The following is a 58,964-nucleotide window of genomic DNA, read 5'->3' as shown; positions in this document are numbered from 1 at the left end:
TCCACACACTTGTTCACACACTCCCAGAAGCAACAATTCTCATGGGTCCTAATTCTATGGGCTCACATGCCTACTTGCCACTTTGGCTATCAAATGTAAAAGGCCCAGGCCAATAAACTAGCCTAGCAGCCATGTAACAAGCCTGAAAAATAAGAAATCATTCACACCCCCAGGTATAATTTCATTCCAGCAGGCCTCTTGGGTCCAAGTCTTCTCAGGGATGCATCTTCCGCCGCCCCCCCCCTTTCTTCCAATACACTTGAGGACCGTGTGCGTCTCTAGATGACCGGGTCGTGTGTGTGTGTCTAGATAGCCAATTTGACCTGTGGGGTAAGTTCTGCTCTCACCACCAAAAGGAACGTGACTGGATCCTTCGGGCGCAGCATGCGTTGCATGTCAAAGCCGAGGAAGTCTTTCGTGCCCCTCCAAAACCCAAAACGGAGCCAGGAGCGCTGAGGTGGAGGGAAACCTGAAAGCCTTGCCCACCCCAGGCATGATGGGATACTCTCCCACACTTCAGGGCTGTTGTGAGAGGATGCCTGAGACGTGAAGCCTGTTGACCCCACAACACATTCCAGGGTTCACAAGTTCACACAAAAAAAACCCTTATTCGCAGACAGGAATATTCACAACAGTCCTGTAAGGTAGGGAAGCTTTATTTGCTTCTTGGAAAGATGGAGGGCCTTGGGTCTGACCACAGCAGAGGGTGGGATTTCCTCCATTTGCAGATGAAGATGATGATATTGGATTTATATCCCGCCCTCCACTCCGAAGAGTCTCAGAGTGGCTCACAATCTCCTTTATCTTCCTCCCCCATAACAGACACCGTGTGAGGTGGGTGGGGCTGAGAGAGCTCTGACAGAAGCTGCCCTTTCAAGGACAACCTCTGCCAGGGCTATGGCTGACCCAAGGCCATTCCAGCAGCTGCAAGTGGAGGAGTGGGGAATCCAACCCGGTTCTCCCAGATAAGAGAGCTCTGGCTGACCCAAGGCCATTCCAGCAGCTGCAAGTGGAGGAGTGGGGAATCCAACCCGGTTCTCCCAGATAAGAGATCTCTGGCTGACCCAAGGCCATTCCAGCAGCTGCAAGTGGAGGAGTGGGGAATCAAACCTGGTTCTCCTAGATAAGAGAGTTCTGGCTGACCCAAGGCCATTCCAGCAGCTGCAAGTGGAGGAGTGGGGAATCCAACCCGGTTCTCCCAGATAAGAGAGCTCTGGCTGACCCAAGGCCATTCCAGCAGCTGCAAGTGGAGGAGTGGGGAATCCAACCCGGTTCTCCTAGATAAGAGTGCTCTGGCTGACCCAAGGCCATTCCAGCAGCTGCAAGTGGAGGAGGGGGGAATCCAACCCGATTCTCCCAGATAAGAGAGCTCTGGCTGACTCAAGGCCATTCCAGCAGGTGCAAGTGGAGGAGTGGGGAATTAAACCCGGTTCTCCCAGATAAGAGAGCTATGGCTGACCCAAGGCCATTCCAGCAGCTGCAAGTGGAGGAGTGGGGAATCAAACCCAGTTCTCCCAGATAAGAGAGCTCTGGCTGACCCAAGGCCATTCCAGCAGCTGCAAGTGGAAGAGTGGGGAATCTCCCAGATAAGAGAGCTCTGGCTGACCCAAGGCCATTCCAGCAGCTGCAAGTGGAGGAGTGGGGAATCCAACCCGGTTCTCCCAGATAAGAGTCTGCACACTTCACCATTACACCAAACTGGCTCTCCTCACTGCATTGACTCCTGAGGTCTCGACAGCCAAAGCAACCATGCCAACTGGGATTTCCCAGGTAAGGGAGCGTGGGGGGGGGGAGCAGGCCTCATCCTCTGGTCTCCCCCTGGCCTGTGGGCAGGCTAGAAACAGGATCCCACCTCCAAGCCAAACGAAGAGGGGAGGCCCTTTGGAAATGGCATGCGATGCCCCAATAAACACCAACAGTCATCTGCCTGACCAAAGTCCACGCGTCTGAAGAAGGGGGCAGTGACTCATGAAAGCTCAACCCCTGCCACAAATCTTCTTGGTCCTGAAGGTGTTACTGGACTCTTGCCCTTTTCTACTGTTAGAAGTCCACATAAAGTCAAAAAAGCAAAAGTCCCCTGTGCAAGCAGCAGTCGTTTCCAACTCTGGGGTGACGGCGCCTGTGACGTTTTCACGGCAGACTTTTTTACAGGGTGGTTTGCCATTGCCTTCTCCAATCCTCTGCACTTTCCCCCCAGCAAGCTGTGTACTCATTTGACCGACCTCGGAAGGATGGAAGGCTGAGTCGACCTTGAGCAGGCTACCTGAACCCAGCTTCCGCCGGGATCAAATTCAGGTCGTGAGCAGAGCTTAGGACTGCAGAACTGTAGCTTTACCATTGCGCCACTGGGCTTCCTAAAGTCCACATGGGAAGGGTCAATTTGGAGCTGCCCCACCACCACCCTGGAGAGCCCCCACGCCCTGGAGAAAGCAGATTTCGGAAGGGTGAAGAGCCCCATGAGGAAGAAGAATGCAATGCCAAAGGGATCTTTCCAACCCAGATCCAACGCAATGCAATGCCAAAGGGATCTTTCCAACCCAGATCCAACGCAATGCAATGCCAAAGGGATCTTTCCAACCCAGATCCAACGCAATGCAATGCCAAAGGGATCTTTCCAACACAATGCCAAAGGGATCTTTCCAACACATCTTTCCTGTGCGCCGATGACTGAGGAAGCCCCGTTTAGCATGAAGGAAACAAGCAAGCCAGGCTGATTTTTTTTTTAAATTTTGTGTTTTATTAGGGTTTTAAAAAGGTATCTATTTCTCCAGCAGGTAAGTCACATTTGAGGAATTGCAGGAGTTCAGTTTCAGACAAAGGGAGGGGGGGGGGGGAAGAAAAGTCAGCTTTTGCATTACTTCACTATAGCTCAAGTGTTTTTTTTTTAATATTTAAATTGAATTTTTAATAATATGCAAGCCAAGCTCAGCGTCAATGCAGGATATATTATCTGTAATATCTTCCCCACATTCATGTTAAGTTTGGTTTACACCGGGGGGGGGGGGGAAAGGGGGAGAAGAGGAAGGTCACCAAAGTAGGCATTCACCCAACTCAAAATGAAAACAGAAACAACCCCCCCCCCCCCGCCATTCCAGCCCGACCCCCCAAAGCTCAACGCACATGTCTTAACAGAAGCCTTTCCAAAGTCACAGTTGGAGGGTGACCGACGGAAATCTGCTACCCTGAAAACACGGACGTCACCCACCGCCCACTCAAGGGAGCGGGGGAAACTCCCCCGTAAAGTCAAAGTCAGGGGGGAGGGCTGCACGAGTTGACAAAAAAAAAAAAGCTGTCAGAAAGAAATTTTGCTTATGACGCGCGCGAGCACACACACACACGCACACATCCCATTAGTGCAGCTAGAGTATCAAAAGCTCGCTCTTCTCTTAACCGGAAGAAAAATGGCACCTGGGAGGGTTAAAAAATAAAAAAAAAATAAGCAAACACCGGAGGAACTTTTGTCCAAAGGAGTTAGGCCAAAAGCAAAGCATCAAAGCATTAGTGAAGAACTTTTAGTATTTCCTACGTCGGAAGGGGAAACTCTGCGTCAAGCGCTGGGGTGATCTCTTTCGGGAGTTTTAATTCAGCCACGGACCAAAAAAAACACCCCCAAGTCCTCCCCGTCCAGCATCACAGGCCGGGGCCCGTTCCGTTCACCTTGGAGCAGCGAGTCCAACCCCGCCGAGGATTGATCCTGGCCAGCGCTCAGTGGAGTTGCATAAAGCAAACATACTCCTACTAATTCTGTACAAACATACTCCTACTAATTCGATTCGGGGGGGCGGGGGGGGGAGGGGGCACGGGAGCGGCAAACATTGTCATCACTGCGTGCCCGTCTGTCCATTCCGGGCCAAGTTGGTACCGAGGCACAGCGTCTGGCCTGGCCACGGTTTGCGTTTCTGGGTTTAAGCCCCCTCCTATGCTAGCTACGAAGTTCGACTGGAGAAGATCATGTCTATTTGTTGCTGTGACTTTGAGGCCCTGCCGGGCGTGCCGGCCGTTAAGTGCAAAAATCTCAGAAGGCCGGACAGCAGTTCTAGGCGGCACGCAAAAGGAAACGAAATCTCCCACAGAAGTCGGCCTGGTGGCCCTCGAGGCCACAAACTGTATGCGCGTTGGCAATCCTTGGCGTTCGACTGAGGCTACGCCAGATCAGACTTCTTCAAGACTGGGCTTGGGGGAGGGGGGGGGGAAGCCAACATGGTTTTGTGAACTGTCAACCTGCAGCTACAGCACCACAAACGTGTTTCAGGGACTCCAGAAGCTACTTAAGCAGATGCTTCAAAAGCTCTACCGGGGCGGGGGGGGGAGCAAGACGCCTCTTGAAGGGCACATTCTCAGTTGGCCAAACGGCTGGCCTTGCAACCCAGACGCTTCTGATGGGGGGGGGGCAGGGGAAAGAACCCAAAGCTCTGGGGCATCCCGAGGCTACATGGCCCGGAACCTGAGGGCTTCCTGTTTTGGACTCCCTGCTTCTTCCTCTGCAGATGGTTTGAGGCCGACGGAGAGTTCTTTTTCATCGCAAGAGACCCAGTTCAAATAGAACAGGGAAACCTGCTGCCGACAAGGAAGATCTGCGCCCGCCTGCCCCAAAGGGCAAAAATGGGTTTTCAGCTAGCCCTTCACCACCGCTACCTGCCGTGCTCTAGCCGGCCTGGTCAGCTGACGTTCAAGCCGAGGCCGAAAACCAGCTCAAGCATCTAGAGAGAGGAGGCGGGCCGAGATTCGGCAACGGCAGGGAAAACGGAACCTGGGTCTTGGGTGCAGCCGAGCCGCTCTTCTGCAGCTGGGTTCTTCTTCCGCGGCAGGCGGAGAAACGCGAGCTCTCGCACAGAGCTGGCCTCAACAAACCTCGTCCACCAGAGGATAGCGAGTCAAGGTTTATTTCGCCTACAGGTGCACCAAGTATTTTGACATTAAGAGCGTCTGGTACATTCAGGAATCTTGGTTTTGAGTTCATAGCACGGAGCACCCTTTGCCATCTTTTCAGGCTTCCTCTCCAGGCTACGGTGAACCTGAGATTTCCACAAAGCGGTTTGATCTCTCCGGTACCTGACGAGACCTCTCCAGGGGGCATTTCTCATGTGGCACTTCTGGGGACCCCCCTCCCCCACAGCTAGCTTCAGCCTCGTGGGGAAAGTCTGCACCGGAGGGGTTCGGCGATTCAGGCAAAGTTTCCTCGAGCAGCCCAAAAATCACATCCATCATAGTGGACAAACACATCCAACATCCTTTTCTTTTAAAAAACTAAACAACCTCCTCCCACCCCTCTGATTTTCCTCCACTCTTTCCGCACAGATCATTTCTTCACAGGAAGTGTACAACAAGAAACTCCTTCAAACAATATACATTACCTGCAGGACCAAAAAAGACCACCTGTCCTCTACAGGACACTCCGGGTAGACAGGCAAATTGGTGGGCAAAACCCAATTTAAGGTGGTCTCTGGGGAAGAAGGGATCGGGGCTCTCCCACGGCCCAAACAAACCCAACAAAAGTTCCTTTCCATTTCAGTTTGGGGCAGGGCCCTGGATCGAACCCCCGCCCCGCCTTGTGACTTGACAACACAGCCGCCAGACTGCTTTGGACACTTGAAGAAAAAAAAAAAGTAACAGCACAGGCCAATGCTAATCATAAACTTGCACACTTAATATATAGAATTTCTGTGCCCAGCAGAGCCTTAAAAGGAAAACAAAATGTATATATAATAAAAAAAAAGGAAGCCCGCAGGTCTTAAAACGCCACGTCATGTTATTTCTCGTTTTGACACTGTTGTCAAGATGGCAATACTGTCGAAGCAAATATTTAAACATGGCAAGAAATAAAGGACAAAAAAAAAGCATTTCTATAACCAAATAAAAGTCTGATATTTCCTTTTTTTTTCCCTTTGCAAGTACAAGTAAGGTCACTTTTAGCCTTGGAACGGACGCACGTTCGGCCTGCGATGAGCTTGTGAGCCACTACACGACATCGGAAGTCCTCTGCTACAGAATCTAAATTTGAGAAAAGCTGGGGAGACAACCCCAGGATTGGTGCACCAGCTTTCCTTTTTTTTTTTTTTATGGCAATTATTGAAAAATTTGTGTGGCGCCGCAAGAGGGAGCCAGTATTTCTCTGTCCCAGCGCAACGCTGACAAGGGGGAGTGGCTTTCAAGCAGCACGGCGGGGGCGGGCAGGGGAGGGAGGAGGGGCCGAGGTGGGGGAGGGGAGGGGGGGGCTCTGCCGTTTAGATCATACGATTGCGTTTATGAGTCGGAGAGTCCGTAATGCCGTCTGCACACTGGGCTGAGGTACGCTTCCTAGTGCCGCCATTGTCCAAGTGGAGGGCCATTTCTTCGGATATGAAAGTGTTCAAGTCAACGTCATGGAGTCCGTTTCTCCTCCGGCTACCGTTGGAGCCGCTGCTCACGTGGGTGGGCGAGCCCGGGGTGCTCGAGCGGACGCTGATGCTGGCCATTGCCCCGCTCAGACCTAGGGGGAGGAAGAGAAAAAATTCAGTCAGCAGAAAAACTGGCCTTTGTCGCAAGCCAGGCGCGGGCAGGGAGAAATCGGGCCTGTGCCCGCTGAGGAAACCTCCCCTCCCTCCACCAAGAGATGGAGGCACCTTTGGCCCTGCGGAGGGGGCACCTCAGCATCGTGACACAGGACACGGACCAGTTCTCCGCTCTTGCTGAGGATTGGGGGCGCTTGAGAATTTCCCATCACTCTTGGGGGAGGGGGAACCTGCCGTGCGCTCGTCGGAGAAGAAACAGCACAGGCCGGGATTTCAGGGCAGAGCCAAAGAAGTCTGTGAGGGTTCCGGCACACTGTGGCACACACAGGGTCCCCGGTTTGGTGCAGAGGTTAAGTGCGCAGACTCTTATCTGGGAGAACCAGGTTTGATTCCCTCCCTCCTCCACTTGCCGCTGCTGGAATGGCCTTGAGTTAGCCAGAGCTCTCACAGAGCTGTCCTTGAAAGGACAGCTTCTGGGAGAGCTCTCTCAGCCCCACCCACCGCACGGGGTGTCTGGGGGGGGGGAGGAAGTTAAAGGAGATTGTGAGCCGCTCTGAGACTCTTGAGATTCAGAGTGGAGGGTAGGGTATAAATCAAATATCATCTCCTCCTCCTTCTCTCCACTAGGGCAGGGCCTGCTCACCTGCAGCCTCCTCAGACTAAAGCCCCCCCACTGCCTCGCCTTTGGGTCAACTAGCTTCTGACAGAAGGATTCCTTTCCCGGCCCCTTTCCACTCCCCACCTCCGAAGACTACCATTCAGGCAACCCCTGGGAGAAAAGCCAAGCGCGTTGCTGTGGTGATTCCAGGAGTTCAGGAAGGGACCAAGAATTCGAAGCGTCTGGGCTGGCCCCACCTCCGGCTTTGATGCTTGAACCTCCACGGCTGCAGAAGCCGCTGGCCCAGAGGTGGTCAGACTGTGGTTCTTCCACACATGTTATGTGGCTCTTGAAGCTCCCACTGCCCTATTGGCCAGCTTAGAGAAGGTATTTGCCTCTTTAAATCATTTCTCCAAGCCAAGCTAGCTGGCAACTTGGAGAAGAAGACAACTGCAAATTTATACCCTGCCCTTCTCTCTGAATTAGAGACTCAGAGCGGCTTACAATCTCCTCTATCTTCTCCCCCCACAACAGACACCCTGTGAGGTGGGTGGGGCCGAGAGGGCTCTCCCAGCAGCTGCTCTTTCAAGGACAACTCCTGCGATAGCTATGGCTAACCTAAGGCCATCCCAGCAGCTGCAAGTGGAGGAGTGGGGAATCAAACCCGGTTCTCACAGATAAGAGTCCACACACTTAACCACTACCCCAAACAGAATGCATTTAAAGTTGTTTTCTTTCCACCTCTCCCTCCCTCCTTCCTCTTATTTGCTTTCCTGCCTTATTTGATTTCCTTTCTTGCGGCTCTCAGACATCTGACATTCCTGTCTTGTGGCCCTCAGACATCTCTTCTAGGTGGCTCTTAAGTTAAGCAAGTTTGGTCACCCCTGCACTGGATGCAGACAGCCAGACGCTGCACGGCTGTGGATTGGGAGGGCCAATCTGAGTGCGGGGTAGCGCACCGGGAAGCCAGGCGAGACCCGCACGGGAAGGAGGAACGAGCCCCCAAGCGCCAGCCGTCACAGAACACAGACCAAACCGTTGCAGCGCTCACAGCTGCTGCAAACGCACCCTCAGTGCTGGCAAAGGCAGCCATCTCGAGACAGAAACGCCTGCGGACAGAAGTCTAGCAGAACCTTTTCATTTAGAACTTCCGTCCCCGCCACCAGAATCACAGAGCGCAAAAGCTTGAGAACTCCCTAGAAGCCTTCACTAGGCCTCAAGTCACTGCTCAAAAATAAAACAAAACAGTACTCCTGGTAAAGCCCTGCAATGTTAACATAGCTACAGCACTGGTGTGTGAATGCAGCAAGCACACTTTCAACCAATGTTCCCTCCAAGCTGCAAAGTCTTGTGAGCAGAAATTCTACTTTGTGAGCTACTGACATTAAAGCTGTGAGCTGCTGCAGAAATTATTGTGCTCTGGGGTCATCCTTCCTGAGCTAAGACAAAAATGCGTGAGCTGGAGGCTAAAAATCTGTGAGCTATCTCACGCCGACTCAGCTTAGAGGGAACACTGCTTTCAACATGTTGAAGGACACCTCTTGGGGGAGGTGACACGACCAGTCCCCTACCCAGAACAGTCGCCAGAGATGTGCAAACCAAGCCAGAAATTTTACAGTTGTTCAGACTTTGGAACTCATCTCTGGGGGGAAGGGGGGTTGCCAGATACTTGGGGGGGGGGAGAGAAAAGGGGGCAGGGCTCTGCGTTTCATAGCCTGACAGGCTGGGGTGTGTGTGTGTGCGTGCGTGCGTGCACCCTTCCTTGGAGGTTTTCAAACAGAGGCTAGATGGCCCTCTGACAGCAGTGCTTGATCCTGTGAATTCAGGGGGAGGTATCTGTATATCCTTATATTGTGCAGGGCATTGGACTAGATGACCCTGGAGAGCCCCGTGGGGCAGAGTGGTAAGGCTGCAGTACTGCATTCAAACTCTCTGCTCATGACCTGAGTTCGATCCCCGGCGGAAGCTGGGTTTTCAGGTAGCCGGCTGGAGGCTGACTCAGCCTTCCGAGGTCGGTAAAAGGAGTCCCCAGCTTGCTGGGGGGAAAGTGTAGATGACTGGGGAAGGCAATGGCAAGCCACCCCGTAAAAAGTCTGCTGCGAAAACGTCGTGATGCGACGTCACCCCAGAGTTGGAAACGACTGGTGCTTGCACAGGGAGCTACCTTTTCATTTGTGAATTTCCTACATTGTTCAGGGGGGTGGACTAGATGACCCCGGGGGGTCCCTTCCAACTCTTATGATTCTATGAAAACCCTAAAGAAGAGGGGAAGGGCTGTGGTCAAAGAGGAGACACACCTAAAAAGTCTCAGGGCGTAGGAAAAAGCAGGAATTCTGGGAACACTAAAGCCTCTTGTGAAAGTCTTCTGAAAAGAGCAAAATGCTTTTCATAAAGATGGCTTATTTGTGCAACGTGTTAACAACTGAGCAGTGTGAAGCCTGAGGAAGATTCTACAGCACTGAATAACGACCATTCCTGGGCATTTTGTAGAGCCGTCCTTCAAAATATCCTGCATGTTCAGTAGCGACTAACAGGCCCCTGACTAATAGGACACCATGTATAACGCAACACACCAAAAGAGACTGCTGCAGTTACATTTACGTATCTTCAGCTCAATCGCCATGTGTGGGAACCGCCCTGAATATTCAGACCACAGGGGAAAAGTTCCAAAGCCCACACTGTAAACCTTTTATTTGCTATAAAAAATATTGTTTCCATTTCCAACTTAATTCTCCCCCCCCCCCCTTGCTTCCCAGAGGACAATGAGGTCTGGGAGCTTGGGTGACATATGGTGAGATAGCTGGCAGCTCTCTGTCTCTCATACTGGGCCTCGTTTGCCATCTTAATAGAACAGAACTAAGGTGTTCATCAGATATCCTTCTACAGAACGAGGGAAATCCCTGTACTAAAAAAATATATATTAGGTTTTAAAATAGCATAAACCAGAGAAAGAACTATCTGTGTAAGCACATGCTTTGAGAGCCAGGACTTCCCCCAAGTCACCAGACAAAAGTATGTAGAAAGCACAATGGGCATGAGGTCCAGCCACTCCTCCCAGCTTGGGGTGGGGGGTATTGGAGGGCAGAATGAGGCATTCCCCTCCCCACTGAGTTCTGCAGGCCACTGAGCTTGGACTTTTAAACTCCATCAATGCTATGGCGCTCAAGTTTTTGCAGGCAAAGTTATCAATTATGCTCTTCAAGAATAATTTCACATTTGATAAAGTATTCGTGTTACAGCTCCCACCCACCCACCCCCCGGCCAAATGTCTTTCTTTAAAAAACTTGGGAAATGCCTCGTTTCCCATTTCTAGTCCTACAGCCTTTGCCTTAGAAATCCCTTCCGTCTTTATGAGATGGCAAGAGAACCCGGATCAACCCACATGTCGACTGCGCATGTCGACTGCGGGGTGACATGATAGAGGTTTACAAGATAATGCATGGGATGGAGAAAGTAGAGAAAGAAGTACTTTTCTCCCTTTCTCACAATACAAGAACTCATGGGCATTCGATGAAATTGCTGAGCAGCCAGGTTAAAACATGTAAAAGGAAGTACTTCTACACCCAAAGGGTGATTAACATGTGGAATTCACTGCCACAGGAGGTGGTGGCAGCCACAAGCATAGCCACCTTCAAGAGGGGCTTAGATAAAAATATGGAGCAGAGGTCCATCAGTGGCTATTAGCCACAGTGTGTGTGTATGTATAAAAAATTTTTGCCACTGTGTGACACGGAGTGTTGGACTGGATGGGCCATTGGCCTGATCCAACATGGCTTCTCTTATGTTCTTATGTTCTTAACAGTAAGGGAAAGGTGCCGGCACACTTCCGCTGTGGATAAAACGGCTTGCCACAATCCCACCGCCAGGAGCGATCTGCGCTGGACTTCAGCTGATCCCAGCAGAGCGGGAAGGCGCTTCCAGAGAACAGCGACTAAACTGCTCCAAAAAGGATCCCTCTCCAAACTGCTCAAGTCGGCTCGTTTGGTCTCATTGCAGGACAGAGCTGGGCAGGGACAACAGAGAAGGGAAGCCCTGCCTAGCCCTTTCCACGGCGTTTCCTCTGGCTCTTGGCTCTCTAACCTGCTGGCACAGTGTGGTTCAATGCCACGCAAGGATGAAGCGATTCAACCGGATTCCCACGGGAGGAGGGCGCTGAACGGAGGGCACGCTGTGGGTGCAACGCACCAGTCAAGCATCAAATGACTGTGGGCACAGAGGAGGACGTAAGAACGTAAAAGAAGCCGTGTTGGATCAAGGCCAATGGCCCATCGAGTCTAACTCTGTGTCACAGAGAGGCCAAGACCCAGGGACCATCAGGAGGTCCACCAGCGGGGCCAGAACTCCAGGACCCCTTCCACTGTGGCCCCCCCAAGTGCCAAGAAGACAGAGCATGACTGCCCCAGACAGAAGAACATAAGAGGAGCCAGGTTGGATCAGGCCAGTGGCCCCTCCAGTCCAACACTCTGTGTCACATAAGAACATAACAGGAGCCATGTTGGATCAGGCCAATGGCCCATCCAATCCAACACTCTGTGTCACATAAGAACATAAGAGAAGCCATGTTGGATCAGACCAATGGCCCATCCAGTCCAACATTCTGTGTCACACAGTGGCCAAAACTCAGGGGGCTGAAGTCCAGAAGCCCTCCCCCACTCTTGCCCCCCAAGCACCAGCTCTCTACACACACAAGATGGAGTGGGGCAGGGGCTCACACACACACACACACGGGGTGCCATTTACAAGAAGAAAGTAGTCGTAAAACCTGATCGGGGCTGGAGATGTTGCTTCAGTTTCATGATCAGATACAGGAAACTCTCTCTCTTTGGGCATTCCTGCACATCTTATACTGAAGGCCGTTCCTGGAGAGCCGGGTTCACTGGCACAGACTTGGTCACAGAAGCCAGCAGCAATGACATTATGCAGCTGACAGTAAAGATACTAAAGAAGTCCACCCCCACAACTGCAAGCTGCCACACAGGGCCAGATTCCACCAGCCTACAAAAAATCCATTGGCATCCCCAAGGACCGGGGAACCGCAACGCACACCAAACTCGTTTCGGAGTCTCTCGGAAGGCAGAATTATTCCAGCACGCTTTGGGCTCCTAACACCTCCACTGTGAGGCCCAGCAGGCTTGAGGGAATTGTAATATCTGACAGCATCTGCAAGGTCCCTTTGGTTCTAGACAGGGGTGGAATTCTAGCAAGAGCTCCTTTGCATCGGGCCACGCACCCCTGATGTAGCCAATCCTCCAAGAGCTTACAGTAAGCCTTGTACAAAGAGCCCTGTAAGGCTCTTCGAGGATTGGCTACATCGGGGGGTGTGACCTAATATGCAAAGAAGCTCCTAATAGAATTCCACTCCTGGTTTTAGGATTGGGATTCCACTGGTTTCGTGTCTTTTGCATTGTTTACGTGACTAGACAGGATTTTGCTGGACACTTCCTCATGCTATTTTTGTACCTACTTAACTGATGCAATCATAGTTGCTGCACACCATTTTGAGCCAAAGAGAAGCAGTATAAAAACTGGGAAACAAAAAATAAAGCAAGAAAATTACAGGGGAACTTAAAAAGTCAGTAAGGTTTAGGGCCCCTGGCTTCAGCTGAAGGTGTAAGCAGAAGACTCAGCCCTTGACAACTGTGTGCTCTAATACACAGCGCCCTGCCCTGGAAACCCTCCTATCAGGCCCCCAAGCAACTGGCTATCATTTGCTTCCTTCTCTCTCTCTTGCTTCCTTCTGCATCTCAGCCTGCTTTGCAAGGCTTGCTCAATCGCACAGGAGCTATAGAGCAAAATCTCTATTTTCACCATTGGCTCCTCCCTCCCCCGGTGGCGACGGAAGGAAAGTCCAGTCCCCTGGATCCCCTGGGAGAAATACAAAGAACGCACCTTTCAGACCAACAAGTGCTAATGTTTTAAGTTTTGTTTTTTAAATCTTTAGTTGTGTTTGTGTGTGTCCTTTAAAAAGTTTATATCTCTGCTGCCTAATCTTAAATAGGTACACACCTGGCCCAGCTCGTCCCAACAAGTCTCGTTTATGTCAGATCCAGCCCTCGTAACTAAGGAGTTCGACACCCCTGCCGTACAGGGTTTGCCCTAAGTCGGCTGTGAGGATGCTGCCCCCCACCCACAAGAGCAATCAGTGAAGCTTGCAGGGAATGGGGGCCTTTGCCTGAGGGAGAGCCAGAGGCGACTCGAAGTCTCACGAGTTTACAAAGCAAAAGCTGCAAGGAGTGGGACTGCTTAGCGGAGGCCCAGGCCCTCGTAATGCACTGACAGATGTCTCCGGTAACAGTGTTCTGGCCGGGGAGTGGGCAAGAAGGACAGACGGCATCAGTCGAAGCATTTCTTGCTCTCATTACAGCAGAGGAAACTGACGGCAAGCAGCTTTTGCAAGACAGACGCTGTCACAACCCCAACTCCTGAGTCAGTGCCACAAAACTCACTTTGCTCTTTATCTCCGGCTCAAAATCGACCACTGCCATTGACGGGGGGAAAGTGGCCAATGGAGAGGAGTGCCACCACTGCAGCGGCACACCTGCTGAGCCAGCTCTGCTTTGGGGACAGCAGCAGAAGGTTGGGGAGTTGTCAGAGGACACAAGTTCCCCCCACCACCACCACGTAAAACCAAAGGAGGCTGAGATTGAGAGCCAAATTAATGTAGTGGTTAAGTGTGCAGACTCCTATCTGGGAGAATTGGGTTTGATTCCCCATTCCTCCACTTGCAGCTGCTGGAATAGCCTTGGGTCAGCCAGAGCTCTCTTATCTGGGAGAACCGGGTTTGATTCCCCACTCCTCCACTTGCAGCTGCTGGAATGGCCTTGGGTCAGCCATAGCTCTTGCAGGAGTTGTCCTTGAAAGGGCAGCTGCTGGGAGAGCCCTCTCTGCCTCGCCCACCTCACAAGGTGACTGTTGTGGGGGAAGGAGATATAGGAGATTGTGAATCTCTGATTCAGAGAGAAGGGCAGGGTTTAAATCTGCAGTCTTCTTCTATTTCTTCTTCTTCTTGAAAAGGACATTACATAAAGCTGTACCACTCGGTCCAGATAAGAAGAGGTTGCACACATTCACTTAAAGCAAGGAAAAGAATGGGATTCCAGTAGCTCCTGAAAGACTAACAAAATTTGTACCAGGGTAAGAATTAAGTGAGCAGGGACCCACAAAAGCTCCTCCCCTGAGGCCACAAATTTTGTTAGTCTTGTAGGTACTCCTGGACTTTTGGCTCTTCTCTGCAGCTACAGACGAACTAATACAGCTACCCATCTTGAGCTATTCACTTAAGGATTATACCAGGGTAGCCAAATTGTGGCTCTTTCACACATATTGTGGGGCTCTCAAAGCCCCCATCACTCTTCTGGCCAGAAGGCATCTCTCTCTTTCAATTACTTCTCCAAGCCAATCCAGGCAGTGGCTCGGAGAATGCATTTAAAGTTGCTTTCTTTCCTCCTCTCCCTCCCCCATCTATTTTCCTCCCTCAGCTTCTTGTGGCTCTCAAACATCTGATGTTTATTCTATGTGGCTCTTACATTAAGCGAGTTTGGCCACTCCTGGATTATACCAAAAACCTGGATAAACCTGTCTCCTGTGTGTGCCCCCCCCCCTCCATTTTGCCTGAGCCCAGAAATCTTTCAGAATGGCACTACATGAGAAAGGACAACGCTCGTGATCTTTCAGCGTGGTGAATCAGAAACCGTCGAAGCTTGGACAGCTAAAGCAGAGCCGTTTGCTCCTTGGCTCAGCGAGTGACCCGGCCATTAATCCAACAGCAGCGGTGCAAATAAAGGCTGGATCTGATCGGAGCCGGGACACGGCCCCTCACTTAAGTCATTCTGAGCTTTTTTTAAAAAAGAAAGGCCAGACACAACTTGCTCCAAATACCCTAAAAGATGGCACTGGAAACCAACATTATATATCGCAACAGCTGATTTACAGAAAGGCATTGCAGGAATTCTGCAAACCTTTTCCGCAGACGGTCCTGCAAGACGCCTCCTTACTTAGCTCAATCTGGCCATGCCCACTTCCCTCGGAATCTTTAAACTTGGATTGTTTCATTTGTGCTCTAATCAGTACGGATTGTTCATTACTGCTGCTCACTTGGTTTTTGCTTTACTGTTTTTAGCTGTGAGCCACCCTGAACAGTTCCAGAGAAGCAGTGCCCGTCTCTTCGATAAATAAAATTAATAAAGCATTTTCTCTTGCTTGGGTGCGTCATTGCAAACAGCGTTCTGGAGAGCGTTACAGAATGCAGCGATTTCGGAGGGGGCGGGGGATAAGCTTTGTTTTGTTTCAAGAGTGAAACTTCAGACGCTGGAAGGAAGTTGGCTCGAGGCTTCAATTCTCACCTTCTTTGAGGCCCAAGCCTAGATTCTTTTGACCGCCAGCCAGCTGCAGATTCCAAATTAACGCAACCTTAGCGGAGAAGAATTGGGCATCGCACTGACAAATAGAGCATGCATAAGAGCCTCACCCCACGCTTCAGAGCAAGACGCCAGCTGCTGCGAGCCAACAAGCGGTTCCAGGAAGTCGACGCTCTTCTCCTTACGTCCCTGAAACCACATTCTCCTCGTGACGAGGGTGGCAGAGGGCCGAAACGCCTCCTCGCTCTGAGCAAAGCCGTCCCTCTAACAGCCGGAACTCTCCGTGCTGGAAGAGTTCCCCTTTTACCGCAAGGAGGGGGAATTCTCAGGGCAAACGTCTGTCCTTTCCCCTCAAGCCACATTCATAACAAGCAGGCATTTTCCTAAGTATGCTTTTTAAGTTGCAGTGGAGTGTCTGACCCATAAGAACACCCCCACCTCAATCGCCAGTGCTGAATACAATCATAATTGAAGCCCAGCTGGGTCAGACCAGGGAGGGTCCATCTAGTCCAGCCTCCAGTCTCACACAGTGGCCACCCAGTTCCTCTGGAGGGCCAACAACAGGGCAGAGAGGCCGAGGCCTTCCCCGGAGAAGAACATCAGAAGAGCCCTGCTGGATCAGACCAGGGAGGGTCCATCTAGTCCAGCCTCCAGTCTCATACAGTGGCCAACCAGTTCCTCTGGAGGGCCAACAACAGGGCAGAGAGGCCGAGGCCTTCCCCGGAGAAGAACATCAGAAGAGCCCTGCTGGATCAGACCAGGGAGGGTCCATCTAGTCCAGCCTCCAGTCTCTCACAAGGGCCAACCAGTTCCTCTGGAGGGCCAACAACAGGGCAGAGAGGCCGAGGCCTTCCCCGGAGAAGAACATCAGAAGAGCCCTGCTGGATCAGACCAGGGAGGGTCCATCTAGTCCAGCCTCCAGTCTCTCACAAGGGCCAACCAGTTCCTCTGGAGGGCCAACAACAGGGCAGAGAGGCCGAGGCCTTCCCTTGAGAAGAACATCAGAAGAGCCCTGCTGGATCAGACCAGTGAGGGTCCCTCTAGTCCAGCCTCCTGCGTCACACAGGGGCCAACCAGTTCCTCTGGAGTGCCAACAACAGGGAAGAGAGTCTGATGTCTTCCCTTGGGAAGAACATCAGAAGAGCCCTGCTGGATCAGACCAGGGAGGGTCCATTGAGTCCAGCCTCCTGTCTCACACAGGGGCCAACCAGTTCCTCTGGAGGTCCAACAACATGACACAGAGTGAGGCCTTCCCCAGATGCTGCTTCCTGGCTCTGGGGTTCAGAGACAGATGAAGTACCAGTCCCTACAAAAAACAGTGTACTTCATTCTTGAAGCACAGAAACACACGCAAGGAAGGAATACACCACTGAACACCCAGCAAGTGAGGGATGCGAGCGTCTGGGGCACTGCTCCAAAAGTTAGCAGCAAGGACACTTCAGAGCGGATCGAGGGGCAAGAGAGGCCGCCCAGAGGCACGTGCCAACCCCACCCCCTCCCCAGCCACGCGGGAGCGTTACCATGGAGAGCAATGGCTTCCCGGAAGGGCTGCAAATCCGCCTCGACGGAAGAGCTCGTCTCTGCCGAAGTCGCTCGGTTAGGGGATACTACAGTCAGTCTTGGGGGAGCTCTAGAGTTTCGGGGCGGGGGAGCTTTCCCGCACAGGAAGCTGATTAAGTCTTCTCGGCGAATCGTTCTTCTGCGCTTTTTAACCCAAGCCAACACGTCCTTATTGCGCCGCTGGTAGCCAATGTGGATTCCGACATCAAAGCTCCGCTGATGGGCATCCACACTTTCTGCAAGGAAAGGAGACGGGACAACGTTAGGAGTGAGATGAGGATGCTCCCGGTCCAGTACAACGGGGCAGGGGACAGCCAGCTTCCAAGGGCGCCTGTTGACAGCACTCCAGAAGAAACAGAGATGCACGGCCCCCTTTCCCTTTCTCTCATCTATGTTAAGTAGCTAACTCAACTTTATAATGTTTTACAAGTTTCTTTCCCCTTTTGTCCATTACTATATGTTTACCTCCATATGATCTCTGTAACACTTTTTTGAGAACTTTAATTTTTAAAAAATTTTAAATGAAAAAAGAGAGAGAGAGAGCCACTGACACCCCCAGGAAAGAATAATTTTGATGCATCATCCAAGAACAGAAAAATCTTATTTATTTGGATTTCTATCCCACCCCCTCCCCCAACCCTATTTTTGGCCCCCCCGCTCGGTTGTCCCCTCCCACACACACCTCCATATAAGCAACTGTCTTGGGGACACAGCTGGCTGCCGCTTCAGAAAGTTATGAAGCTATTCACTTATTGAACATATGAAGCTGCCTTAAACTGAATCAGACCCTCTCTGGTCCATCAAAGTCAGTCTAGTCTACTCAGATTGGCAGCAGCTCTCCAGGGTCTCAAGCTGAGGTTTTTCACGCCTGCTTGTCTGGACCCTTTTGAGTTGGAGATGCTGGGGATTGAACCTGGGACCTTCTGCTTACCAAGCAGATGCTCTGCCACTGAGCCACCGTCCCTCCCACATCTTATTACTATTACTACAATAGTATTATTACTACTACTATTATTTATTTGATTTATAACCCGCCCTATCCCATCCATCAAAGTCAGTCTTGTCTACTCAGACTTGTCTACTCAGACCCACCCTATCCCATGAGTAAGCTCAGTGTGGGTAATGGTATATAGGTGGACAACCATAAAAGCATTAAACGTAAAATGAACAGGTAATGGCAGCAATGGCAACAAGCAAAAAATTCAGATGCTTCCTGCAGCTGGCTGTCTTCTAGCAGGGTCAGTGATGATCGGAGAAGCACAGCAAGAAGTTCCCACCACCTCCCATTTTTACCTTCCCGAAGAAATTCTCTCTCCCCTGCCAAGGAAACATGATGAGCTATCTTATTCTCTTCCACCTCACCCCTCAATTTTCATTTACTCCAGATGTGTTTGCTTATAAGGCTGCAAAACTGAAATGCGTGTTTTAGTGTGTGTGTTTTTTTTTTAAAAAAAGCACTGACGCAGCATTACAGAGGAAAAAGCAAGAAGCGCGCTAGCTTGATAAACAAAAGCCGCTGCTTCCCGTCGCTTATGAAAGAGGGGTGGGGTGGGCGGGACGTGCAGAAGAGGGGGAGTGTCGCATTGTGGACAAATGGGGTAGGAGATTTCTGACCGATTTAATCTAGGAAATAAAACACACACAGTCAGGCGATTACAGTGTGTGTGCCGGGGCGGGGGGGCTTCCCGCAAGTGAAACACTTCTTCTGAGGTATGTGTGTGTCTCGCTTTAGAATCCCAGAAGCGGCACCCGCAGGGGCCGAGCTCTTGATAGCAAGGCATCTCAGAGGCAAGGGGAAAACCTTATGCCACACACAGAGATGAAGCATCACAGACACAAAGGCTACTCAAAGGGGAAACCCATTTACACAGGAGAGGACACGGGAACACATAAAACCAACAATTCAAAATCACAATTTAGGACTACTTTAATCAAACGCAGTCCTAAATAAAACTCGCCTCCTGCCTCCTACAGATGAAAAGCAAGGGGACCAGAAATACCTCCATGGAGCGGTTGCTCCATAATTTGGGGGCTGTTGTGGGGGAAGAAGTTAAAGGAGATTGTAAACCGCTCTGAGACTCTGATACAGAGAAAAGGGCGGGGTATAAATCTACGATCGTCTTCTTCAAAAAGGCCCTCCTCTGGAGAGCCAGTTTGGTGTAGTGGTGAAGTGTGCGGACTCTTATCTGGGAGAACCGGGTTTGATTCCCCACTCCTCCACTTGCACCTGCTGGCATGGCCTTGGGTCAGCCAGAGCTCTGGCAGAGGTTGTCCTTGAAAGGGCAGCTGCTGTGAGAGCCCTCTCCAGCCCCACCCACCTCACAGGGTGTCTGTTGTGGGGGAGGAAGGTAAAGGAGATTGTGAGCCGCTCTGAGACTCTTTGGAGTGGAGGGCGGGATATAAATCCAATATCTTCTACCTTCATCTTCTTGTGTGCCCACCAACATGTTATAACACAAGCCCACCAATAAGTTACAACACAGCAACACAGTTCAAGAAAATAAAACCATAAGCTGATTCACAAGATAAAAACGCGCAACGCAGAAAAACAAAAAGCTGAAAATCCAATGCAAGCTTAAAACAAAGACTAAATACGTATAGAGAGAGTGTGGCTGAGAGAAACCAGGAGAACGTGACTTGACCTGCCAACTTTTTCCACCTGGCACTTCCCAGGTAGAGGACCACGGAACAACTGCAGCCCCTACCAACTGAGACAATTGAGCATCCGGATGATCACAAACTTGCCTTCTAGGTAATTCCCCCTCAGCTCCAAAGCAGAAAATATGTTCGGCTGCAAGGCCTTGAAACGACAAATGCGTCAAGGCTTCTGAACCGAAGTCAAAATAAAGCTCTCTGTATCGAGGGGCCCTCTGGCATTTTGCAGTTTAAGTTGCTAAGCATCTGCGGCTATTTTAATTCACCGCAGAAATTCAAAGCACGGTCAAAGTAAGCTGACCACTCGCTTCAACTGAGTCCTCCACACACGCATGTGCCTCTCATGTAATTTTAGCGACTTCTTCCTACCTCCAGTACAAGAGAACAGAGATCACCACCCAAGAAATGCCAGTACTAATATTCTGCAGGAATTTTATTTTGACAAACCCATTAACGTACAAGCTTCTGTGTTCTCCAGAACTCTTTGCCAGGCTAGACGTTAAAACCAAGGCAAGGATGAGGAGAGAAACAAAGCTCTTAGGCCATGACCTTACATCTGGGTAATAAACATGGCAAAACTGGATGGGGGACACGCTTCCGGGCAAGCACTGCGTATGAACAAGATCTTGGGGTTACGGGTGAACTGTAAGCTAAACATGAGCAGTAAGTGTGATGCAGCAGCAAAAAAGGCTAATGTCTTGGGACGTATCACAGGCATAACATCTGAATCACAAGATGTCATAGATCAGCTGTACGCTGCATTGGTCAGGCCGCACCTGGAGTACTGCGCGCAGTTCTGGCGGCCTCACTTCAGAAAGGTTGCAGACTGAATGGAGCAAGTAGAGAGAGAAGAGAGTTGAGGCCAAGAAGCCCTGTGAGGAAAGGCTGATGGACTTGGGGGTGTTCAGTCTAGAGAAGAGGAAGGTGTGCAGGAAACGTGATTGCTCTCTTTAAGTATCTGCAGGCCTGTCACTTAGAGGGCAGGGAGCCGCTCCTGTTGGTAGCAGAAGACAGGACTCGCAATAACAGGTTCAAGTTACAACACAAAGGTACCAGCTGGACACTAAGGAGGAACAAAAATTACAGCAAAAGCAGTCCAGCAGTGGAATCAACTGCCTAGGAAGGTGGAGAGCTCCCCACACTGGAAGTCTTCAAGCAGCAGCTGGTCAAACACTGGCCAGGGATGCTCTAGGCCGGGGTGGCCAAACGTGCTTAATGTAAGAGCCACAAGACATGAGTGTCAGATGTTTGAGAGCCACAAGACATGAGTGTCAGATGTTTGAGAGCCACAAGACAAGGAAGGAAGGAAGGAAGGAAGGAAGGAAGGAAGGAAGGAAGGAAGGAAGGAAGGAAGGAAGGAAGGAAGGAAGGAAGGAAGGAAGGAAGGAAGGAAGGAAGGAAGGAAGGAAGGAAGGAAGGAAGGAAGGAAGGAAAATAGATGGGAGGGGGGAGGGAGAGGTGGAAAGAAAGCAACTTTAACCTTAAATGCATTCTTCAAGCTGCCAGATGGCTTGGCTTGGATAAGTGACTTAAAAAGAGAAATGCCTTCTCCAAGCCAGCCAATGGGGGTGGTGGGGGTTATGAGAGCCACATAATCTGTGTGAAAGAGTCGCGTGTGGCTCCCGAGCCGTGGTTTGGCCACCCCTGCTCTAGGCTGATCCTGCTTTGACCAGGGGGTTGGACTAGATGGCCTCTAAGGCCCAACCCTTAGGATTCTATGACGTTAAAGAATTGTAAAGTCATGGCCTCATAGCTGTTTTATTTTTCTCCCCTCCCATCTCTTGGTTTTTTAAAAACTCTGCTAAAGTTTTGGAGAACCTAAAAACCAGAGTACTGCCTTGTGTTACTTACAGTGGTCCTAATAAGAAGGATAAACAGAAACCACGTAGATGGCCAAACTTCCCTAACATTTCAACAGTTAAGAGTATGTAACAATAACTTTCTCAAGACACATACTAAACACCCAAGCCATTAAGAGCTGTTCTTCAATCACCGAGATGCCCAGCGTGACCAGAACTATTTTTACCTCGGCAAGTATGTTTTTATATGCAGTATATACACTTCGTAATGTCTGCGTGGGTTGATGAATCTGAGATCTCAGACTGTAATAAACTATTGAATAAACTTCTAAATCACCTGGAGCAAGTCTAGCAATTCCGTTCCTGTAGACCGCTGGAGACAGGCGCTGATACGACAACGACATTTATTTTTTTTCTAACAAAGACGCATCGAGTCCCCCTGGAAAAGGCAGCCGGAGCCAAAAACTCAGGACACCACCAGACCGTTTCCAAGACCAACGGTTATTTACACAGAGCTCAGGCATACAATGTTCCGTACTCAGCGGTACAACACAGAACGATACAAGCCAACAATACGTCCCAGCTGCGATGCAAGGAAACGACAAAGTAGGACTTTCTGACTCTGTGGTGCTAGGGAGAAAGTGTGCTGCCCACGGCCCCAAGTCCCTACAGCTACAGAATTCAGCTGGTCAGTTTCGCGTTCCATTTGGTGTAGTGGATAAGTGCATGGACTCTTATCTGGGAGAACCAGGTTTGATTCCCCATTCCTCCACTTGCACCTGCTGGAATGGCCTTGGGTCAGCCACAGCTCTGGCAGAGATTGTCCTTGAAAGGGCAGCTTCTGTCAGAGCTCTCTCAGCTCCACCCAGCTCACAGGGTGTCTGTTGTGGGGGAGGAAGATAAAGTAGATTGTGAGCCGCTCTGAGACTCTGAGATTCGGAGTGGGATATAAATCCAATATAATCTTCTTCTTCACGGTAATGGCAAGAGGCCTTCCGGGGAACACGGCTGAACCCGGATTAGGACATCCAGCGCCATGACAGGGGCTGACAGATGTTTTGTTGTTGAAACTGCTACATGATGAGCCCCGCTCAGGAAGAGGTTGCAATGCACAACAGTTTGGCAATACGCTATGTTTACAAGTACCCTTTCCAGTTTTGTTTAGCAGTTAAGTGTGGGGACTCTTATCTGGGAGAACTGGGTTTGATTCCCCGCTCCTTCAGTTGCACCTGCTGGAATGGCCTTGGGTCAGCCATAGCTCTCGCCGAGCTGTCCTTGAAAAGGCAGCTTCTGGGAGAGCTCTCTCAGCCCCACCCACCTCACAGGGTATCTGTTATACGGGAGGAAGGGAAAGGAGATTGTTAGCAGTGTTCCCTCTAAGCTGAGTTAGCGTAAGCTAGCTCACAGGTTTTTAGCCTCCAGCTCGCACATTTTTGTCTTAGCTCAGGAAGGATGACCCCAGAGCACAAAAATTTATGCAGTAGCTCACAAAGTAGAATTTTCGCTCACGAGACTCTGCAGCTTAGAGGGAACATAGATTGTGAGCCACTTTGAGACTCAGAGTGAAGGGAAGGATATAAATCCAATATCTTTTTCTACTACTACTGAGACGCTTTAAAGCAAGCACAGTCTTAGTACAAGCTTGTGTTGTAACGTAACCAAACAGGGGACTAAGAACCCAACCATCTACAGGCCAGCTGCTTGCTAGGAGGGCAACCACCTGCCTCAGGCAATCCCCACCCGCACAACACACTCAGACGACAAGCAGGACAGCCCAGCGAAGTTGCTCAACAGAGGAAGAAGATTCTTCCTCCACCGCTGTGCCCCTTGACTCATTCCTTGCTACGGCACGCCTTCTCACGTCAAGCTGGTGTTTCCTGTGCTGATTCTGGAACCTGCCTTGTCAAAGGTGAGGTCAAAGCCCCGGTTCCCTGCCTTCCTGTCACGTGACCGCAGCAACCCAGGACAACTTCCTTCTTGTGATTCCTGTGAGATGAGTCTGGCCACGAACGCAACGCCGCTCGATTTCGAGGAGCTTGTGGACACGCAGTGAATTATCTCAGAACCGAGGGGCTGTATGAACGAGGAGCCGCTTGTTCCACAACTTGGGGGGGGGGGGGAGGAACAGATAGGGGAAAAACCTGCAGGAGCTGAAATCTCGTGGAACAAGATGCTGTACTCGGAGGAGACGTCCTTGACGTGCCTCTGGGGTCTGCGCACAAAAGGCTGACTGGGGTAGCCCACCGGAAGCTCCCTGCGCTTGCCTCTGCCCAACTTCACAGAAAGCCGGCTTCCAGAAAAGACGCACTCCAGCAGTGCCTAGCGCCACATTCCAGAGGGAGGCCAAAAGCCAAGGAGAACTGGCGCTCCTCAGCCTAGCCAAGGAGTCACATGCCCTTGGCACCCCCAGGGGCCTGAAACCGGCCGTCAACTTTGTTCCAGTTTGTGCCGGCTGACGGTCTTTTTCACACTCCCAAGGAAGACAGCCCCTCCTCTGACTGCTAAGGAAGCCCAGCTGACCGGTGGTTGTGCTGACTCAAAGCCCAGCCAAGAGAACATCTCTCTCTCACACAACATTTCTTAATAGAGGGGAGGATTCCAAAAAGTTTCCTCCAGCCATCCTTGGTCTCTCAGACCTTCTCGTTTGCCACTTTCAAGGGTCCTCTTAAATTTACAACCTGAGGGAGAATACTCCCTCTAAGCCAGGGGTGGCCAAGCTTGCATAACGTAAGAGCCACACAGGATAAATGTCAGATGTTTGAGAGCCACTAGACATGAACGTCAGATGTTTGGAGAGCCGGAAGGAAGGGTGGGAGAGGTGGAAAGAAAGCAACTTGAAATGCGTTTTCCAAGCTATCGGCTGGATTGGCTTGAAGAAGTCATTTAAGGAGACAAATGCCTTCTCCAAGCCAACCAATGAAATGGTGGGGGCTTTGAGAGCCACACAACGTGTGTGGAAGAGCAAGAAAGCCAGCTTCCAGAGAAGACCCACTCCAGTGGTGCCCAGCACCACATTCTAGAAGGCGGCCAAAAGCCAAGGAGAGCTGGTGCTCTTCGGCCTACCCATGTAGCTCCCAAGCTGCAGTTTGGCCATCCCTGCTCTAAGCCAGGGGTGGCCAACAGTAGCTCTCCAGATGTTTTCTGCCTACAATTCCCATCAACCCCAGCCAGCATGGCCAATGGCTGGGGCTGATGTAGGCAAAAAAAACATCTGAAGAGCTACCGTTGGCCACCCCTGCTCTAAGCTGTGCAGTCTTGTGAGCAACAATTCTACTTTTGTGAGCTGCTGGCATTAAAGTTGTGAGCTACTGTATAAACTAGTTTGCTCTGGGGCCATTTTTTTCTGAGCTAAGACAAAAAAATGTGTGAGCTGGAGGCTAAAAAACTGTGAGCTGGCTCACACGAACTAAGCCTAGAGGGAACACTGCTGAAGGACGACAACATCTGCAGCCACAGTCCAGTCACAAAGCCTTGTTGCTCATGGCCAAGTCATGCATGAGAACAGAAGAGAAGCCATGTTGAATCAGGCCAATGGCCCATCCAGCCCAACACTCTGGGTCAACACAGCGGCCAAAAACACCCACAGGTGCCATCTTGGGGGTCCACCACTGGGGCCAGAACTCCAGAAGCCCTCCCACTGTTGCTCCCCCACCCCCGCTCAAGCACCAAGAATACAGAGCATCCCTGCCCCAGAGAGTTCCATCTATACCTTTTGGCTAATAGCTACAGATAGACTTCTGCTCCAGATGTTTATCCAATCCCTTCTTGAAGCAAATTCACCATGGGATCATCAGGCCAAGCCTTACTGGAAGCACTCAGTTACAAGAGCCGTCAAAGAAGGCTCTTGAGGCCTCTGGAGTGAGACAAGAGAGGCAAACCGGGCCCTTGTAGCCATCCCTTCCCAACCGTCATTCAGTTCAGCTCTCGGGGCTTCTGGACAACCACAGCCACATGGTTGTGTCACATCTGTGTACACCTCATCTGGCCTTTTATTCAAGCAGCCAGGCTAGTCGGGAAGAGGTTGCCAGAATAAAGCACGAGTGCTCCCAATTTTAAGCATTAAACTCCATCTCGGTGCACCAGCAGGGCAACCCTATTAAGAACATAAGAGAAGCCATGTTGGATCAAGCCAATGGCCCCTCCAGTCCAGCACTCTGTGTCACATAAGAGAAGCCATGTTGGATCAAACCAATGGCCCAGCCAGTCCAACACTCTGTGTCTCATAAGAACATAAGAGAAGCCATGTTGGATCAGGCCAATGGCCCATCCAGTCCAACACTCTGTGTCACATAAGAACATAAGAGAAGCCATGTTGGATCAGGCCAATGGCCCACCCAGTCCAACACTCTGTGTCACATATGAGATGCCCTGTTGGATCAAACCAATGGCCCATCCAGTCCAACACTCTGTGTCACATAAGAACATAAGAGAAGCCATGTTGGATCAGACTAATGGCCCACCCAGTCCAACACTCTGTGTCACATATGAGAAGCCCTGTTGGATCAAACCAATGGCCCATCCAGTCCAACACTCTGTGTCACATAAGAACATAAGAGAAGCCATGTTGGATCAGGCCAATGGCCCCTCCAGTCCAACACTCTGTGTCACATAAGAACACAAGAGAAGCCATGTTGGATCAGGCCAATGGCCCCTGCAGTCCAACACTATGTGTCACATAAGAACACAAGAGAAGCCATGTTGGATCAGGCCAATGGCCCCTCCAGTCCAACACTCTTTGTCTCATAAGAACATAAGAGAAGCCATGTTGGAGCAGGTCAATGGCCCCTCCAGTCCAACACTCTGTGTCACATAAGAACACAAGAGAAGCCATGTTGGATCAGACCAATGGTCCCTCCAGTCCAACACTCTGTGTCACATAAGATAAGCCATGTTGGATCAGGCCAATGGCCCATCCAGTCCAACACTGTCACACAGTGGCCAAAAAAAAAAAAAGGAGGTTCACAAGTGGGGCTAGAAGCCCTTCCACTTTGCCCCTCCCCGCCAGCACCATGAATACAGAGCATCACCGCCCCAGACAGAGTTCCAACAATACGCTGTGGCTAATAATCACTGATGGACCTCTGCTCCAGATGTTCATCCAATCCCCTCTTGAAGCTGCCTATGCTCATAGCCGCCGCCACCTCAAGTATAACACCACTTCAATATTCTCGTGCTCACTGCTAATCGTTTCAGAAGGCCCCATTGAAGGAAGACTGAGATTAACATCATACCAAGTCAGTGCACAGCCAAGGTGAGATTTCCATCTGGGCTTTAATCAGCCTTGGCTGCTACGCAACCTTAGCACCTTTTTCTACACAAGACCGGGCCAGTGAGATATGACCAGACTCCATGAGAATTTCTGTATACCCGACCCTATAAAAGCTAAACAGGGCTGCAGTCCGGTTTGGGATTGTGCGGGTGCCCCCGTAATTGGCACCCAGTCATCTGGCCAGGCTGTGACCCCTGACACACCACCAGCCCCCGTCCCACCCAGCTTGGACAGGCACCAGCCATCCAGGGCACAAGGTGGTGTTGGGGAGCATGTGAGCATTGACTGTGTGCTTCTACTGACCAGGGGACGAAGCTGCAAGGGACATTCTATGCAAGGGCCATGGCAGACCCAGAAAGTTAAGTCTGCAGTTCACACCAAACAAGCCAATATCCCAGTTTTTAACCAGGAAACTCAAGACCAGTGTTCCCTCTAAGCTGAGTTAGTGTGAGCTAGCTCACAGGTTTTTAGCCTCCAGCTCACACATTTTTTTCTTAGCTCAGGAAGGATGACCCCAGAGCACAATGATTTATGTAGCGGCTCACAACTTTAATGCCGACAGCTCACAATTTTGATGCCAGTAGCTCACAAAGTAGAATTTTTGCTCACAAGACTCTGCAGCGTAGAGGAAACATTGCTCAAGACGTATGAGCTACTGCAGCCGGTTCACAGCTTCCACAAAGCAGACAGTGCTCACCAGCTTCACGAATCAGGAAAACAATTCTGACCTGCACCGCTGGGTGAGCTGGCAGGGCTCTGCCTTGTTGACTAACCACCGTCTTCCTTCTCTCCTGCATTCCATTCCAACCACCACACATTGGAAGCCACCTCACCTAATTACGCCTGTTGCGCCACAATACCTTTGCTCACCTGACGACAGGAAAGGTAAGCCCCCAAAGTTATTGTTAAACCTGGATTGCCACCTCTGGCAGCACCGCGGCAAACCCAACCACCATCCGTGAAGGCACGCGGATGATCCACTAAGCCTTAAAGGGTTTTCTGATGAGGAGGGGTCAGTCCTTGAGTCCTAGGTGCCCAGCAACCTAAAGTCATGTCGCTCTCCAGCTTCCTACCCCAAACAGGGACGAGAGGAGAAAAGAAAAGCGGGGGCTTAGTTGTGGGATGCATATTTTGTACACAGAGAGTCCCAAGCTCAATTCCCTACTATTTGCTGAAAGGAGCAGATAGTAGATGATAAGACCAAGACCAGAGATGCTGCCAGCCAGAAAATCCAATACTGAGCTTGATAAAACTGCAGCCAAACTCTGGATAAGGCAGAACAAAACCTCCAAAATGTCCAGCTGGATTAGGCCAGTGGGCCCTCTCCATCCAACATCATGCTTCACCAAGGTGCTGACCAGGGAACGGCACCTGAGACGCCTCCACAATATTGCCACCCAGCACCGCCATTCAGAAGTCCTGGACATGGAGACAACCCTTCGTCATCTTGGCAAACAACCATTGATGGACCAACTCTTGAGGCTTCAGAAGCAATGTTATTAAGCGCCATCAAGTAATTTGTATTGTGAAATAGTAATTCTGGTGGCCTACTGAACAAGCCATGTTGAAGAAAAGACCTACCCCAGATGACAGAAACCCAGGGCAAGAGACCCACTTCAAGCCATCTGGTCCACTAAAGACGAACACTGCAGCCACAGCATAACAAATTATTATTTCCCAGCACCAACTATGTGCTACATCTCCTTCTTCCCACCAGAAATAACCAGAGGCTTTTATCATCTACATTCTAGACACCAAATAGTTTGCGATTTGTTGGGAAACCTCTGCAAAACTTCTGTTTATTTTGAATAGCACAGGTTTGCCCCCCCCCCATCAGCCACCGGAACATGAAAGCTTCACAACTTAAAGAAACCAAAGGAACCTTTTCCCGCCAGAAGCCACACAGGTACATTAAGCGGGACACAATGATCAGAACATCACCTCGATGGACTCAAAGTGAAGAAAGCCAATGCCGTTTTAAGGGAACCATGTTGACAAGACTCAATCCCAGAGGGGCAGGAAGTCACATTTCCCTGAAGGAAGAAACCCCATGAAAGCTGTCTGCCACTTCCACAAGACAGGAAGGGAAGTTGCAGGTGGGACATGCGCAGGCCTGTAGCTACAGGGGGCCCTGCTCCCTGAGTTCCTGGTGAGGCCCCCTGACCCACAGCCTTCCCTTGCTGCTGCCTCTGCCTGGAAGGGGGCAAGCAGGTTGTGACACGTTGGTCCTCCCTGGGGGGAGATGGCCCTTTGGAAAGCAAGGAAGCCCCACCTGTGCCAAGGACAGCCTGGCAAAGGTCAGACAGACAGAACATCCGTGTACAGGTCCCCAGCAAGAATTAAATTAATTAAAGGGCCCCCTAAGAAATGTAAGTGCCCCCCAACATTTGAAATCCTGGCTACGGGCCTGGACACATGGTGGCAGAAGAGCTTAATCACTCCATGTGGAGCTACAGGGAGTACAAAAGTGGGAGGGACGGCGGCTCAGTGGCAGAGCATCTGCTTGGTAAGCAGAAGGTCCCAGGTTCAATCCCCGGCATCTCCAACTCAAAAGGGTCCAGGCAAATAGGCGTGAAAAACCTCAGCTCGAGACCCTGGAGAGCCGCTGCCAGTCTGAGTAGACAAGACTGACTTCGATAGTCCGAGGGTCTGATTCAGTAGAAGGCAGCTTCATGAGTTCATATGTGCATATTGCAGGGAAACGCACTCTGGCAAGTAAAAGCCACCTCCTGACCACAACGTCACCACGACGCGTTCCTGAATTGTACTGCTCTCTCCAGAGCAGGGGCCCCCTACCCCAAGAGAGTGGCACAGAAGCAGATTTACCCTGCGCCCTCCCCCTCAACCATTCTGGGACCCTGAACTCCCTTTCTATTTTGCAAGGAATTCTCAATCTCGTACATTTCCATTGTACCTTCCAAGAGCAACAACCATTCTCCTACAAACACCCTGTGAGGCGGGATACACTAGAGAGACTGACTGGGCAAAAGTTATGGAGGAATGGAGTTTTGACTCCAGGCCTCTCAGACCCAAGTCCAATACTCCAGCAGCTACAGCATACTACCGTTTGCCCTCTTTCTCCTTCGCTGTCCTTCATGTTGTGCTGGTACTAAACCAACCTGTGCATTCAAGAGCCACCAAGTCAAGGACCAGTGTTCTAAATTCTTCTTAGGGAGAAGAAGATATTGGATTTATATCCCGCCTTCCACTCCGAAGAGTCTCACAGGGGCTCACAATCTCCTTTCCCTTCCTCCCCCACAACAGACACCCTGTGAGGTAGATGAAGATATTGGATTTATATCCCGCCCTCCACTCCGAAGAGTCTCACAGGGGCTCACAATCTCCATTCCCTTCCTCCCCCACAACAGACACCCTGTGAGGTAGATGAAGATATTGGATTTATATCCCGCCCTCCACTGCGAAGTCTCACAGCGGCTCACAATCTCCTTTCAGTTCCCCCCCCCCACAACAGACACCCTGTGAGGTAGATGAAGAGATTGGATTTATATCCCGCCCTCCACTCCGAAGAGTCTCACAGTGGCTCACAATCTCCTTTCCCTTCCTCCCCCACAACAGACACCCTGTGAGGTAGATGAAGATATTGAATTTATATCCCGCCCTCCACTCCGAAGAGTCTCACAGCGGCTCACAATCTCCTTTCCCTTCCTCCCCCACAACACACCCTGTGAGGTGGGTGGGGCTAAGAGGGCTCTCACAGCAGCTGCCCTTTCAAGGACAACTCCTGCAAGAGCTATGGCTGACCCAAGGCCATTCCAGCAGCTGCGAGTGCAGGAGTGGGGAATCAAACCCCGTTCTCCCAGATAAGAGTCCGCACACTTAACATCTACACCAAAATGGCTCTCCCTTGTCTCCTCCTATGCCTACACCCCCCCACACATGAGCCATCAGCCACAGTCACTGTCCCCTGCTTTAACAATCGCAATCACCCATAGGAGTCTCCAGGCTGGGCAATATGTGATGTCATGGTAATCTGAGTGCTGTTGAATTGTCTGTTTTAAAATGTTTTTATTGTATTTTATTGTTTTATTATATGTTGTACTCTGAGCCCAGCAGGGAATGGGCGGAAGAGAAATTCACTAAAATAAATAAATAAATAAACAGGAGCACCCATGGACAGGGCAGGACACCCCACACTTTCACAACCCTTCGAACACACAGCTGCTGCAAAATGCAAGGGGAGCCAAGTCAAAACGGCAGCACTATCCCTACTGACAAATGGTCTCAAAGCACCTTAAAAAAAAAAAACCAGAAATGCAAGCACCACCCTTTGTGAGTCGCCTGTTTTCATACAATTGGGGAGGGGGCATGCAAGACAAGGAAGCAACCCCCGGGCCCCTCTTCCCCCATCTCCCATGGCCTTACCTTTGTAGAGGTTGGTGACTGCGGTGGCTGCATTCTGGAAGGGGACCCAGAGGGAAAGGCCGGGCTGCTGGCAGACACGGTCTGTGGGGGGGAGCGGAGGGAGGAAGAAGGGAAGGGGGAAAAAGAAAAAGACAAATCAACCTAAGCGCACGCCCTGCACATGCGTACAGATATATACACACACACACACACACAAACGCACACCTCTCCCTGGGCCTCTCGATGTGTCACTCAGGCAGAGCAGCCGCCGCTTCCGCCCTTCCCTGCCTCCTCGGCCATGATGGGCTTCGCCATTTTGTTCTGCCGCCCAGCCGGAGGAGGAGGAAGCCTTGATATTTGGGGGGGGGGGAGACTAAGGAGACAGAAGACCCCCCCTCCCAAAAATAAAATCCATCCAGCCTGACTATTCTGGGGGGGGGGGCAGAAGGGAGAGGCAGAGGGACCTGCTGGGCCCCACTGCAGATTTGGGGGGGGGGGGTGAGAGGAGGCCTCTGGATCCTCCAGGCTGCCCTGGTTTGGAAAGGGAGGGGAGACTAGGGAGACAGCAAGAGCCCCCCCCTCCAAAAGAGCCCACCCAGCCTGACCGTCCTGGAGGGCGGAAGGGAAGGCCTGCTGGGCCCCACTGCAGAGCTGGGGGGGGGGGGAGAGACGGAGGCGTCTGAGCCCTCCAGGACACCCACATTTGGGAAGGGGGGAAGAGCCGCCCTTCTGGGGGGGGGTCACTGCTGGGTTTGGTTCCCCCCCTCGCCATTTTGTCGGTGGGAGGGAGGGAGGGGGGGTCTTCACACGAGCGGGCCGCCCCCTCCCTCTTCTCCCCTCCCCTCCCCCCCCCGGGACCCCAGCCTCAGTTGGGGGGGGGGAGGGCGGGAAGGGGCGGCGGAGGCCACCGAAGCAGCCTTACGCCATTTTGTGCCTCGCCCGAGGAGAGGAGAGGAGGCCTCGGCCTGGGAGGGGAGTTGGGAGGGAGGCCTGCTCGGGGCTGGGTCCCCTCCCCTCCCCGCACCCTCGCCCGGCACGTGTGAACCCTGCCCGCGCCCCGACACGCGTCGACGCAGCAAGGCAGGCGTCCGCGCGCCCCTCCTGGCTTGGAAGGCCCGGGGGCGAGTGGTACCTTTCACACGCCCGAAGCGGAGACGCCAGAACGGGAATGCACGTGTGAGCGCGCACACGGACATACATAACTATCCGCATATTTGTCTCCGTTTAATACACATATGTAAGCTGAACTAATACTCTTGCATCTTTAAATAACTATGCATACACAAACACACACACACGCGTACAGGAAAGGGCATCGATGCAGGTTACATACGTGTGCTATAAAGATATAGATACTTAGGTGGATAGTTAGGTGTGTAAATATATTTGTGGGTGTGTTCATTTATACTATACTGCAGATATATACTATATCTGGCACATATACACACACATATATATATATATTTGTATAGTTATTTATATATACAAACACACCTATATATACTCCTATATACACATACGTACATACATGTGCGTTTAGTGAGAGACACATGTGTACACGTAAGAACATCAGAGAAGCCATGTTGGATCAGGCCAATGGCCCATCCAATCCACCACTCTGTCACACAGTGGCCAAAATATATATATATATATATATATATATATATATATATATATATATATATATATATATATATATATATATACACACATACATAAATACTGTGGCTAATAGCCACTGATGGACCTCTGCTCCATATTTTTATCCAATCCCCTCTTGAAGCTGACTATGCTTGCAGCCGCCACCACCTCCTGTGGCAGTGAATTCCACATGTTAATCACCCTTTGGGTGAAGAGGTACTTCCTTTTATCCGTTCTAACCCGACTGCTCAGCAATTTCACTGAATGCCCACAAGTTCTTGTATTGTGAGAAAGGGAGAAAAGTACTTCTTTCTCTACTTTCTCCATCCCAAGCATAATCTTGTAAACCTCTATCATGTCACCCCCACAGTCGACGTTTCTCCAAGCTAAAGAGCCCCAAGCATTTTAACCTTTCTTCATAGGGAAAGTGTTCCAAACCTTTAATCATTCTAGTTGCCCTTTTCTGGACTTTTTCCAATGCTATAATATCCTTTTTGAGGTGCGGTGACCAGAATTGTACACAGTATTCCAAATGAGACCACACCATCAATTTATACAGGGGCATCATGATACTGGCTGGTTTGTTTTCAATTCCCTTCCTAATAATTCCCAGCATGGTGTTGATCTTTTTTATTGCAATTGCACACTGTCTTGACATTTTCAGTGAGTTATCTACCACAACCCCAAGATCTCTCTCTCTCTGTCAGTCTCTGCCAGTTCACAACCCATTAACTTGTATTTGCAGCTGGGATTTTTTGGCCCCAATGTGCATTACTTTGCACTTGACCACACTGAACCTCATCTGCCAAGTTGACGCCCATTTACCCAGCCTCAACAGATCCCTTTGGAGTGCCTCACAATCCTCTCTGGTTCTCACCACCCTGAACAATTTAGTGTCATCTGCAAACTTGGCCACTTCATTGCTTACTCCCAAACTCCAAATCAAAAATGAAGAAGTTAAAGAGCTCCACTGCGAAGACTGCCCATTTATACTCACTCTCTGCTTCCTATTAATTAGCCAGTTTCTGACCCACAAGAGGATCTGTCCTTTTACTCCACGACACGTATCAGATATGCACGTATAAATGCACACACCCACAAATATATTTTACACGCCTAACTACCCACCTAAATTTCTATACCTTTATAACACAGGTATGTAACCTGCATTGGTGCCCTTACATGTGTATATGTATAGATACAGAGTATGTATATTTTAGATACACACCTCTTTTGCCATCAAGCCACGGCTAACCTCGGGGACCCCCCTTCTCCGAGGGGCTGTCAAGGCACGAGACCGTTTACACGCACGCGAATAACGAACAAAGATGGGTGCGCGTTTTAGGCATGCATGACGCGCGTGCATGTCATGCCATACATATGTGCCATCTTTCACACAAGGATGTTACGCACACATAAAAACATGCACTCGTCTTTGCACCCGACGTAAATTCAGATATGCGCCAACAGGGCCGCGAATCCCAGGCCTGCCTCTGTTCCCCGCACTGCAACACGTGTGAACACACCACACAAGCACAGCTGCCGCGTCTACATCCGCGTCTCCCCCCCCCCGGGGACGCACCCTTGTAGAGCTGGGCCACGGCGGTGGCGGAGTTCTGGAAGAGGTGCCAGAGCTTCTGCTGCTTGTGCTCGGGCTGCGGCGGGGAGGCGGCGGCGGCGGCGGCCTCGTCGTCGTCCTGCAGCTCGGGCGGGAGGGCCCCGTCGTCGTCCTGCTCGGCCTCGGCCAGGCACTGCCGCTCCCACTTGCTGAACCAGTGCTCGGGCCCGTGCAGCTCCTGGATCTCGGCCTCGCCCTCCTCCTTGGCCGCCTTCTCCTCCATGCCGCCCGCCCGCTGAAGGCCCTCTCTCTCGCTCGCTCGCTCGCAGCCCGCCCGGCTACCTGCGCCCGGCCGCGCCCGACGACCAAGACGGCGGCGGCGACAGCGGCGGCGCCGCCATGAGCGGCCTCGGCCTCATCACCATCCACCCGCCGGAGCGTGCGGCCTCTCCGTCGCCTCCCACCACACTGAGCCCGAGACGCCGCCCCGAGCGCACCAAAAGGCCGCCACCGAACTTGCTGGCCTCCCCAAAGGCCCGCCTCCCTCTGCAGGGTCTCAGCCACTAGGCGCCGCCTCCGGGTACGCTCCCGCCAGTCTATTGGGCTCCTGACGTGCCCGTCAATGTCATAATGGAGGCGGTGCCTTAGACGAAACGCCTCCCTCTCCCTCTCTTTTTTTTTTTTAACCACCATCAAGGTTGATTACGCGAGCAAGAGGGGAAATGGGAGGTGAATGGGGGACGCTCTGCGCAAGCGCAGGAAGGGACGGGCGGAGAACGAACAGAGCCGGACCGCGCGCAGGCGCACTTTGCTGGGGCTGAGCGCGCATTCTTGGTTTAGGGTTGCGGCCCGGACATGTGACCTTCCCCTCCCCCCTTAATAGAGGCAAAGGGGGGGGGGACGGAAATGTGCTCTGGAAGCCACTGGATGCGGATCGGGCCTTGAGCTTTGCAAAATAATAATTACTTAATTGCGGATTGATGATTTGTTATCAGAGGCTCTGCACAGTCACCCAAAGAAAGAACTGGAAGGGAGAAAAGGTGGATTTCCCCCTCCCCCAGTGCAGACGCAAGCAATACCTAGATAACTAATGGCTCCTTTTCCCCTTCAGTCCTGCCCAAGCAAGCACTGAGCTAAGGTTAAATCCTGACATTTCCTATGTTGGGGAAAACTGGGAAGCCTGGAGCTCCAAGCCCCCTTTCCCAAGTCCAAATGCAGGGAGAGAAAGAATCACAAACCCATACTCCGTTCTGAGTTCAGTTTATTGCATTCCAAGCGGAAGAACATTGTGAAGACATACTCAGAACACAGAAAGGAATATATTCCAGCTACACATCAAAGCCTCTGTGCATTGATGGGCAGCCCAGCCCATTAATAAACCAGAGGGAGATATCTTTCTTGGAGTTAAAGCTGCTAACAGACCTACTGACATGCCTACCACGTAGGACTGCTATGGAGTTGACACAGGCCAAACTAGAAGATGATGATGATACTGGATTTATATCCCACCCTATACTCTGAATCTCAGTCTCAGAGCAGTAACAATCCGCTTTACCTTTCCTCCCCTCCCCACACACACACAACACACACACAACAGGAGTCCTGTAAGGACTCCTACGCGAGCTAGGGCTAACCCAAGGCCATTCCAGCAGCTGCAAGTGGAGGAGTGGGGAATCTTACCCGGTTCTCCCAGATAAGAGAGCGATGGCTTACCCAAGGCCATTCCAGCAGCTGCAAGTGGAGGAGTGGGAAATCAAACCCGGTTCTCCCAGATAATAAGAGCTATGGCTGACCCAAGGCCATTGCAGCAGGTGAAAGTGGAGGAGTGGGGAATCAAACCCGGTTCTCCCAGATAAGAGAGCTTTGGCTGACCCAAGGCCATTCCAGCAGCTGCAAATGGAGGAGTGAGGAATCAAACCCAGTTCTCCCAGATAAGAGTCCGCACACTTCACTACACCAAACTGACCAGTGTTCCCTCTGAGATGAGTCAGTGTGAGCTAGCTTACAGTTTTTTAGCCTCTGGCTCATGTTTTTGTCTTAGCTCTGGAAGGATGGCCCCAGAGCAAACTAATTGATGCAGTAGCCAAATGGCTTGCTCACAACTTTATTGCCAGTAGCTCACAATGGAGAATTTTGCTCATAAGATTCCACATCTTAAAGGGAGCACTGGAGTGGACCCGATGTACCAACCCAAATCCCTCCCCTTCTTTCTATCTCTGAGGATAGGACGCTCTCAGAAAGTCAAGGAAGCTAGCTTCTGATACCCTATCTATTTAAACTTCGATAGTAGCACCACTAACTTCAGGAAAGTATAAACTTCCTCTAAGGCAAAAAAATCTCTCAGTCTAACCTACCTCACAAAGTTCTGAGGATAAAACAGAGGAGAGGGGGAAAGCCAGGGATAAATAAAGCAAGGAAATAAATTGTGTGGCTGCAATTCTAAACACCAGCACCAGGATGTTGCCCCAGAAAATGTGATGTGATGTCAGAAAGAAACCCTGCCAAATTTAGTAGACACAGCCTAATATTTTATATGGATATTTCAAAACCACACCCACCCACCCAATAAGAGTGCTTAAAATCACAGTGCTGCTATGTTTGGCCTCCAACAAAGACAAGGCAATTTCTCAAAATATTCACTACGATAGGCATTCAATGGAGTTCAACTTCTTTGGAGGGTTTAAACAGAGGCTAGATGGCTATTTGATGGCAATGTTGATTCGGTGAACTTAGGCAGATCCTGAGAAGGAGGGCAGGAAGGGTTGCATCAGTACTTAGTTCTCGTAGGGTTGGGTGTTGTTTTTTGCCATCTCCTGGACACGGAACAGAGGTCACTGGGGATATAAGGGGGGAGGTACTTGTGAATTTCCAGCATTGTACGGGGGGGGGGTGGACTAGATGATTCCGGAGGTACCTTCCAACTCGATGATTCTATTATTCTAACTCAGTCTGACATCAACCAGATTGACCTGAAATTGGAACTAATTGGACTTGACATCCATGCAAACACCACGAGAATCAAAGCCCAGTTTAGATTTTTTTAAAAATGTGTATTTAATATTAGGATTACAGCTGGTTGTAGTAAAGAAGTGACTCCAATAGTCTACTTCCACTTAAACAAACAGGAAACACATATCTGCTTGTAATTATTTCTGGAATGCTGTGTGCAGAAATACCAACTGGGACGATCCAGGTTGGTGGGAAGATAGGCTAACTATTTTGGTTGGCTAATGCCCCTGAGATTAGCATTCCCCTGGAGTCCGTTCTCTTCCCTTGTTGCCCCTCCTGTGTCCCACTGCCCAGGGAGAGATGAAACTAGACAGAATAAATGTTACAATTATTTTGGTGGAGGAAGAACATGAAGCAGGGTTAAGCTCACCTCTCCATCAGCCTGGCTGGCACTGTAGAACTTGAGACTCAATTAAAGCATGCAAATCTTATCTAGCAATGGAGCCTTAATCTCTGCGTAGAGGATTACAGCCTTGCCAGAGAATTCTTAACACCCTAAGTATTTTAGAAGGAGCCCCCACAAGATCAGAGCCAGGGTTCATGTATTCCAGGATCCTGAATTCAGCTGGGGGCAACCAAATGACCACCTCTGGTACAGACTCTGATTCCTGATGAAATCCATAGTCCCATCAGCACTTCATTGCTGAAGAGAACTTCAGTTGAGATATATTTGTGTGTGCAGATGGAGAATCTGTTTAGATCTCTTTTGTGAATTCATCTAGTCATTTGTTCAGTATATTTGTGTCTAGCCTTTCTTTTAAGAGCTCACAGTGGAGCGTGAGACTCTTTTTGTGGATCTTCATAGTTGGGTGTCATACACCCCCCCCAAAAAATGAAAAAAATACTTATGGACCATGCAATGTCATGGTCTGGAGTAATAAACTACAGTAATTTAGGTTAATCACTAACTTGCAGGGTTGTTGTGATAAGATCCGGATGCTGGTCCTGAATTGAGCAAGGCATTGGGCTAGATCAGGGGTGGCCAACGGTAGCTCTTCAGATGTTTTTTTTGCCTACAACTCCCATCAGCCCCAGCCAGCATGGCTTATGGCTGGGGCTGATGGGAGCTGTAGGCAAAAAACATCTGGAGAGCTACCCTTGGCTACCCCTGGACTAGATGGCCTGTGTGGCCCCTTCCAACTCTGTGATTCTACGATGGAAAAGAGGAGAACCATGTATGCTGCCCTCTTTCCTTGGAGGAAGTATAGAAAAGTTCTCTAGCATCTTCTAAAAAGTGGCAGGGAGAGGTGGCGTGCTCCAGATAAGTGAAACAAAAACCTGTGAATCCAGTAATTTTGGGCAAATGTTTTGAGATGCAGCCAGGACAAACACGGCTAGGTGCACAGGTCTGTACCTGGAAATAGACTCCTCCTATTATAACCTTTTCAAAAGCAGACTGGACAGCTGGCCAAGCATCCATTTGTAGAGGAGGAAGAAGAAGATATTGGATTTATATCTCGCCCTCGACTCCGAAGAGTCTCACAGCGGCTCACAATCTCCTTTCCCTTCCTCCCCCACAACAGACACCCTGTAAGGTAGATGAAGATATTGGATTTATATCCCGCCCTCCACTCCGAAAAGTCTCACAGTGGCTCACAATCTCCTTTCCCTTCCTCCCCCACAACAGACACCCTGTGAGATAGATGAAGATATTGGATTTATATCCCGCCCTCCACTCCGAAGAGTCGCACAGCAGCTCACAATCTCCTTTCCCTTCCTCCCCCACAACAGACACCCTGTGAGATAGATGAAGATATTGGATTTATATCCCGCCCTCCACTCCGAAGAGTCACACAGCAGCTCACAATCTCCTTTCCCTTCCTCCCCCACAACAGACACCCTGTGAGGTAGATGAAGATATTGGATTTATATCCCGCCCTCCACTCCGAAGAGTCTCACAGCGGCTCACAATCTTCTTTCCTTGTTATAAACAATTTTATTAGTAACATATGGTAGTAGAACTATTTCTACAGCTTATAAAAAAAAAAGCCTTAAGATGAAAGCATCATTCTACCCCACATCTTACTTTCCTCCCACCCCACCCCCCAATAATTGACCTCCGCCAGTGTTATTTTTTAAAAAACAGATATTAAAGGTACCTTTAACTATCAAGAAAAAACAAAAATTGATTAAGAAAGAGAAAAAAAGAGAAAAAAAAACCCTTCAAAAGTTATATTCTTGTCTTAAAGGTCTTAATCTTCAAAAATTGTCCAGTGTCCTTTTATTTTCCACTCTTTTTCTACATATCTTCTGAATTTCTTCCACTCCCGATTAAAGAGTTCTAAATCGCAGTCTCTTAATTTTCTTGTTAGCTTATCCATTTCACTCCATGACATAACTTTTAAAGTCCAGTCGGCTCACAATCTTCTTTCCCTTCCTCTCCCACAACAGACACCCTGTGAGGTAGGTGAAGATATTGGATTTATATCCCGCCCTCCACTCCGAAGAGTCTCACAGCGGCTCACAATCTCCTTTCCCTTCCTCTCCCACAACAGACACCCTGTGAGGTAGATGAAGATACTGGATTTATATCCCGCCCTCCACTCCGAAGAGTCTCACAGCGGCTCACAATCTCCTTTCCCTTCCTCTCCCACAACAGACACCCTGTGAGGTAGATGAGGATATTGGATTTATATCCTGCCCTCCACTCCGAAGAGTCTCACAGCGGCTCACAATCTCCTTTACCTTCCTCCCCCACAACAGACACCCTGTGAGGTAGATGAAGATATTGGATTTATATCCCACCCTCCACTCCGAAGAGTCTCACAGCGGCTCACAATCTCCTTTCCCTTCCTCTCCCACAACAGACACCCTGTGAGGTAGATGAGGATATTGGATTTATATTCCGCCCTCCACTCCGAAGAGTCTCACAGAGGCTCACAATCTCCTTTCCCTTCCTCCCCCACAACAGACACCCTGTGAGGTAGATGCTGGATTTATATACTCCTCCATCTCCTTTCCCTTCCTCCCCCACAACAGACACCCTGTGAGGTGGGTGGGGCTGGAGAGGGCTCTCACAGCAGCTGCCCTTTCAAGGACAACTCCTGCAAGAACTATGGCTGACCCAAGGCCATGCTAGCAGGTGCAAGTGGAGGAGTGGGGAATCAGACCCGGTTCTCCCAGATAAGAGTCCGCACACTTAACCATTACACTAAACTGGCTCAAACTTTTAGGGTGCTGACTCTGAGTGCTTGTCAGTTCATTCTGCAAAAACAAAACTTCCCAACCCACAGAGGCTGCATGCATTACATTCTTTCATGTCTATTTTTATTTGTATTGGTTTAAAGTGTTTGATCCTGCCTGGCAGATTCCACAGTTAGTTTGGGTTTTCTTTCATTGCTTGTTTATTTTTTTTTTGCAACCCCTCCCTTTGGTGCTCCAAGAGGAAATGAGTTTAAAGAAAATAAGGACCAGAAGTGGTTTCTGATGTAGATTAAAATAGCAACAATGTTGTAAATGCACCGAAATTAAGGTAAAAACAGGAGATGGTTCTCTGCTAGCTGCCCAGGGAAAGCCCTCCTAATATATTGCAAAGTCTCCTAAAAGCCAGGAAAAGAGTTGATTCTCTGACCTTTTTAAGGTGATCGCTAAGGCGTAACTGTGTGAGTCTTCTGCTGCAAAAAAACAAAACGAAAAGTCCATTGGAACCTTAAAGATTAACGACATCTATTTCCACATGAGTTTCTGTGAGTCATGTTCTGGAGAAATGAGCGGTGACTCAACAAAAGCTCAGAGAGAAACAAATGTTGTTCATCTTTAAAGGGCCAACAGGAATTCTGTTTAAGGAGGCTGTGCCCCGTGGCACAGAGTGTTAAAGCTGCAGTGCTGCAGTCCTAAGCTCTGCTCACGACCTGCGTTCAATCCCCGGTGGAAGCTGGGTTTTCAGGTAGCCGGCTCGAGGTTGACTCAGCCTTCCATCCTTCCGAGGTTGGTAAAAGGAGTACCCAGCTTGCTGGGGGGGAAACGTAGATGACTGGGGAAGGCAATGGCAAACTGTAAAAATTCTGCCGTGAAAACGTTGTGAAAGCAATGTCATCCCAGAGTCGGAAATGACTGGTGCTTGTACAGGAGACTTTTCTTTTTCTTTTTTCCATAGGGCAGCAAAGGCCTGAGATGGGTATCATTAATACAGTTGCTAGCTCCAAGTTGGGAAATACCTAGAGATTCTGGGGTGGAGACTGGGAGGGGAGGGCCTACAGTGGGGTCTAATTCCCTAGATTCCACCTTCCAAAGTGCCCACTTTCTCAGGAAGAACTGATATCTGTAGCCTGGAGATCAGCTATAATCCCAGCACACAGTGGCGGACTGGGTCTAAAAATATTGGTTGCCAGGAGACAAAGGGGCCCACCCACAACTATAAGGTTGTACATTTTTAATAAGAAATAAATAAAATTTTCAAAACATACATGGTACAATTAAAGCTTTTGTGAAATAAATCATAGGCTGTGATTCAGCCTCCCAGTTAAGATTTAAGTAAGACAAGATGGAGATGTCCCCGCGTGCACTGAAGGTCTGGGGAGGGGAATCCTCTTAAGACGGGTCAGTTGCCTCAACTCTAGGGACTGCACCCAGTGGCAGACTGGCCAGGGTGTCGGCTTGCCCAATGGCACGTGGGCCCCTGATAAAGTGGGCAGTGTTCCCTCTAAGCTGAGCTAGTGTGAGCTAGCTCACAGGTTTTTAGCCTCCAGCTCACACATTATTGTCTTAGCTCAGGAAGGATGACCCCAGAGAGCAATAATTGATGCAGGAGCTCACAACTTTAATGCCAGTAGCTCACAAAGTAGATTTTTTTTTTGTTGCTCACAAGACTCTGCAGCTTAGAGGGAACATTGGAAGAGGGCCCCCTTAAACATTAGACAATACGTTTAAAATGTTAATGTCTTTTTAGTAGCTTGAAAATATAATAGAAGTTCCAATACAATTACTGTAATGCAACTAAAATTTATATTGCATTTAGGGTTGCCAGCCTCCAGGTGGGGCCTGGGGATATACTGCTTTTCCAACTGATCTCCAGCTGGAAGAGATCAGCTCCCCTGGAGAAAATGCAATCTGGATTTACATTTAGTATGTAATTGCTAAAATAAATATATTTATTTATTTTGCAAAAGCTTTTAATTGCCCCTTTTTCCCACTTATGTATTTTTTTGAAAATTTTGTTTATTTCTTATACAAATTAAATGATAGCCTTATAGTTGTGGGTGGGCCCCCTATGCCTCTTGGCAACCAGTATTTTTAGACCCAGTCCGTCACTGACTGTACATATACAAAACTCACTAAATGTGCTACTGATACACAAGACTCCAGAATAGACAACAGAAAGCCCTCCAGCAGAATATCCACTCATATTACTTGTGGTTAAATTGTGTGGAGAGTCCAGCCAGAGGAAGACTATGGAAAGTTATCCTGCCGAGATAAGGCACACGATGAGAAGCCCTATGGGTATTTTTCATGGGTCATTTCTCCTGTACTTATCAGGTGGGGGAAAGCAGACACGGACCAAGAGGGAAAATTAGCTCTGGACAAGGGGCTGCCCCACATCCCAGCCTGGCCACACCCCCAGAAAAGAGGGGAAAAGAGAGAGAAAGAAAAAGCCAGCCAGCCTTACAGTTTGCATGGCTTGACTGGGCACTTCCCACTGCTCCGTTGAGCTCAGCTTATGTACGTCCAGCAGTATGTTAAACCAGGCTCTGCTAGGCTAGGCACATCTGCCTGAAACTTGTCTGAGCTAGGGTGCTGCCTTCTCTGGGCTGGGCACCTGGCTACATGCTGCTTGCCTTCTTCCCCAGCCCTCCTTCTCTGGACTGGATCAGCAGAAGAACTCTAGGTTCCATCTTGAGGTCTGTAGCTCTACTGAAGACTCTCTATCCCAAGGGTAGCAAGGTGCACTTCATTTGCAAACATAGGGGTCACAGCGTGGGGAAGGAAAAAGAAAAGGTTTGCAAGATCAGCTGATCTCCTGGTAGAACTTTTTTTTTCATGCCTCTGTGTGTGTGGGGTGGGGAGGGGGAAACAGGTCCACCTGGAAGTTCTCCAGTAGCTATAATGGCCAACCTGCCTCTGGGAGCAAGGAAACTTGAATGCAGAAGGGAATCTACAGAGGAAACGGAAAGTGCAGAAAAGAAATACAGAGGTATCCTTGAAAAATGATTTGATTAAAAAAAATCATTAAAATAGTAATGCAAAGTAAAGTTTAGTTACATTACAGTAAGAGGGAGGGACGGTGGCTCAGTGGTAGAGCATCTGCTTGGTAAGCAGAAGGTCCCAGGTTCAATCCCTGGCATCTCCAAAAAAGGGTCCAAGCAAATAGGTGTGAAAAACCTCAGCTTGAGACCCTGGAGAGCCGCCAGTCTGAGAAGACAATACTGACTTTGATGGACCCAGGGTCTGATTCAGTATAAGGCAGCTTCATATGACAAACTTCACATTTCTGAGATCCAAGATCACTGCAAATGGTGACTGTAGCCATGAAATTAAAAGATGTTTGCTCCTTGGGAGGACAGCTATGGCGAACCTGGGCAGTATAATAAAAAGTAGAGACATCACCCTGCCAACAAAAGTCCGTATAGTCAAAGCGATGGTATTCCCAGTAGTAATGTATGGCTGTGAGAGCTGGACCATAAGGAAGGCCGAGCAGAGAAGAATAGATGCTTTTGAGATGTGGTGCTGGAGAAGAATCCTGAGGGTCCCTTGGACTACAAGAAGATCCAATCAGTCAGTCCTGAGGGAAATCAACCCAGACTGTTCCCTGGAAGGTCAGATGCTGAAGCTGAAGCTTCAAATACTTTGGCCACCAAATGAGAAGGGAGCACTCGCTGGAGAAGATCCTGATGCTGGGAAAGACAGAAGGCAAAAGAAGAAGGGGGCGGCAAAAGATGAGACGGCTGGACAGCGTTACTGATGCAACAAACACGAATTTGAGCAGATTTCAGAGGATGGTGGAAGACAGGAGGGCCCGGCGTGACTTTGTCCTTGGGGTCACAAAGAGTCGGACTCGACTGTGCGACTGAACAACAAAATAATATTGGAACTTCTATTATATTTTCAAGCTACTAAAAGGTCATTACATTTTTAACATATTGTTTAAGGGGGCCCACTTCATCAGGGGTCCAAAGGGCTCACTTGCCATTGGGCAAGCTGACATCCTGGCCAGTGCACCACTGCCAGCAGGTATCCAGCCACTGCCTGGAAGTTGGTAACCCAAAGAGGTGCGACTATAACCCCTGAAGTTGAATAGCCTGGCATTAGGAAAACTACTTTCAAAAGCAAGCGGACCCAAGAGAGCCCAGGTTGAGTCTGGTTGGCTCCAGTTTGGTGTAGTGGTTAAGTGAGCAAACTCTAATCTGGATGAACCGGGTTTCATCCCCCATTCCTTCACATGCAGCTGCTGGATAACCTTGGGTCAGTCATAACTCTCTCAGAGTTGTTCTCTAAAGAGCAGTTTCTGTCAGAGCTCTCTCAGCCTTACCTACCTTAAAAGGTGTGTCTGCTGTGAGGAGGAGATGGGAAAGGAGATTGTAAGCCACTCTGAGACTCCTTCAGGTAGTGAGGGGTAAGGTATAAATCCATTCTCTTCCTCTTCAAACAAGACACCACGTGGTCTATCAGCTTAGATGGTGCACACCTCTTTTATTTAGTGTAGTCTGATGCAGTGTGTTTGCACATGAAAGCGCACACCTTGAACAAAACTTCATTGGTCTTAAAAGTGCCCCTGTTTGTTCTATTGCTTCAGACCAATACGGCTGCTCACCTTGATCTTAGCATATTTATAGTCTCCTTTTCTCCCTGTGGAAAGGGGGGGGGGCACTCAAAGCAGTCAGAAACACACAGGGGGAAAACAAACCAAGCAAGAATGGGGGGAGGCTTCTATGGTTGCCTGTTCTGGGTTGGGAAATTCCTGGAGATGGGGGAGGGGGGACAGAGCCTAGGGTTACCAGGTCTGTGTTGGGAAATACCTGGAGACTTTGGGGGCGGAGCTAGCAGAGCAGGGGTTTGGGGAGGGGACTCGGCATGGTACGATGCCCTAGCGTCCATCCCTTCAAAGTAGTCATTTCCTCCAGGGGAGCTGACCTCTGCCGGCTGGAGATCAGTTGTAAAAGCAGATCTCCAGACCCCACTTGAATATTAGAGAGGGTGATTGGGAAGGGGAGAGACTTCAGTGGGGTCGAATACCATAGAGTCCACTTTCCAAAGCAGCCATTTTCTCCAGGGGAACTCATCTCTGTTACCGAGAGACCAGTTGAAATCCCAGGAGATCTTCAGCCACCACCTGAAGGTTACCAGCTCTGCTTCTGACAGCCAGTCAGGTGTTCCTTCTATGCTGGCTGATCTGTCTGAAGCCCTGCAGCTCGAGTCTGAGCATGTCCAGGTCTTGTAAACCTGTGCACAGAGTGGAAACTTAATCCATAGCTGCTACCTGCCAGGATCTTCCCCAGTTCCACCCTTGCCAGATGTAAGATTGTAATATCCAGGGCTTTTTTTTTTTTTTTTTTTTTGAGCAGGAACGCACAGGAATGCAGTTCCGGCTGGCTTGGTGTCAGGGGGTGTGGCCTAATATGTAAATGAATTCCTGCTGGGCCTCTCCTACAAAAAAGCCCTATGTGGAACAAAGGTGACATCAGGGGGTGTGGCCTAACATGTAAATGAGTTCCTGTTGAGCTTTTTCTACCCAAAAAAGCCCTGGTAAGATCTATTATTTTACACCATGTTTCCTTCTACTCTTTCCCCCACCCCCACTTCTTCCCCCTGGATTCTGTTTAGCGAACTTTGCAATGTCTTGTTATGGTGGAGTGTGTCTTTATTTCACCAAACTTTGATGTAAAAACCCCCAGCTTTCCTCTTTGTAAACAACGAATGGGATTTAACTCTTGCAGTGCATTGTATGTATTATGCTGGTTTTTATTATAGCCGTTTTTTAAAAAATGGCAACCCACCTTGGGTCTCAGTGAAAACGTGGATGAGGGATTATGAAATTCAGATTTATTGCTTTGAATTCATTTGCTACGTAGATGGGAAGACAAGAGATGAGGAAGGCATTGGAACCCGGAAAAGACCGTAGGCTTGCCTTTTGTGTGTGTTTTATGCATATGGAAGCTATTGACAGAGGAATTTGAAGGCCCTGCTGAATCAGAGTGAGGATGATATAGCCATTGCTCTCTTCCGGCTGCCTAAGTGCACAGTGTGTGCAGATATTTTCCCTTTTCACGGAATGCAGTGGGAGAGATTTGACTGCTGTCCCCTCTTTTCTTGGAGTGCTGATGTGGTGTTGACATTTAGGGCCATGGGCTCAGTTTTCCTGGGGTCAAGGGAATGCCCATGTGATATCAAGGAGACTAAACTGTATGGACTTCCGGGGGAGGAAAATGTCGAGCTGAGTTGCTTCTCATAATGGGAGCAGGCTGGAACTTCTGTTCGGGGTAGTGGAAGGCAAATTAATGCCTACTGCCTACTTTTCTCAGTCAAAGATTAGTTCAAGATATGCACAGGAAACTTTGAGGAGATTTACCTTGGCTAAAAGGGAGTCCCGGGAGGGGGCTCCTTTGAGGCGTCTCTGGGAAGAGTTGCATTTTCATCATCTGCAGAAGTTTTCAGAGTCATTTATTTGACATAAGCTCGACAGAATCGTAACCTTCTTGGACATTGCTAAACATCTAAAGCTACGCATGACCGGTGGGAACTTGGATAATTGGAAGAGAAGGTACAGATTACTATCTTTCACTCCAGGACTATTTACAATTTAATGGAGTGAATTTAAAAGGTGGGAAATGAAAATCTAGAAAGCTTGGAAGAAGAAGGGAAAAAGAGGAGAAATTTGGACTTTGTAAATATAAAGGACAGTGCTAAAAAGTGGAAAGGAATTTATTGTTTGGTCTACTTGCGGTTTTGAAAAAAAGAGCACCATCATCACAGACCTGCAGCATATTCAAGCAAAACAGGAAGTACGTCAAGTATCGTGAGATCTCCTTACTAATGTGAATGAGACTTCATGTCAAGTAAACCAGGAAGTAGTGGATGGAAAACCTACTCTAGGAATATAACACCATTGAGAAATAGCGGCGGCCATTGCTTGGAGGTCAAAATTAAAATAAGGTGTTTAAAGTGTTCGGGACATTGAAAATTGTTGGAACTCGGAAGAAGTCAAGAAGATAAGTATTATTGGACATATTATGTGTGTGGACTTTAGAAGTTTTTAAAAAGGAAAAAAAATTGAAAGGAGCAGCAAAAAGTCACGACCGCCATTTTGAGGGCTACTTCATTAGAAAAAATGCAGGACCAATTAGAAGTAATGGAGGCCAGAATGATGAGAGGTATGAGAGAGATGATAACTGAATCGAAAAAAGAAATTATTGAAGAGATTAAAAAACATATGGAGGATCTCAGAAAGGAAACTGAGGGAACATCTAAGAAAGTGCAGGAGGTAGAAGGCAGAATGAAAGTTTATGATTCCACCTTGTTGAAAATGCAAGAAAAAGTGACAATCCATGACTGCAAACTGATGGAGACTCAGATACGTCTGAGAGGAGTACCCGAAAAGGAAGATGGTGATCTAAAAGAATATATAATAAAAATAATTGCAGAATTTTTAGAGGAAGACCCTGAAGAGACTAAAAACATGTATGACTATATGTATAGAGTGAACTCACTTTATGCCAAGAAAAATAACTTACCAAGAGATGTTGTTATAAGATTTATGACAAAGGAAATGGTGGGAAGGATCATGAATAAAAACTTTGAAAAGACATTGATAGTGGGAGGCAGTAGAGTAAGAATTATGAAGGAGTTGCCAAGGCAAGTGATAAATGATAGAAGGACATATAAAAATTGACAGAAAAATTAAGAGATAATGGAATAAGATTTATATGGATAATACCTGAAGGTCTGAGCTTCGAACTTCAGAGGAAAAGAATCACAATTACAAATGCACAGGAAATGCGTAGATTTTATGAAGAAAATAAAGAATTTGCATCATGATGGATTACAGATTATTGTCTTGGAATGTAAATGGACTAAATTCACCACAAAAAAGAAGGGCAACATTTCATTGGATTAAGAAACAAAATTGTAATATAATTTGTTTACAAGAAGTGCATATTAAACAAAAGGATTACACATTTTTATGGAATAAACAATTGGGACTAGAATTTTTTTTCATTGGCTGAACAGAAGAAAAGGGGAGTGGTTTTTTTATGTTAAACAAGCATTGGAGCCAAAATTAGTGTTAAAAGATAAAGATGGGAGATTTGTAGCAGTGGAAATAATATTAAATGGAAATAAACGTTTCTATTGGAATTATATGCGCCTAATGGTGCAAAGGATACTTTTTTAAAAGACATCATACAACAGCTTGATGAACTGACCTATGATCAAGTTTTGATAATGGGAGATTTTAATGGAACAGTTAAGAACTCATTGGACAGGTCTGGAGGGGGAAAAAACAACAGTAAAGAAGAAAATCTGCCAAAGTCTTTTTTTTAATTGGTTAAACAAGAAAATCTAGAGGATATATGGAGGAAATTTAACCCTGAAGTTCGGGACTATACTTTTTTTTCAGCAAGACATAAAACTTTTTCTAGAATTGACATGTTGTGGGGAACTAAAGATTTAGGTCTTATAACAAGGAAAATAGAGGATTTACCTAAGATTGGGACTGACCATAACCCAATAATGTGGATTACAAAATTGTCCAAGAAGTTGAGAAGATGGAGATTGAATGAAGATTTGCTACAGAATAAAGAAACAGTGACATACCTAGAAAATGAAACTAAAGCCTTTTTCCAAATGAATGACAAAGAGGACATAGATTTCCAGATGGTCTGGGATGCTTATAAAGCAGTAATGAGAGGAATGTTGATTACTTTGAATAATAAGGACAAGTGAAATTTTCTTCTAGCGGTGACTTGACTAGTAAAATCCCAGTGTTAAAGGGGGTAAAACAAGGTTGTGTGCTGGCCCCACATCTTTTTAATTTATTTTTAACTGACCTGGCACAATTTTTGACCCCTATCAATGGTCATCCGCCTAAACTTGCAGGCCGAGCGGTCCCCTTATTACTTTATGCCGATGACACTACCATCCTCTCTTGTACAAGAGTGGGCCTGCAAAGGTATTTGAACGCCTTTTATGACTACTGTAATTGTAATTCACTTACTATCAATTATACCAAATCTAAAGTAGTTGTCTTTTCAAATTGCTGGGGCCCACAGAGATGGTTTATTGGCAATTCAACAATCGAGCAAACAAAAATTTTTAAATACTTGGGGATCACTTTTAACCACAAGTTAAGCTGGGTTTCACATCGTAACAACACCATCAACTTGGCTAAGTGTTCAGCTGCTCAAATTAAACAGTTTTTCTTTGCAAGGGGCAACCAATTAGTTCCAGCAGCTATTAAAGTATTCAAAGCCAAAACGCTTGCCCAAATCCTCTATGGTATCCCTATATGGATCTCAGCTTTTACCAGGAAAGTGGAGGGCATTCAAGCCTCATTCTTTAGACAAATTCTTGGTTTGCCAAAATGTGTGTCCTACTTTGCTCTCTGCTCTGAAGTGGGTCAGTCTTTGGTGGAGACAAAAGCCTGGATTGCAGTGTTTAAATTCTGGCTCAAAATTCATTTTAGAACAGATCCCAACAGCCTTCTTGATTGTATGAAAAGAGACCCATATATTTCGTCCTGGACAGCACTGCTTCTGTCTAAACTCAATCAATTGGGGTTAGAGGTAGATGATTTTTCTACCTCTGAAGAGTCATATATCTTCAGATGTATTAAACTGAGACTGTGGGAATTGGAGGAAACGAAATTACGGCCAACTCTCCCTTATACTTGCTCTCCAGCTTCCTTAGGTCTTTATGCTTTTTGTGGCAAAATGCCCAATTATCTATCAGACCTAACCACTCCAAGTCATCGCAGGGCATTTATGTTGGCCAGACTAAACGCGTTTCCCTCCAAAGTTTTACAAGGGAGATATCAGCGAGTCCCTTTAGCCGACAGACTTTGCTCCTGTGGAGCGAATACCCCTGACTCAATCCAGCATATATTGCTTGATTGTTCTTTTTACCATAACCTCCGTAAAGATTTATTTGGCAAGCTTTCTTTTTCTCCAGATTTGTCTATTCTGCCACCCTGTTATTATTTATTGAGTGATACTGAGGGGGTGGTTAGTGAGGCTGTGGCAAAATTTCTGGCTGACATCCTTAAATTTAATTCTGACCATGTTTGAATGTATCTGTAAGCTCGGTTTTATTTTGATTTTATCTCCAATGTTTAAATTTTTTATATTCTGTGTATTTTTATCTGAATCTATTATGCCATTAAAGGTTTGGTATGGTATGGTAATAAGGACAAAAGAGTAAAAGAGAAACAGATGTTAGACATTCAAAATGAGATAAAGAAAAAAGAAGGGGAGTTGAGAAAAAGGCCAGGGAAAAAGAAAATTATAAGGGAAATTACAATATTACAAACTCAAATGAGACATTTGTTAAATAAAGAAGTGGAATGGAGTTTGAAAAGATTGCAGCAGAAAACCTTTGAGGGAGCAAATAAACCGGGAAAGTATTTGGCTAGGCAATTGAAAAAAAAAAGAGGGAAAGTAAAATTATTAATAAAATTGTGGTAGATGGAAGAGAAGTGGTTACTCAAGAGGGAATAAAAAGAGAATTTCTTAAGTATTATGCCAAATTATTTAAAGGTGTTAAAATAAAGGAGAGGATGGATGAATATTTACAAAAGGTAAAAATAGACTCCTTAACTGAAAATATGCAAAAAGTTTTGAATGATCCAATTGAAAAAAATAGAAATTGAAGCAGCAATTAACACAATGGAAAATGGAAAAGCACCTGGGCCAGATGGATATACAACTAAATTTTTTAAAATCTTCAAAGAGGAATTAATATCAAAGTTGCAGAAGTTGATGAATACGATAAGAATGAAAGGGAAAATACCAAACACATGGAAGGAAGCTGTTATTTCGTTGATACCTAAGGAAGACAGAGATGTCACGAATGTAAAAAATTATAGACCAATTTCGCTATTAAATAATTACTATAAAATTTATACAAGAATCCTGGCAGAACGGCTTAAATAGCATTTGATAAATTTTATAAAGGAAGATCAAGCAGGTTTTCTTCCCAAAAGGCAAATAAGAGACAATATTAGAACTGTTGTAAATATTGTAGAATATTATGAAAGACATCCAGAAAAAGAAGTAGCATTATTCTTTGCAGATGGAGAGAAAGCATTTGACAATTTAAACTGGGATTTTATGTTTGCAGTAATGGAAAAAATGGAGCTTGAAGAAAGCTTTATAAGAATGATAAAAGCAATATATTCTGAACAAAGCGCAAGGTTATGTATAAATGCAGATCTTACAGAAGATATGAAAATTAGCAAAGGTACTAGACAAGGTTGTCCACTTTCACCATTGTTTATAATGACTCTTGAAATATTATTGATGCAGATACAAGAAGAAAAAGATATAGAAGGATTAAGAATAAAAGGATTTACTTACAAATACAGAGCTTTTGCTGATGATATAATGTTTATAAATGAAAACCCCATACAAGTTACACCTTCGTTGTTAGCTAAAATACAAGAATATGGGGAGTTGGCAGGACTTTGTATTAATAGAGAAAAATCAAAAATTCTGTGTAAAAATATGCAGATAAATAAACAACAAGAATTGCAGAAACTAACGGGCTGCAAAGTCACCTCCAAGGTAAAATATCTGGGGGTGGAGATAACAATGAAGAATATTGATCTGTTCTAAAATAATTATGAGAAGTTATGGCGTAAAATGGATGAAGACATGTTAAAATGGAACAAGCTTAATTTGTCATTGTTGGGTAGAATAGCTGCAATTAAAGTGAATATTCCACCAAGAATAATGTACTTGTTTCAAACTATTCCTATTGTGAAGGATAGTAAACAATTTGATAAATGGCGAAGAAAAATTTCAGAATTTGTGTGGGCCGAGAAGAAACCAAGGATTAAAATGAAAATTTTGACAGATGCAAAAGAGAGAGGTGGATTTCAACTACCGAATTTAAGATTATATCAGGAAGCAGTTTGCTTAGTGTGGATAAAATAATGGATAATGCTGTTAAATAGAAAACTTTTAGTGTTGGAAAGTCACGGAAATAAATTTGGCTGGCACGCATATTTGTATTATGGAAAAAAGAAGATGGACAGTTTTTTCTCTCACCATTATATAAGAAATAATTTGTTAAGTACATGGATGAAATATAAGAAGTATGGAGATGAGAGAAGACCATTGTAGATAGTACCGGCGGAAGTAATAAAAATAACAGCTGAGATAGGGGAAGAAAAGTGGTTGTCATATAGTCAACTGTTAAAAATACAAAGTGGAAAAATAGAACTGAAAACTGCTGAAGAGTTGAATAATAAATATGATTGGTTTCAAATGCAACAAATAAAGAGCTTGGTGGAGAATGATATTAAAACTGAAGGAATAAGGAAGGAGCAAACAGAAATGGAAAAAGTTCTGCTTGGAGACAATGATAAATTAATTTCAAAAGTATATAAATTACTTTTACAATGGTCTATAGAAGAAGAAGTAGTAAAATCTCAAATGATTAAGTAGGCAATGTAAATAAAGAAATACAGATGGAAACTTGGGAATATTTGTGGAAGAACTCTATGAAACTCTCAGCATGCCAGAATATCAAAGAAAATTGTTTTAAGATGATGTATAGATGGTATATAACTCCTAAAAAATTGGCAAAGATGAACAACAAGATGCCAGATAGATGTTGGAAATGTAAAAAGCATGAAGGTTCTTTCTACCATATGTGGTGGACTTGTGAAAGAGCTAAAATGTTTTGGCAGATGATTCAGCAAGAGATTTCTAAGATCTTGGGATATGAATTTAATAAAGTTGCAGAGACTTTTCTGTTAGGATTACAAATGGAAAAATTTCCAAAAGAAGACAGAACTTTAATCTGGTATTTGCTCTCAGCTGCTAGGACATTGTATGCGCAGTTGTGGAAGCAAGAAAAAATACCAGAGAAATGGGATTGTATTGTTAAAGTTATGACATGGAGTGAAATGGATAAGTTAACAAGAACTTTAAGAGACTAAGATTTAGAAGTATTTAAGATGGAGTGGAAGAAGTTCAGAAGATATGTAGAAAAAGAATGGAAAATAAGAGGACATTGGACAATCTTTGATAATGATTAAGTATAAGTGGGGGGAAGATATGAGCTTTGGTTCTTATTAATTAGGGGTACCTTTTAAAATGATGTTTTGAATTTAGTACACTGGCAGGGGTCAAGTAAAGGGGGGAGGGGTAGGTAGAAAGTAATATATGGGATTTTAAAAAAGTAGTTATTTCTCTCTCTCTCTCTCTCTCGGCTTGGCTTCGCGAACGAAGATTTAAGAAGGGTGCAATAGTCCACGTCTGCTGCAGGCTCGCTGGTGGCTGACAAGACCAATGCAGGACAGGCAGGTCCGGCCACAGCGGCTGCAGGGAAAAGTCTGGTTTAGGGTTGGTGCTGTAGCAGTGCGATTCTTCCTCAATCTCCTTTTGTCCTCAAGACCAGCTATGCGTGCGTCCTCAAAGGAAGAGACAGCCTGGTGAATGGTGTGCCTCCATGCTTTGCGATCTGAGGCTAGGTCAGACCACTGGTGATGGTTGATGTGACAGGTGCCAAGGGATTTCTTCAAGGAGTCCTTGTACCTCTTCTTTGGTGCCCCTCTATTTCGATGGCCGGTGGAGAGTTCGCTATACAGGGCAATCTTGGGAAGGCGGTGGTTTTCCATCCTAGAAATATGCCCTGCTCAGCGCAGCTGCGTCTTCAACAGCAGTGCCTCGATGCTGGTAACCTCCGCCCGCTTGAGGACTTCAGTGTTGGTCACAAAGTCACTCCAGTGGATGTTGAGGATGTAAGAAATTGAATATAGTGCCATACATTACTAATAAAAATTGTTTGAAAAGTGAAAGGGTAAACTGTCATTCCAAGCCACTCCAAATGGTGAGGTTGGGACCTTAAGGAGAAGGTCTGGAATCTGAACACTCACATTCATCTGCACATCCCCAAATATTTTAAGGCATCCTCCCATAAAGAACATCTGTCTTAGCAGAAGGAAATCAGCAACAGTCCAGTACTACCTTAAAGACTAACAACATTTGTGGCAGGGTATGAGGTCCTGTGTGTCACGGCTCAATTCTTTAAGGTCCTACTGGACTCTTGCTCTTTTCTACTGCTACAGACAGACTAACGTGGCTACCCATCTTGATCTATGAACATCCATTAATCAATCAATTCTTTATTATGGTCCAAGGACCAGCTGGTTTGAAGCAAGTAGAAAGCAGGTTTTTAAAAGTACATAAATATAAGTTCTAAATCAATTACATTCCCTTAATCACACAATTCCTTTTCCTAAGAGTTAATACACAGAATTTTGCTACTGCACGTTACCCATTTCTGGCTATCCCTTAACAAGAAAGTCTGCAATATTTCAGGTCTGAGATTGATATAGTCTTGCGGTTTGAATTTAGAAAGTAATGGGATAAGTATTTGACATCTCTCATCCTGATAGAGGTTACAATGTAAAAGTATGGACCCGCAATATGCTAACATCTTCATGGCTGACTTGGAGCAATGCTTCCTAGACTCCCACTCACTCCTACCTACCTTATACCTGCGTTACATTGATGACATTTTTATGGTCTGGACACATGGTAAAGAAGCCCTGGATACATTTCACCAAGCATTCAATTACTTCCACCCCACCATCAACCTGACAATGAACCACTCTACGCAAGAAATACATTTTCTGGACATCACTGTTAAAATACACAATGGATGCATAGACACTACCTTATACCGGAAACCTACTGACCGACAAACATACCTGCATGCCTCCAGCTACCATCCCAAACATACCAAACGATCCATTGTATACAGCCAGGCTCTACATTACAGATGCATTTGCTCCAATCCTGCTGACAGAGATTCACACCTGAAGGATCTACAACAAACCTTTTTGGAACTAAAGTACCCACCTGATGAAATCAGGAAACAGATTAACAAAGCCAGAATGATACCCAGAGAAAACCTGTTACAAGACAAACCCAAAAAGACAATAACAGAACACCACTCGTGGTCACACACAACTCTCAACTGAAAACAGTTCAACGTATCATCAACAACTTACAACCTCTATTGAATAGTGACAGCTCTCTTTCAAAAGTACCGGAGGATAAACCTTTTCTTGCACACAGACGGCCCCCTAATCTCAAACTGCTCACCCACAACAATACAACATCTCATCTGATCATGGACACTGGTACCAGAGCTTGCAATAAACCCAAGTGCCCACTTTGCTGCCACATACCCCAGGACAACACAATCACTGTACCTAACAGCATTAACTACACCGTCTCAGGCTCATTCACTTGCTCATCTTCCAACGTTATATATGCCATTAATTGCCGACAGTGCCTTTCAGTTCTCTACATAGGGCAAACAGGACAAACCCTCCGCCAAAGGATAAATGGACACAAATCTGACATCAGGAATTACAGAACTGAAAAACCTGTAGGGGAACACTTTAACCTTCCAAAGCATTCAATGGGTGACCTTAAAGTAGCTGTTTTACTGCAAAGGAACTTCAAGAATATAATGGAGAGAGAAATTGATTAATTACAAATTATTACGAAACTTGGAACAAACACCTCCCCAGGACTGAACAGGGATATTGGCTTTTTTATCTCATTACAGATGCTAAACCCACTCTCAGAACTTCAAGAACGGAATGGAGAGGGGAATTGCTGAATTACAAACTATTATGAAACTTAGAGCAAACACCTCCCCAGGACTAAACAGAGATGTTGGGGTTTTTTTTCTCATTACATATGCTAAACCCACTTTCACCAAGTATGGTGGTATATCCACAGTATTCCAATGTATTTCTCTTTTAGGATAAGTGTATCAGAATAATGCTTTTGTATTGACATACTCAAACAAGGGATATTGGCTGTTTATCTCATTACATATACTAAACCCATCTTCCACTATATTTTAATATTTTTTTCCTAATGGCAAACTAGAATGATGTATATATTTATGTTACATGTTAAAAGGTAAACTAGCTGGACAGGAAAAACTTCTGGGAAAGAAATGCCTTCTTTTTGACCCAGGCTTATTCTCTCTCGGCTTGGCTTCGCGAACGAAGATTTAAGAAGGGTGCAATAGTCCACGTTTGCTGCAGGCTCGCTGGTGGCTGACAAGACCAATGCGGGACAGGCAGGTCCGGCCACAGTAGCTGCAGGGAAAAGTCTGATTTGGGGTTGGTGCTGTAGCAGTGCGATTCTTCCTCAATCTCCTTTTGTCCTCAAGACCAGCTATGCGTGCGTTCTCAAAGGAAGAGACAGCCTGGTGGATGGTGTGCCTCCATGCTTTGCGATCTGAGGCTAGGTCAGACCACTGGTGATGGTTGATGTGACAGGTGCTAAGGGATTTCTTCAAGGAGTCCTTGTACCTCTTCTTTGGTGCCCCTCTATTTCGATGGCCGGTGGAGAGTTCGCCATACAGGGCAATCTTGGGAAGGCGGTGGTTTTCCATCCTAGAAATATGCCCTGCCCAGCGCAGCTGCGTCTTCAACAGCAGTGCCTCGATGCTGGTAACCTCTGCCCGCTTGAGGACTTCAGTGTTGGTCACAAAGTCACTCCAGTGGATGTTGAGGATGGTGCGAAGGCAGCGCTGATGAAAGCGCTCAAGGAGTCGCAGGTGATGACGGTATAAAACCCACGATTCGGAGCCATAGATGAGGGTTGTCATCACAACAGCTTTGTAAACATTGATCTTTGTGCCTTTTTTCAGATGCTTGTTGCTCCACACTCTTTTGTGCAGTCGGCCAAATGCACGGTTTGCCTTTGCCAGCCTGTTGTCAATCTCCTTGTCGATCTTGGCATCTGAGGAGATGATGCACCCCAGGTAGCTGAACTGCTGGACTGTCTTCAGAACTGATTCACCCACAGTGATGCAGGGAGGGTGATAATCTTCCTGGGGTGCAGGCTGGTGGAGAACTTCTGTCTTCTTCAGACTAACTTCTAGGCCGAATAGCTTGGCAGCCTCTGCAAAGCAGGACGTCATATGCTGCAGAGCTGATACCGAGTGGGAGATGAGTGCAGCATCATCAGCAAACAGTAGCTCTCGGATGAGTTTTTCCATTGTCTTGGAGTGTGCCTTTAGTCGCCTCAGGTTGAACAGGCTGCCATCGGTGCGATAGCGGATGTAGACACCATCGTCCTCATCTAGATCTACTGCGGCTCTTTGAAGCATCATGCTAAAGAAGATCGTAAAGAGAGTTGGCGCAAGAACGCAGCCTTGCTTTACACCTGTGCCTATTGGGAAGGACTCCGAGAGGTCGTTGCAGTGTCTGACTTGGCCTCGCTGGTCTTCGTGTAGCTGGATGATCATGCTGAGGAACCTTGGGGGACATCCTAAACGTTCCAAGATTTGCCACAGGCCTTTCCTGCTAACGGTATCGAAAGCTTTGGTAAGGTCGACAAAAGTCACATACAGACCCTTGTTCTGTTCCCTGCATTTCTCTTGGAGCTGCCTGAGAACAAATACCATGTCGGTGGTGCTCCTGTTAGCTCTGAAGCCGCACTGGCTCTCTGGGAGGAGTTCTTCTGCAATGGTGGGCACCAGTCTGTTCAGGAGTATTCTGGCAAGGATTTTGCCTGCGATGGAGAGCAGGGTTATCCCCCGGTAGTTGGAGCAGTCTGACTTTTCCCCTTTGTTCTTGTATAGGGTGATGATGATTGCATCGCGAAAGTCCTAGCAATAGAATAATTAACAGGCATTCCCACATTCTGACATGTTACTCTTCTATGGTTTCCCACGCTAAGGCAACCCAGATCAAAGGTTTTCTGAATTTGTTAATTTTATTATTCTGCTATTGGTTTTTAACTTTGTACCACCTGGCATTCCAAACCTCACCACCTATGTGTGGCTCTGCTTACTGTACCTCATTCCTCGTTTGAAGAAGTGTGCATGCACACAAAAACTTACGTTCTGAATAAAACTAAGTTGGTCTTAAAGGTGCAATCGACTCCTATTTTGTTCTACTACTTCAGACCAACACGGCTGCCCGCTTGGATCAATGTCAAAGTATATGTGTGATAGTCTCAATTGCATTACTCCAACAAGGACAACAGCGCTATTGGATAGGCGGGTTGGAAAATCTACCACTTAAAACAGCAGAAGGAAAGGCATTAAAGTGGGCTCTTGAAAAAGCACATCTGTGCCTTGCTTGAGTAATGTCCAAAAGATAAGAGGATGGTGTAGAATTCAAGTCCTTCCTCAGACTCTTATAGCACAAGGGGAGGAGCTCCTCAACATTCTGGGCTCCTATATCAATTAATCTCCAGATAACCAGATGAGCTTCTGTAAGTTTTCTTAGGTCAGGGAAGGCTAGCTGTCTGCTTCCTCCACTTAGATGGATGCTGCAGTGAATGGTCACAGGGGTTTTCTACTTCCTCACCCCACCCATTCAACTCAGCCTGCAAGTCTTGCTTAATATTGTGTCACTGCATTTTCTCAACAATTTGCTTTATAGCAGGGCAGGAGGAGCACTGCTTTTCAGGCAGTAGCCAGTTGCTTCTTTCTGGGACTTGGGAGCAAAGCCCAAAGATAAAGCGGGA

At 47.6% G+C, this 58,964-nt stretch overlaps 1 protein-coding gene across 1 annotated transcript; it reads right to left on the bottom strand.

The window, feature by feature from the left end:
- Positions 1–2,714: 2,714 nt before the first annotated feature.
- On the bottom strand, positions 2,715–34,613 carry HAPSTR1 (HUWE1 associated protein modifying stress responses). The gene is made up of 4 exons (XM_060260812.1): positions 34,315–34,613; positions 31,113–31,193; positions 16,967–17,242; positions 2,715–6,469 (listed from the first exon to the last, which is right to left on the bottom strand). Exons 1-4 carry the CDS (start codon positions 34,571–34,573, stop codon positions 6,225–6,227), a joined length of 861 nt encoding a protein of 286 aa, XP_060116795.1. The 5' UTR covers positions 34,574–34,613; the 3' UTR covers positions 2,715–6,224.
- Positions 34,614–58,964: the final 24,351 nt, after the last annotated feature.

This window comes from Heteronotia binoei, chromosome 20 (genome assembly GCF_032191835.1).
Source record: "Heteronotia binoei isolate CCM8104 ecotype False Entrance Well chromosome 20, APGP_CSIRO_Hbin_v1, whole genome shotgun sequence".
Classification (NCBI taxonomy): Eukaryota; Metazoa; Chordata; class Lepidosauria; order Squamata; family Gekkonidae; genus Heteronotia; species Heteronotia binoei.
The sequence above is the reverse complement of the archived record's forward strand: the minus strand, read 5'-3'. Positions and strand labels throughout refer to the sequence as shown.

Bases quoted from the DNA above. Each gene is read 5' to 3' on its own strand.
- HAPSTR1 (XM_060260812.1), bottom strand. From the start codon at position 34,573: ATGGAGGAGAAGGCGGCCAAGGAGGAGGGCGAGGCCGAGATCCAGGAG. The intron at 31,194-34,314 runs GTGCGTCCCCGG...TCCCCCCCACAG, and splicing joins CGTGGCCCAGCTCTACAAGG to ACCGTGTCTGCCAGCAGCCC. The intron at 6,470-16,966 runs GTAACGCTCCCG...TCCTCCCCCTAG, and splicing joins GGAAGCCATTGCTCTCCATG to GTCTGAGCGGGGCAATGGCC.